This window comes from Podarcis melisellensis (assembly GCF_964234715.1).
Source record: "Podarcis melisellensis genome assembly, chromosome: 16".
Taxonomy (NCBI): domain Eukaryota; kingdom Metazoa; phylum Chordata; class Lepidosauria; order Squamata; family Lacertidae; genus Podarcis; species Podarcis melisellensis.
The window spans coordinates 25,522,962-25,588,536 of record NC_138533.1 but is presented as its reverse complement, the minus strand read 5'-3'; the positions used below and the strand labels follow the sequence as shown (position 1 = coordinate 25,588,536).

Here is a 65,575-nt window from a genome sequence, read left to right as displayed (position 1 = left end):
TTCTGTTACCTACTCAGGCATAAAGGAAACAATTCTTCTATTTATCGATTTGCTTAGCCAAATAATTCTCTTAAGTGGTATAGAACCAAAACTGTAGATAAAGCACGACTAAGATTCACCAAACATTCCCTGGCACTAGACCAGGCAGAGGGTCGTCTTAGTAGTGGTGCCTTCCCTGTGGAACGCCCTCCCATCAGATGTCAAGGAAATAAACAACTATCTGACTTTTAGAAGACATCTGAAGGCAGCCCTGTTTAGGGAAGTTTCTAATGTTTGACGTTTCACTGTGTTTTTAATATTCTGTTGGGAGCCGCCCAGAGTGGCTGGGGAAACCCAGCCAGATGGACAGGGTATAAAAAATAAATTATTATTATTGTTATTTCCATCCTGAGCTTTGGCTAAAAAAATGTTTACTACGGAAATCTTTATAATATCTGTAATTCTCAATAGAGGTCTTGAAAACTCCCAAACTAATAGCAGAAGCGACTTGGCTGAGCTGATTTCTCCATTTAAGATACAACACCCCTCCAGTCAAAGACAAAAAGCATTTTCCTCAATATCAGCCATCTCCAATTGATGACCAGCAGGGGAGGCCCAGCTGTTGGTGCTTCCTGGCTGGTACTGACAGGGCCTTCTCAGTGGTGGTTCCCAATTTGTAGAATGTCTTCCCTGGCGAGATGGTCAAAGAAACCCTGCTCCAGCGGTGCCCAATCAAACATTGAGAAATTATCCTGCAAAGCTGACCTTGATTGGCAGCATAGACAGCCCCTTCAGGGTGGACACACCAACCATTGTCTTCAAGAATCTCAAAAATAAAAATCCACTGTTGCAATAAAGAGAGGTAGCCTTGCTGAGGGAGTGGACACTTGACAGCCTTCCCAGAGCCAGACTACTAACCCCCTGGTAAGCACTCTGAACCACAGGTCCAGTATCCCCACCGCAGCATCACTCCCAAATCCCTAAACTAATGCTGCTTACTGCCAGAATTCGAGCTCAGAATTCCTTGGTCACCACTGCAAAACGTCAACCTTGAGATAAATGGAAAATCCACAACAGCTATATATGTGTGCCGTGTGTGCATATATATATTTTAAAAAACCAAGATATATAATAAATAAACAAACAAACAAACAAATGAACACAGAGTCAAACCGAACTTTGGGGCTTCCTTGGCTGTTAAGACAGCAGCAACCCTGCTTCCACCCCACAATGAAAAAAGGGGCAACTCTCCTCCCCCACCCCACTGAGCCTTCTTCTGAGGTCTGGCAAGGGAACTGGCTGTGCCAGCCTTTATGTATCTATATAAAAACACTGAGTAATCTCGTTCAGCACCACTCCCACAGATGATCGTGGCTAGAAAAGAGGGAGGGGGGGAGCAGTTATTGTGCCCTTCTGTCCTGTGCTCAGGAGAAAGACTTTCTAGATTGCGATTCCTTTTGCTGCAGTTTTCGGATCAGCTCCAGCAGATTCATCTGGAGAGTCAGCTCCTGGAAACAGAAAGCGATTGGTTGTTGTTTTTTTAACACCACAAAGAGTCCTTTTCTTCCACCCACCCCCAAACGGTCAATATTAGGGTGCAATATGAAGTTATCCAATGGGTTGGGAAGCAGCCAAAATGCACCAAGCCTTAATGCAGCCTCTTACTTAGCTGCTTGGCTAGTCGCTTGTGGAATCATCTCTAGACAACCAGGAAGGTGTCCCATCCCCTACTTTGAGGGGTCAAATAACTAACATAAACATGTAGGCCATGGATTTATTTGCAAGGCTGCTATATCCTTGGATTACACAGGTATGGGGCAGCATCTGTGGAAAAACCCACCCCGTTCTACACACAGACCTGCGGGTTTGTCGTGATATAAAAGCCAGAGACGCCAGCTTTCTCCAGCGTGTTCTGCTGGTCAACAACTTTCTGATCCAGTTCCAGGACAATCTTCTCATCCATCATCTGCTGCTCATCATGAATCCGCTGCTCCAGGGCCTGAGTTAAAGGTGGATGGAAATGGGGGTGGGGTATAAAGCACAGAAATCCCGGCTGAGAAAAAGAGAAATCTCAGAATCAAATGAGAGGGGGAAAGACCAGCCAGTTCAACACAGCTCGCAATGAAGGACTGCCCCCCATCGTGGTCACAATAGGCTTCCCTTGCCAACGAGCCAAGCTGTGTACTACAGAGGGAGGGAAATGCCCCAAAGCGGCTGCTAGCTAATCACTACACAAGCATGAGAGGCGACGTTTAAATAGGGAGCCTGCTCTCTCTCAAGAACATGAAGGCCTTACCTCCAGCTCCCTCTGCTGAGCTGCTTTGAGAAGAGGCAAGTTGTGAGGCTTGCAGCCTTGCTGGGCTTCTTTGTGCTTATACAGCATCTCCTGCTTGAGAACTGCGGAAGGAACAAGCAGCAAAACATTATGTTTTTGTATTGTGGGCGATGCAGAAAGGCTCTGCTCCAAGCTCCTAAAGACCAGCCCGCTCCCCCCTGCCCCGGGAGCTCTGCCAAATATGAACAACATCCCCATCTGCTCCATTTTCCTCTTTTGCAATGTGTGTCGTGTGGGAGCACATATGTGCCTCTCTCTGGTCGTGCACAATAATTTGGAACAGCCACTTCCTGATCCTGTACTCATCAGCTGGAAGACAGCCCTTGTCTCACTCATTCAGAGGATGAGGAGAAAATCGCTTTCTGTATTTTAACCACCCCTGACTGGTGATTGAGAGAGGCTGTTTGATGAAGGCCTGGCCAATTCCTACAAGGGATCGAGTCCCTCTTACCTCGGTGCTCGTTGTGGAGCTTGAGCCGCTGGTTGTAGAGGTTTCTTTCCATCAGGTGCTGGATGTCGAGCAGGCCCTGGACGATCTCAAAGACCGTCCCATCAATAAGCGCCATGGCCAGGTCATTGAGGATGGTATATGACAGCCTCTGCTGGGAAGAACTGCCAAGAAAGCACAGCACAGAGTCAAGGGAACATCAGGCACCCCTGTGCCACTCAGAAGTTGGTGTCACGATGGGAAATTTGTGGTCCTCCAGAGGTTGCTGAGCTCCAACTCCCATCACGTCTGTTGACTCTGGTTTAGGAGTAAAGATGCCTCAATATAAGGGTGGCTTGTGTCCGCTGGGACTGGTAGGGCCGAAAGCAGGGAGCCCAACAGTAGGTGGCGCCAGAGCCAATGAAAGGCAGAGTCAACAGTTCATGAAGGAGGCAGGGCTGGTTGTTAAGTAAGAAGGCTGGCCGATTGTGGCTGGCTGAGGGCAGACCAAGGTTGGTGGGGGCACTGGGGCAAAGCCCCCCATTTTTCCAGATGGTAAAGTTTAAAGGAGCCCTGGATGGTTAAGTCCAATCAAACTTGACTATGGGGTTGTGCCGCTCATCTTGCTTTCAGGCCGAGGGAGCCGGCATTTGTCCACAGACAGCTTTCCGGGTCTGATGGCCAGCATGACTAAACCACTTCTGACACAACAGGACACTGTGATGGAAGCCAGAGCACACAGAAAATCCGTTTACCTTCCTGCTGCAGCGGTACCTATTTATCTACTTGCACTGGCGTGCTTTCAAACTGCTAGGTTGACAGGAGCTCACCCCGTCATGGGGATTCGAACCGCCGACCTTCTGATCTGCAAGCCCAAGAGGCTCAGTGGTTTAGGCCACAGCACCACCCGTCCCTAATGTCCAGATGGACCGGCCTGCCTCAACAATAGTTCATAACTATTTTCATAGCCATCATGCTCTTTTAGATAGTGCCTGAGATTATGATGAAAATATGCTAAAGAGGAAGTAAAGGGTTCTTGTCTCTTTTCAATTTAGAAACTGAAAGCAACTTGCCTTTTTAGCAGCATAAGCAGCTCCAGCGGAAACATCAGAATTGTTTTTGCTCCCCTATGCAATATTTGAGGCTTTTGAGTTTTTAGGTTCTCTAGTGGCATGAGAAAAGGAGAAAAAAATTATTTCTCCACCCCATGCATAAATTTATCCACCTTCGCCTATGCTTCACCTTATTTGCTTCCCCTGCCTAAACAAAAAAGCATCAAATATCACCAGCTTTCCCCATAGGGGTGTTGCTGCAGCAGCCACAAACTTTTTAATAACAAATCTGCCACAATTAATATTTTTACAAAATAGAAATAAATGATAAACCCGTTAAATCCTGAATGCATCCACTGATGGCCTTATGATGATTTTGCTGGGCCTTTTTCTGCAGAACTGACTTCAGTTATAAGTTGCTTCGAGGCGTTTTTACGTAGCCAGCAACTAATAACTGTAATAGCAGTACTAATAATAACAATTAACAGTTTTGTGCTTTTATATTAGAATTGTGAGCTGCCTTGAGTATCATTTCTGCAGTAGAAATGTTATAAGGAATTAAGTATAAATAGATTATTAGAGTATTAAAAGAAAAAATAAGGTTAGAATATGTTAAGATACCGGTAATTATAGGATAGAAAACAGAGGAAGATGGAAAGGAATTGCTGAAACAATTAACAGAAGTGGAATACAAAAAGGGAGGTGTGAGGTCGTTGAAATAAATGAATGAAGGATAGGATGATTAAACTGTATGATGTGTTTTAAACTGTTTTTATTTTGTTGTGTTAGTTTAATGTGTTAGTGTTGTGTGGTGTTTTTGTATTGTATTATCTATTTTGTTTTGTAATGTTTAAATTGTTGGAAAAGTAATAAATATTATTTTAAAAAATAAAATAAAAAAGAGTATCATTTCTGCAGAAAGGTGGAGACACAAAACACTGCAACAAAATTATTATTAGACTATTATTTAAATATGTGTAATAAATGCATATTAAGCATTTACACCTCCTCTTTCCCCTAAGGAGCTCAACATGGCTTCCTCCCCAGTTAATCCCCACAACAACCCTGTGAGGTTGGTTACTGGTACTACGTCACCCCAATGAGTTTGATGGTTGTGCAGGGATTTGGTCTCCAGTGTCCTATTTTGATACTCTAACAACTACACCACACTAATAATAACAATTTGCTGGTTTTGTATTAAAGCAGTGAATTGCCTTGCACAGCTTCTGCAGCAAGGTGGAAACACCACTACCAACAACTTGCCACTTTGTGGTTTTAAAATGAAAACGGTGAGCTGCCTCGAGGGGGGTTTCTGCAGAAAGGCGAGACACCAACCATTGCAATTAATTATTATTACTACTGTTACTACCACTGTCTGCTGCTTTGTGGTTTTTCAGATTAAAATTGTGAGCTGCCTCGAGTGCCATTTCTGAAGGCAGATACACAATACACTGCCATCATTATTATTATTATCACCTGCAGTTTTGCATTAAAATTGCGAGATGCCTCAAGCAGTTTCTGCGGAAGGGCGGAGACGCATACCAGAGCAGCGAAATAAGTAATAATAAACTAGGACCGGAATGTACTTGAAATTAGTAAGATTTTGGAGCGCAGATTTAAAGAAAACCATCACACCATCCACTCTAGCATGCAGTGGCCCGCCTTATCTACATTATACAATTCGCTATTTGATCAATTGGTATTAGTAACGGTATTATAAATTGGTATTGTTATAACGAGGCTATTATTGGATTGTAATGAAAAACAGATAAAAAAATATTATATCTGAAAATAAATAATAATAATTCGCAGTTCAGTGGTGGTTGTTTTTGAAATATTGAAATCGTGGGCTGCTTCCAGTCCCGTTTCTGCAGAAAGGTAGACGAAGATAACACTGCAGTAATAATAATAATAATAATAATAATAATAATAATAATAATAATAATAGGATGTAATATCCTCCAGCAGCATCCTGCCCCCTCTCCCTTCCCCCTTTTTTATTGGGGGGCTTTTCCTTCCTCAAGCCCCTCAGGTGTGGGGATCCGAGGAAGGAAAGCCGTCCCCCTGTCCGGCCCGGGCCCTTCCCTGCGCGCCGCCCAGCCGGCGGGGGTCCGAGGCGAGGCGGCCTCCGCTTCTTCTCCCCGCACCTGGGCAGGTCCTTGACGAGGGCCTGCAGCTCGGAGAGGAGCTGGTAGTGGCGCTCCTGCTGACGGGCCAGCCGGTCGCCCCCGCCGAAGCCTCCCAGTCCCCCGGCTCCTGCTGCTCCAGCTCCGGCGGCCAGGCTTTCCCCGTCGTCGTCGTAGGCGAAGCCCGCGCCGAAGCGCGCCATGGCTGAGGGAGGCGGCTAGGCCCAAGCGCCGGACTCCGCCTCCCCGAGCGCCTGCCCCTCGCGCGCGCTCCCTCCGAGAGGGGCCTGCCCTTAAAAGCCAGGCGCTGCTTGCCGTGCCCGCCCACGGTGCCTCTGGGCGTGGGCAGAGGGCTGTCCCTCTCTCCTCCGCCGAAGCAGAACCTGCCCTGAAGTGCTTCGCTTTTGGGTGTACAGAATGAGGGCTGGGTGCTTTTGAGCTTGGGCAGAGCGCCCTTCTTATCCTACCCCCCAAAAGCAGAACCTTAAGTGTTTTCTCTGGCTTTTGGGTCTGCAGAATGAGGGCTGGGTGCTTCTGAGCATAGACAAAGCGCCCTTCTAATCCGCCCTTCCCCCAAGCAGATCCTGAAGGGTTTTCTCTGGCTTTTAGAAGTGCAGAATGAGGGGTGGGTGTTTTTGAGCATGGGCAGAGCGCCCTTCTAACCCCCCCCCCCGCCAAAGCAGAACCTTTAAGTGTTTTCTCAAGCTTTTAGGTGTGCAGAATGAGGGCTAGGTGTCTCTGAGCATGGGCAGAGAGCCCTTCTACCCCCCCCCAGTAGAACCTTAGGAACCTTAAGTGTTTTCTCTGGCTTTTGGGTGTGCAGAATGAGGGTTGGGTGCTTCTGAGCATAGACAAAGCGCCCTTCTAACCCCTCTCACAGCAGGCCCTGAAGGGTTTTCTCTGGCTTTTAGAAGTGCAGAATGAAGGCTGGGTGTTTTTGAGCATGGACAGAGTGCCTTTAGAATCCCACTGCCCAAAAGCAGAACCTTAAGTGTTTTCTCAAGTTTTTGAGTGTGCAGAATGTGGGGTAGGTGCTTTTGAGCATGGACGCAGCGCCCTTCTACTTCCTACCCGCCCCCCAACACAACCCGATGTGTTTTCTCTCCCTTTTGCCTGGGCAGAATAAGGACTGGATGCTTCTGAGCATGGCCTGAATGCCTTGACACCGCCCCACCCCAAAAGCACAATAAGCATGATGTACTTTTGAGCATGGGCAGAATGCTGTCACCCCTAAAACCAAAACTGAACAATTTCTCTTCCTTTTGCGTATGCAGAATAAGTACATAATGACTAAGTGCCTCTGAACATGAGCAGAGTGTTCTCACCCCTTAGTAGAATAGCAGCGTTTTGTGACATGAGGATACAGGAATGAATTATTTCTGAGCATGTACTCTAAGAAGTAGCATTTAAAAAAATAATCACGGCAAGCAGAGAGAGTATTTGAGCAGAGTTCTACTCAGAAGTAAGTCCCATTGAATTCCGTGGGGTCTACTCTCGGGTAAAAGTGGTTAGGACTGTATCCTATTGTGTTCAGGTTTGAGGCCTACCAGCCTATATTTATCACTCAGGCCACTGAGTGTTGAGCAACCTTTGCCCATGTGTCTACTTTGGCATCCCCTGCGCCACTGCTGGCAGCCACAGGCTGTGCCTTTTTAACGCTCTCCTGCTGCCCTGGTGCCCATCAAAGTCTCGTTCCTCCAACTTGTGTTGCCTCTTGGAGTCATCCTGACTCCAGGGAAAAGCCTCTCCCATTCCTTACCCACCAAAGGATATTGTAGGGTTGGAAAGGTTTAACAAACTGCAACCCATATTATCAAGGGGATGAAGAAAGGTTGTGGCGTTTGGAACTTTTGAAAAGGTAAGAGCTGACATGGTCGAAGTTTATAAAATGACGCATGCTATCATTTCTCTCCCTCTAGAGGTGGTGGACATCCAATGAATATTGGAAGATTCAGGACAGATTAAAAAAAAAAAGTCCTTCATGCAACACATAGTTAACCAAGGAACTCTCTCCATGGATGGCTTTAAAATTGGATTTGCACATTCGTGGAGAGGGCTTTCAGTGGCTACTAGCCACAATGTGGTGAAATCTACACACATTTTTAAAAACACTGTGAAAATGTTTTTTTTAAAAAAACAGTTTTTTGGGGGGGGGGAATACATTGAATTTGCCATAGCTCACTGTTGCCATCTAGTGTCACATTTGTATATTGCATTTTAAAACACACTTAAAATGCCTTATTTGCGGCTGTATAGCTGATTCCTGTCTCTGTGGTCAGAAGCAGCAATGCTTCTGAATACCAGCTGATGGAAATCACAGGAGGGGAGAGCACTCTTGGGCTTGAATCTTGCTTGGGGGTTTTCCACAGGCATGTGGTTGTCCACTGTGAAAACAGGATGCTGGACTAAATGGGCCACTGGCTCGATCCAGCAGCCTCTTCTTATGTTCTTAAAGCTCTCAGATCACCCCTCTGACTCCCTTTGCACTTTGTAGACCACTCTACCCTAATCCAGTGCCCCCTGAGGCTGATGCCCCCAAGCAACCAAAGGGCACCAGGTTGGGGAAATCTGCTGTCGGCTGTATCAAGTCTCCCACAATTCCTTGCACTCCTCTCCCCCCAACCCCACTCAATAGCTACCAGATGTAGGTCCCAGGCGTCTTCCTAATTCGTCTGGCAAGAGCCTCCGTGCAGTTCTCGGCTGCCTGCCTGTCTCTGGGAAGGGCTGGGTTCCTTGTGGGAACCGCAGCGATGCCCAGAGATGTTTCATTTGGCAAGGAGCTTGCGGGGTACCGCTAGAGTAACACTGATGCCTCTCGCAGGCCTTGTTGAGGTGCTCTTGGCAGGCCTGGGCAGTGGGGGAAATTGGGTGGTGGAGGTTGCATCAAAGGGCCCGTCAAAACATTTGCAGCCAGTCCAGAGATCCCCTTCCATTTCCTATTGCATTGTGATGAGCAGGCACCAGGAGGCGCACAATTGGGATACGCTGGGGTGAGAGCTGCTCAGGGGCAGGATTAGTTCTGTAAACTGGGGGCCCAATCCATTGAGAAGTTTATCCCGTTGCAGTTTGCCTCAATCCTTTTCTGTTACATCACTTCTCCAGGAGTGTTCAATCCTTTGGCTGCAGGGTTCCCTGTAGGATATATGCTTGCTTAAGCAGCACCCACCATTGTCTGGGGAAATGGCCTCCTCCAGCAGTTGTCAGAGTCTTTTATTTCTAGTGCAAATCTGAACTTGTGGTTTCCTCATAGGGTAGAGAAGAACGGGGAAGGGAGGTGGTGGCAAGACAGTTTGGCCTAGCAAAATGGGGGAAGCGTTTTAGAAAATATGCTCAGTGCTGCGTCTTATTTAAATTTAAATATGAAGATCCCCAATGTGAGGCAGTAATGCTTTTGAATACCAGTTGCTGCAAACCACAAGGGGACTGGGAGAGTGCTCTTGTGCTGCTTGTAGTCTTCCCCCCCCTGCAGGGCCAGCGCTCCAGCAATGCGGTGCCTCTCTGCTCCTCAAAGGTTGAAGGGAGGCTTGTGCTAGCATCTACCCAGGCCCACTTACTCTGCACCTTTCAAATCTCAGAATGGATAGTTCCTTCTGGCTATGCTCTGTCTCCACGGCTGAAGGCAGCAATGCTCCTTAATACCTTGCTGGAAACCACAGGAGGAGAGAATTCTTGAGCTTGGGTCTTGCCAGTTTCCCACAGGCATTTGGTTTGCCGCTGTGACAACAGGATTCCGGACTCGATGGGTCATCGGCCTGATCTAACAGAGCTCTTGTGGGTTAAACCACAGAGCCTGGACTTGCCGATCAGAAGGTTGGTGGTTCAAATCCCCACGACCGGGAGAGCTCCCATTGCTCGGTCCCTGCTCCTGCCAACCTAGCAGTTCGAAAGCACGTCAAAGTGCAAGTAGATAAATAGGTAGCGCTCTGGCGGGAAGGTAAACGGCGTTTCCGTGTGCTGCTCTGGTTCGCCAGAAGCGGCTTAGTCATGCTGGCCACATGACCCGGAAGCTGTATGCCGGCTCCCTCGGCCAGTAAAGCGAGATGAGCGCCGCAACCCCAGAGTTGTCCGCGACTGGACCTAATGGTCAGGGGGGGTCCCTTTACCTTTACTTAGTGGCTGGCTATGTTGCAGGAGCAATGCTCCACCAGGAACCAAGCAGACGTTGCTCGCTTGCTCTGGGGGCTCCTGCAGACAGCCGGTTTGTACAACATTCACCTTGATTTGCTTGCAGAAAGCAGAGAATGGAAAGGTGTCGCTGCGCTCCTGCGTCCTCCACAGCACATATTTTGGGTAAGGAGGCATCAACTGAGGCAGCTCATGTGGGCCGTAATGAAAGCCAGACCCTGCCATAGTGATGACATTGGGCTGTGATTTGTGCTCTCCTGCACAGACTAAACAGGCAAAAAAAAAAGAGGGAACTTTGGCACAAGGCACATCTCAGCTCCAAATATAAACCAGGAAGCAGCTGACGGCTGCCCAGTCTCCAGCAAGGGGGTCTGTCCATCTTTTTCCGGTTTCAAATACTCATTGCCTCAGCTGGATTTTGATGGCTACAGAAAAGGGTGTGATCATTGCTCCGAATCTTGCTTATAAACCCAGGAAGGGACATGGAGAGCCCATGAAGGAAGATGGCAACGTTTGGGGTTTTTTTTTTTCATTTAGAGAAAAGGCAAGCCAGAGGCGACTGGATGGAAGTTTATTTAATTATGCCTGGCATAGATAAAGTGGATAGAGAAGAGTTTTTCTCTTATAATGCTGGAGCTCGTGGACCTCCAAGGAAGCTGAATGTTGGAAGGTTCAGGACAGGCAGAAGAAAGGAGTACTTCATGCAGAGCATAGCTGACCTATGGAACTCCCTTCCACAGGAGGCAGTGATGGCCACCAACTTGGATGGCTTTAAAGAGGTCTGGGCAAATTTATGGGGTAGAAGCCTGTAAGCAGTCACCAGCTAGCTATGATGGCTATGCTCTGCCTCCACAGCCAAAGGCAGAAACACTTCTGAATGCTAGTTGCTTGGTGCGTTTGAGAACAGGTTGCTTGGAGTATTCTGTAGCATGTCAGGGGTGTATATGTATATGGGTGTCATGGGAAGGCCATTTCTTAGAAGTCTGGTGATAAACAGTGGTGTAGTGGTTTGGGGTCTTGAGGAGTTGAAGCCATTACTATTTCCGCAGCAGGGTTCCATGCCCCCCCCCCCGTCTCCAGCATCCTAAACGAAGCATCTAGGAACCCTGAAAATGCACGGTGCTTCAGTTGCAAGAGAACAGCGAGTGCAAGTTCCGCTCCACACAGTAGAGCTTCACGTTAAACACAACTTGGGTCTCTCTGGGAGAAGATACTGGAGCACTAAAAATTATTTGCCTGTGCGTGTGCACAGAAAATAGCAAATCTATCTGAAAGGCAACCCATGGAGATCTGCAATGCATCCCTAATTATTGGAAGGGTAGCAGATAATCTTGCATGGGTGTGACTATCATGAAGGTACCCTGCAGCTACTGGCAATATAGCCCTGCAGGGCTTTTATAGTTTTGTGAAGCTGAGGATGTGTATATTTGGCCACATACCTGCATTTAGGATCACAGGAAGTCAGAGCATGGGTCCATTTAACCCAGTATCGACATCAGGAGTCGCCAATCGGGCCCTCCAGGTTTCTGCAGAATACAATTCCCCATCTTCCCTGGCCATTGGGCTATGCTGACTAGGGCTGATAGGGCTTGTAGCCCAACACTCATGGCGGTTGTCACTGGCTGTGGCTTTTCAGGATTTCAAAAAGGAGCCTAGCCCCAACATACCTGGAGGTACCATTTGGTTGATGACCATAGCCTTCTAATAAAGGGCAGCTCTTCTTCTTGGGAGGTGGCTGCTGGGTCAAAAAAAGTGGGAAAAGTGCATTCTAGTGGGCCTGGACATGTTTATGCACTCATCCTTGCAGCAGCAGTGGGCTGCTGTAAGACACCATTTGGAATGGCCAAACCAACATGGCAGTTGCCCCAGGGCACTGTGGGAGATTCAGCACAGCGGCTCTCGCCACCCACCTGCCATGGTTCCTTGAGGGTGCTGATCTCAGGTGTGCTGGAGGGCCAGCCGACTCTTACCAGATTGCAGGGAAAGGCCCAAACAGTTGGCAGAAGAGTAGACAGCTGCCAGGAGAAGAGGTCAGGAAAGACCAAATCACAGGCACCGAAACCACACACGGAGCTAGAAATACACCGTTTCTTTTTAATGGAGGAAGCTTTCAATGGAGACGCGAGACTTGTGTACCAAACTGCCCTTGTCGTAGCCAGGACAGGCAGCCTCTTATGGTGGCCAGAACCACTGATGCAAAATGGGGGGGGGCAGAGCGTCCATCGAAGCCAGCTCGAGGCAGCACGGCTGCAAGAGAGGACGGTGCCAATGTTGGCACCACAGGATGAAAAAGCTCCAGCAGAAGGCATGCCCAGTCGGGTCTGGGATGCTATCCCAAGACTGGGTGTGCTGAAGCTCCAGGCCAGTGCGAGGCCTGCACACATGGCCAGCTTGAAAGGAAAATTGCCTCCCGCCTCTGTGCCCACAGAGCAGCCTCCTTTGCCAACCTGATGCCCCCTTGCGCACCTCTGGCCTGTATCTCCCATCAACTGCTAATGCAATTCTAGGCTATGGCAAGAGAAGTCCAGGGTTGAGATCAAGGGAAGTCATAGCACCACACTATTCTGCCTAGGTCAGACCCTACCCGGAGTCCTGTGTCCACCACAGTTTAAGAGGGATAGTGGCAAGCTGGAATGTGTGCAGAGGTGGGCGGCCAAGATGATTGAGAGTCTGGAAACCAAGCCTTATGAGGAATAGTTAAGGGCATGTTTAGCCTGGAGGAAACTGAGAGGTGACACGAGAGCCATCTTCAAATATCTGAAGAGTTGTCACAGGGAAGATGGGAGCAAGCTTGCTTGTATTCTTCTGCTCAAGAGAGAAGGATCTGAATCAACGGATTCAAATGACCAGAAAGGAGATTCCGACTCAGCATTAAGACGGTGAGATCTGTTTGACAATGCAATGCACTCCCTTGGAAGGTGGTGGGCTCTCGTCATTGGAGGTTTTTAAAACACAGGTTGGATGCCCATCTGTCAGGGATTCTTTAGCTGTGATTCCCACAGGGCGTTGAATTGAATGATCCCCTTTGGTCCTTTTCCAGCTCACCAATTCTATGATTCTACAACCAGCCCTGTTCAGCATGGCCCCATCATAGCCCCAGTGTCAGGCGGATGTTTAGCTTGGGGCTTTATGTGAGCGATAGCCCAGGACGTCGGGAAGCAGGGCAGCAGATTGGCAAAGGTCTCTGCCCCGTGGAGCTTATGCCATGGCCTTTTGCGACCACCATGCTCAGAACCTGAAAGCCAGCGACTCCATTGATGCAGGTTATAGCAACTTGGAAATCCCTAGGGGAGAGAAGCATGGCATACGCAATTATAATACTGGTACAAATAAAAGACCCCCAACCCACCCTGCTAAGCCCTCCCCCTCCCCGAGCCCCAGGCGCCCAGCGCTTGGTCCACAAAATCCCTTTCCCGCTCCACAAAAGGGGGAGCAAAATCAGAAGTGCTTTGGTTCTGCTGGCGGTGGGGGGTGAGGGAGAAGGCCTCTGTTGTCAATAGGGTCCACGTCTCACTGGTGGGGGGCACCCTCAAAAGAGTCTTTGCCAGTCTCCTGGCTTCCCCCGAGACAAGTTCTGTGCTACCCCCACAACCCCCAATCCTCACTTCCTTTGTTTTTGTGTGTGTGTGTGTGCAGTCCTCTCTTAGTAACGTGGCCAGCTTCTACTGCACGGTCTGAGGTGACGTGGTGGCCGCTTTGGGCTGCTGCTCCATGGCGGCTTCTCTGCTCTTCTTCCTGGGGGGCTTTTTGATGGGCGTTTTCTTGACCACCTGGTCCCCGGCCACAGGCGTTGTTGGCTCTTGGCTGCCACCGGAGCTGGGCTTTTCCGCCTTTCTGGGTTCGCTGGCTGGCACCTCCGCCACAGGGCTGATCAGTTTCTGCAAGTTCGGGGAGGTCGGCAGCACGGGCTTGCTGGACTTCTGGCTGCCGGCGGCCACGGAGCGCTTGGCCTTCTGCGGCGGGGTGGGCTTCTCCCTCTGGGCCGGCAGGGGGCTTACCCCGTTCTGCCGTGTGCCCCCATCACCCCGGTTTAGGCTCTGAGTCTTTTCCTTCAGCTGTGCCGCCAGCAGCGTGGCCGCCTCTGAAGACAGGTGGGGGTGAATGACTTCGGAGCGTAGTTTGCTGTGGCTGGGGCTTTTGGGGGCATCGCTCCCTTTCCGGTCCGGAGCGTAACTGCCCATCTTCTTGATCACGTTCTGGACAGCCCCGTTGATGTTCTCCATGTGCTCCGCGCTGGCCTTGTGCCTCTGCTTGAGCTTGGACGGGGACAGCTGCTCCCCGGACAGGGAGAGGGCCTTGCCTTCGGGGGAGCTCAGCTCCCTCGGGTGCTTCGGGGCTTTCTCTTTGCCCCTGGCGGCAGGCACCTTGCCATGGACCCCGGCTGACGTCTCGCTGGGGCTCCTCTTTCTCTTTGCCAAGCCCTGTTTGTGCTCCGTCAGGTCAGCCATCCCGATGGCGGGCAGGGAGTTGGACTGGTTGGAGCTGTACTTGCTGTGGATCCAGGAGACTTTGGGCTTCGTCGAGGGGTCCGGCGGAGGGGGCTTGGCTCTCTCCGGCGACGGGGGCTTGGCGGCACCTGCGTTGTCATCCTCGTCTCTGGACTGCTTAGAGAGGCGAGCGATCCGGGCGTAGAGGGCCCCGCTGACCGAGCCAGACCCGGAAGAGGAGCGCTCGCTGTCAGAGGATTTGAGCAAGGGCGTCTCGCTGCTGTCCGCTGGGATGGAGGGGCTCTCTTTCAAGACGGTGTACTCTCCGGCTTCCTCCTCACTGATGGGTGGTGCCACCTTCTCCACTGGGTTGCAGGGAGCGGAAACTCTGTCCTTGCTGTCGCTCACACTCTCTGCAGAGGGAAAGCAGGCGGGGGTCATTAGGGGTCGGTGTGGAGCCATGTTTTAAATATCCCACAAGGATGGAGGGCTCTTGTGGCCCTCCAGGTGTTGTTGGGATGCTAGGGACTGACAAGTGTGCATTGAGGAAAGGGGGTCTGGAGTCTGTCTCAGGAGAGAGGGGGCAGTGATTTGTGGGGATCTGTATCAGCCAGCGGGCAAGAATCAGAGACAAGGGGAGATTCAGAGCTGGAGGAAGAGGAGGAAGTTGCAGGGCTGGCAAGTGAAGAGCCAGGTGCTTCCTCACCCTCTCCTGCACCCCTGTCTCTCAGAACCAGGAGGGGACTGAAGAGGGAAGAGCAGAGGCAGTTTCCACACAGGCATAGTCTCCAGCTGCATGCATGCAGTTCATCAGGAGGTGGTAGTTAACTATCTGCTGTGTCTGGGGTGCACCTGTGACATGGGATTGCTGCAATGTTCTTTAGGTGGGGCTGCTCTCGAAGGCGATTTCAGTTGGTTGAAAACATAGTAGCGGAGTTCCTGGCTGGGTTTCTGTTTAGATCCCGTATAACCCCTGTTTCTAAACAGCTGCACTGGTTGCCAAGTTTGTTTCCAGGTCCAATTTATGGTGCTCATGCTGGTGTTTAAAACCCGGAACAAACTTAGGCCCCCAGGCAAACTCCTTCCTGACAGAGCCTCTTGGTCGTTAAGTTCAGCAGAAGGGGCCCTCTTGGTAGTTCCAGTAACCTCAGAAGCTTGCAGCTATCTGCAGTTTGGGAGAGGTTTTTCTCTGGGGCAGCCTCTAAGTTGTGAAACTCTCATCCCACAGAGGTGCAGCTGCCATGTTCACTGTACAGTTTTTGTTGAGTGCTGAAGATGCACCTCTTTATCCTGACCTTTGGCACTTGAGACGTATATTTTCAGGACTCAACTTATTCTGGTGATTTAAAACTATTATTAATCTTTTATTTTAAATAGCTGTGGCTCATCTTGGGCCCTCGGGGTAAGGGCACATAATAAATGATACATCATACCCCTGACTATGCTGATTGGGGATGATGGGAACTGGAGTTCAACCACATCTGGAGGTCATGGGTTTCCCATCCCTGGCATAAATGAAGCTATGAATGAATTAGGGAGAGTGCAAGCCCCTCTCCACCTTCTGCTTGGGGGGGGGCACTTGATCCATCCCCCCATTTTGTAAGATATGTCAAGGCAGCCTCTCTCAAACTTGGGGCCCTTCTGCTGTTTTGGACTACAACTCCCATCAGCCATAGAGCTCAGGTCCTGCTTTTGGGCTTTCTAGAAGAGGCATCTGGTTGGGCACAGTGAGAACAGAATGCTGGACTAAATATGAGCCTTTGGCCTAATCCAGTAGCCCCATTCTTTGGCTGGGGCTGGTGGGAGTCCAATGGGGCAGTTGGGTGCCTCATTGATTTTTTCTACCTGTGGAAATAAAGGACTGGGATCCCAGGAGTTAATTTCCACTGGTGGGAAACTCTCTGCCTGGCAATTATGGTTTTCTGTTTTCTTTTTTCTCCCTCTCTTTTGGAGTCACGCATGTGTGGCCTTAGAATTCTTTAGTCATTACAGGGCTATTTCACGAAGGCCTGCTATTTGCTGCAGAAGGGTTGCGGTGGAGCTGGGCTCAGGCCAAATTCCTTTGCTCTGTAACGATTGCCAAAATTAAAGGAAGAGGGAAAAGAAAGGAGCTCAGCGGCTGGTATAGCAATTTAACCTCCTGGCTATGGTTAGGCTGCAAGATGGGAATGTGGACTTCAAGCATTGGAAGCACCGATGCACCCATCCCAGTTCCAGACAACCCCAGCCCTCTTTTTTAAGGGTTCTAGTCCTCAGTGCTGCAGGTGAAAGTTTAGAGATGACATCAGGGGCTGCTGACGTCATCTTCAGGAAATATTCATTGCAATGAATGGGATAACTCCTTAGGTACAGTATGAAGGGTTGTGGGTTTGAGACCCATTTTGGGCAAAATAATTCCTGAATTGGAAGGAGTTGGGCTAGATGGTCTTCGTGGCCCCTTGCAACTCTACAATTTTATGAGTTTCTGACTTAAGGTAGGAATGTAGGAAGCAGACAATTGGGCCCAGCAAGTTCAGTATTGTCTACACTGACTTGCAGCTTCTTTGCAAGATTTCAGGTGGGGTCTCCTCCAGCCCTACCTGGATATGTCATTAGGGATTTAACCAGAGACCCCGTGCAAGCAAAGCAGAAGCTCTACAAGTGAACCACAGCCCTTCCCAATACTGAGTCTTATACTGAATCAGACCATTGCCCATCTAGTCCAGCATTGTCAGCACTGACTGGCAGCAGCTGCCCAGGGTTTCAGGCAGGGTTCTCTCCCAGCACTACCTCAATAAGCTACTGAGGACTGAATCTAGGCCTTTCTGCATGCAAAGCAGATGCTGTACCACTGAGTTCATCCCTTCTCCATAAAGCAGCCATATTCATTAATTTAAATGGGTCAGCTCTGAATATGACATTATCAGCTACAGCTCAAAATGTTTTTTCTATATTACAAATGTTCAATGTGTCACTTGACTCATATCACCTTAACATACAGAAGGAAAACCAGATATAGTTATGCTCTGGTTATCTCCCGCTTAGACTACTGCAATGCACTCTGTGGGGCTGCCTTTGAAGGTGACTTGGAAACTACAACTAATCCAGAAAACCACTAGACTGGTTACTGGGAGTGGCCGCCGAGACCATATAACACTGGTCCTGAAAGACCTACATTGGCTCTCAGTACGTTTCCAAGCACAATTCAAAGTGTTGGTGCTGACCTTTAAAGTCCTAAATGGCTTCGGCCCAGTATACCTGAAGGAGCGTCTCCACCCCAATTGTTCAGCCCAGACACTGGGGTCCAGCTCCAAGGGCTTTCTGGTGGTTCCCTCACTGCGAAAAGTGAGGTTACAGGGAACCAAGCAGAGGGCCTTCTTGCTAGTAGTGCCCTCTTTGTGGAACACCCTTCCATCAAATATCAAGGAGGTAAATAACTTTTAGAAGACATCTGAAGGCAGCCCTGTATCAGGAAGTATTTAATGTCTAATGTTTTACATTTTTTATGTGTTGTAGGCTGCCCAGAGTGGCTGGGGAATAATAATAATAATAATAATAATAATAATAATAATAATAATAATAATAATAATAATTGTCCAGGCCTAAAGATCTAGGGTGATGTAGTGGTTTGAGTGTCAGACTAGGACCTGGGAGACCAGAGTTCAAATTCCCACTGGGTGCGACTTTGGACCAGTCCCCACCTCTCAGCCTAACCTACTTCACAGGGTTGTTGTGGGGCTTAAATGAGAAGGGGAAGAAGTACAGTGTGTGCCACCTTCAACTCCTTGGAGAGGAAAGGTGGGATATAAATGCAATAAATTAATTTCAACTAAGGTTTTCACTTTGGAAGAAGCCATGGCAGCAGGGGATGCTGTAAGAAGGTGGCAAGTTTTTATGGCAGATGCGCCCGTTGAGGCTCAAAAGTCTGGACCGCCATTGTACTGGGGTTCCCCAGAGCTCTGCCTTTCTGCCCTGCTCACCTTCGTGTGGCACGCAGTAGACGGGGCCCTCATCCGTAGTGTCGAAGGACGAGAAGGAGCCCCGGGAGGACCACGAAGGCGACGGCTGCTCCACCACTGATGGGGGCTCAATGAAGCTGCAGTTCATGGTGTTCTCCAGGTCATGATGAGCCACTGCAAGACAGAGAAAAGGTTGAGAAAGAGGTTCTTGGTTGAGAAAGAGGTTCTTGGTTGAGAAAGAGGTTCTTGGTTGAGAAACAGGTTCTGAAAAAAGCAGGGCCGGATTTAGGTTTGATGAGGCCCTAAGCTACTGGCAGTAATGGGGCCCTTTATATGTCCAGCTGTCCTTTGTCAACAACAAATTGTTGCTTTTTTTGTGGTAATTTATGGACCTAATAGGTATCTAAAGCCATTTGCATATAACAAATAGGAGCCTACACAACACAAAACACTGTTGCTGTACGTAGGTTTTATTTTATTTGTTTTTTAATCTTACATTTTGGAAATGTACATCCAGTTTTATTTCCTTTAATTTTTTTGGGGGGGGGCCCAAGAGAGTGGGGCCCTAAGCTATAGATTGTTTAGCTTATACGTAAATCCAGCACTGGAAAAAAGCAATGAAAAGAAGAAACATGGGGGGGGGGTGGCCGTGTTGGCTCAGAAGGAAACGAAATCCACACCCGAGAGACCAGATTCCCTTGATTATTAGGCCAACTGAAATCTCACCAAAAATTAGTGTGCAAGCTTTTCAGTTTTCCAGAATTCTTCATCAGGCTAGAACAGGGGTGGGGAACCCATAGCCCTTAGTGTGTGTGTGTGTGTGTGTATTACTGATTTTCTTTTTGCTCTTTAATTGCTTTGAGATTTTGTTTTTTGTTTTCATTTTACAATCAAGCGGTGTACACATACACACACACAATGTATACACCAGGAATTGGGCTAACCTCCACAAAAGCTTCGTGCGACCAAATCAGGTTGAATGCTTGAATAAGCAGGCTGGCTTCAAGGAGGAACCGCCATCCTAAACTCAAGAGGATTAAGAGAGACCCAGAAGTCCTCAGAAAGAAAAGAGAAACTTTTAATTTATTCTAACAGCAGAGGGTGCCCTCTCCCTTTCTGGCTAAGGACTGGCTCAGGAGGGTTTATGCTGCCTGCTGAATTTGGCTGTCCTAGGAAATGAGAAGGTGCGCACAAGGCACTGAAGCTTAACCACAAGAGATAAGAAAATTGGGCTTGGGCTGACAGGGGATGTGAGGTCAGGGGCAGCAATGCTTCTGAATCCCAGTTGCTGGAAACTATAGAGCAGGGCATATTGCGCTCCAGAATCTCAACATCAAAAAAACTAAGACCATGGCCACTGGGCCAATCACCTCCTGGCAAATAGAAGGGGAAGAAATGGAGGCAGTGAGAGATTTTACTTTCTTGGGCTCCATGATCACTGCAGATGGTGACAGCAGTCATGAAATTAAAAGACGCCTGCTTCTTGGGAGAAAAGCAATGACAAACCTAGACAGCATCTTAAAAAGCAGAGACATCGCCTTGCCAACAAAGGCCCGTATAGTTAAAGCTATGGTTTTCCCAGTAGTGATGTACGAGAGTGAGAGCTGGACCATCAAGAAGGCTGATCGCCGAAGAATTGATGCTTTTGAATTATGGTGCTGGAGGAGACTCTTGAGAGTCCCATGGACTGCAAGAAGATCAAACCTATCCATTCTTAAGGAAATCAGCCCTGAGTGCTCACTGGAAGGACAGATCCTGAAGCTGAGACTCCAATACTTTGGCCACCTCATGAGAAGAGTAGACTCCCTGGAAAAGACCCTGATGTTGGGAAAGATGGAGGGCACAAGGAGAAGGGGACGGCAGAGGACGAGATGGCTGGACAGTGTTCTCAAAGCTACCAGCATGAGTTTGACCAAACTGCGGGAGGCAGTGGAAGACAGGAGTGCCTGGCGTGCTCTGGTCCATGAGGTCACGAAGAGTCGGACACGACTAAGCAACAACAACATATTGCACTCCAGTCCTGATTTTGGGTTTCCCATTGAGGCATCTGGTTGGCCACTGTGAGAACAGGATGCTGGGCTAGATAGGCCATTGGCCTGATCCAGCAGACTCCTGCAACAGTGTAGACAGAGCACAGCCGTCGTGGATAGGCTTCTCCTCTGAATTTTTCTAGCCCTCTTCTAAAGCCATCTAAACTGCTGGCCATCCCTGCCTCTTGTGGGAGCAAATGCCATAGTTTAACTCTGTGCTGTGTGATGAAAAATAACAACACTCCCTTTTTTTTTTCATCTGTCCTGAATCTTCCAGTGTTTAGCTTCCTTGGATGGGTCCTGTATGGTTCTGGCATTATAAGAGAGAAAGGAAAACTCTCGGCAGCTGGCATAATGATGGATTCTGCTGAAATGGCTAAAATGACCGGAAGAACCAGAAATCAGGAAGATCAAAACTTTAATAAGGAATGGGGAAAATTTATAACTTGTTTTAAAGACCATCGTAAACAGTTGAAATCGTTAGTAGGATTGGGATATCACTTGTAGTTTAAGGCTGGATTCTGGACACAATGGTGATGTAAAAGACTTGGATCATCATAAAAGATGCAGGAGGAAATGATTAATAATAGGGGAGGATGGAAGTTCAGGAGATTCCTTGAAATCTTGTTTTTATGATTTAGGTTTGATTATATCTCTGTGGAATTTTAATTTGGAAAAAAAACCAAATAAATAAATTTAATGGAAAACTCTCAGCAGCCACTTTAGAGAATGAAGATGCTGGGAGAACGAATTGCAGCGCACTTGCACAATAACATGGCCGTTGAGCCTTCCCCTGCCGCATAACGCTTTGCAAACGAGACTGGGACCTGCCTGCCTGAACAGCCCCTGGGCCAAGGAGACCCCAAACAGGGCGGCTTCTGTGCAGAGTGAGCCCCCCAAGGGATACAGAGTTTCCTGTAGCTGCTCGGCACTCAGACATCTGGTTCTGGGTGACTCGTTGCCAAATAAATCATGCCAAGAGCGGCTGCAAAAGCGCCGCGCTGCTTCCTGCGGGCCTCTCGCTTCCAACCAGCGCCACCCCCCCCTCAGCCACAGCGTTTCTCCCCACAGATCCCCGTTTTCACTGGCCTGCCTCCTGGGCCAACGCCAGTCAGAGGAGGTCTCAGCCCTTGTTTCCTAAAGTTAGAGAAGAAGGGCAAGGGTGGGAGGGGGCAGGATAGCAGTACATCCGCTTTGCATGCAGAAGGTCCCAGGTTCAAACCCTGGCATCTCCAGGTAAGGCTGGGAGAGACACCTGAAACTCTGGAAAGCTGCTGCCAACCAGTGTCAACAATACTTGGCTAGATAGACCAATGGCGTGACTCAGTGTAAGGGAGCTTCCTGCCTCCTTATCGACATAGATACCTCCAGACTTGCCATATGTTCACAAAAATTCTATGGATAAGATACTTAAGTTTCCTGTGAATATATATAATTTTCATCAGGCTGATGTTTTTAGTTTATTTCTGTTGTCTATGGCTCTGGTAACCTTTTTTGGTTAGATTACTGCAATGCATTATATGTGGGGCTGCGCTTGAAGATAGTTCGGAAACTGGTGCAGAATTCGGCAGCCAGGTTGGTCACTGGGGCAAGATGGACTGAGCACATCACACCAATTCTGGCCCAACTGCTCTGGTTGCCAATTAGCTTCCAGGCCAAATTCAAACTGCTGATTTTGACGTATAAAACCTTACGTGGCTCAGGACCCCAATACGTCAATGACTACCTCCCCCCCATATGAACTGGCCTGGACATTGTGTTCATCATTTGGGGCCATTCTCCGCCTGCCTCCTCTATGGGAGTTCTGGTGGGCGGCAAGACAAGGAAGGGCCTTTTGAGTGGTGGCTTCCCACTTGTGGGATGTTCTCCACAGGGAGGCTTGCCTGGTGCCATCATTACGGTTGCCAGGTGAAAACATTCCCTTTCTGCCAGAGCTTTGGTTTTTAATTTTTCTGCAGCCTTCTTCAGTGGGTGGAATGTTTGAATCCTGTCTTTAAAAAATAAGAATGTCTTTTTAGATTTTTTGCTGTGGGTTAAAGCTTCAGTGCCTAGGACTTGCCGATCGGAAGGTCGGTGGTTCGAATCCCCGTGGCGGGGTGCGCTCCCGTCGCTCGGTTCCAGCGCCTGCCAACCTAGCAGTTCGAAAGCACCCTCGGGTGCAAGTAGATAAATAGGGACCGCTTACTAGCGGGAAGGTAAACGGCGTTCCGTGTGCTGCGCTGGCTCACCAGATGCAGCTTGTCACGCTGGCCACGTGACCCGGAAGTGTCTGCAGACAGCGCTGGCTCCCGGCCTCTAGAGTGAGATGAGCGCACAACCCTAGAGTCTGGCAAGACTGGCCTGTACGGGCAGGGGTACCTTTACCTTTACCTTATGCTTTGTTCTATATTGGTTTTAATGTATGTGCTCTTTTCTATATGTATTGTAAGTTGCTTTTGTAAAAAAAAAGGGGGGGAAGCAACTAATAAATTTAATAAATAATGTAAATCTATTAATTTCCTGAATATTAAATTTCCATTGTTTTTAATATTTATACAGCAGTAGCCATCCACAATCCTTTTAACTCTTTCGGTTTTGTGCCTTAACGTCCAATGAAGAACAGTTTCAGCATTTGGGACTTTTAACTTTAGAGAAAAGCCAAGTACGAGGAGACATGATAGAAGTTTAGAAAACGATGGAGAAAGTGGAGAGAGAAAATTTTCCACAATGCTAGAACTGGTAAAAGGTAAAGGACCCATGGATGGTTAAGTCCAGTCAAAGGTGACTATGGGGTTGCGGCGCTCATCTCACTTTCAGGCCGAGGGAGCTGGCGTTTGTCCATAGACAGCTTTTCAGGTCATGTGGCCAGCAGGACTAAACCACTTCTGGTGCAACGGAACACAGTGATGGAAACCAGAGCGCACAGAAATGCTGTCTACCTTCCTGCTGCAGTGGTACCTATTTATCTACTTGCACTGGCATGCTTTCGAGCTGCAAGGTTGGCAGGAGCAACGGGAGCTCACCCCATCGCGGGGATTCGAACCGCCGACCTTCCGATCGGCAAGCCCAAGAGGCCCAGTGGTTTAGACCACAGCGCCACCCGCTCCTCCCCGCTAGAACTGGCAGACATCCAGTGAAGCTGAGTGTCGGAAGATTCAGGACAGACAAGAAGGACCAGCTTCTTCATACCTAGCATAGTTAAAACTCTCTCCCACTGTAAGCAGTGATGGCTACCAACTTGTCTGGCTTTAAAAGAGGATTGGATAAATTCATGGAGAATGAGGCTACCAACGCGTACTGGACAGGATGGCTATGGCTCTGTTCTCCACAGCTGGAGGAAGTAATGTTTCTGAAGATCAGTTGCCAGGATCTGCAGGAAGGGAGGGAGCTCTTGTGCTTACAGGTTTCCCAAAAGAGGCATCTGGTTGGCCACTGTGTGAACAGGATGCTGGACTAGGTGTGACCAGATGCATTGACCAGCAGCCTCTTCTGATGCTTACCCTATGGCATGGTCCATAGGTGCTGCACCAATGTTGCAACCTTCTTGCTGGATATGCTGTTCCAAAGAGAAGGCTGGCACCATCTTCCATTTCCTGCTCAGGGGAGGAGGAGGAGGAGGAGCTATAGGGCAACCCACCTCCTCCTCCTCCTATTCACTTCCCTTCCTCCTCCTGGGGAAACCAAAAGGCCTTCATAGTGAAAGCGCCACCAGATCAAAAGCAGCTTTGAAGGCCACAGGAGAGCTGACCTGCTCCGGGCAGAACAAGCAACTTCCTCAGCTACTGCATAAACAGAGACTTCCTTCGCCGTCAAACAGGAAGGTTAGGCCTGTTCAGGAGTCTGCTTCTACCTCACAGAGCCAGGGCAAATGGGCATAAGATCTGGGAAGGGCACTCCAGGGCAGACCCTGTGCGAGCCTGGAGGTGGGTGGTGTTTATGCATCGAGGGGGCATTTTTTTAAGCTCCCAGGTGCTTGCAGCTCGTGCTTTTTTTTTTGCTTGCTATGAGCAATGAGATAATCCCCTCCCCCAAGTGAAACCTCCATGTGCCAGGGCAGTCTATCTTGGAACACCAGACGCTGGAGACAAACACTGTTGCTGCACACAGAGGAGGTCATAGTGTGTGAGAGGGAGAGGCAGGCAAGTTGCGCTCTCTCGGAATAATCTTGCTTAGGCTGTGCTGCTCAGCTCCATCCCAACAAGGGGATGTGGCAGCCCTTTCTGCCATTTTAAAAGAGCACTTTTGGTCAATGTGTTGAGATTTTAAAGCAGTATAAGAGCGTGCCTTTCTGGATGCATCCCATGGCAGGACAAAAGTACAGTGGTACCTCGGGTTACATACGCTTCAGGTTACAGACTCCGCTAACCCAGAAACAGTAACTTGGGTTAAGAACTTTGCTTCAGGATGAGAACAGAAATCATGCTCCGGCGGCAGCAGGAGGCCCCATTAGCTAAAGTGGTGCTTCAGGTTAAGAACAGTTTCAGGTTAAGAATGGACCTTCGGAACAATTTAAGTACTTAACCCGAGGTACCACTGTAATCTCATTTCAGAAAATGGCCTTGAAGATACCTAATGGTAAAAGACCAGAAACCTAAATCTATTATAAGTAGCTGTATGAACTAATAAAAAACAATTCATGTGCTGGTTATGGGCACCCAGGAGGTACTGGGCTGCATGCAAGATCCTGCGCTTGCTTGCTCGGAGCACTAACACAGAAAACCCACAATGTGTTGATCTAGCTTAATATTGCCTACACTGACTAGCAGCAGCTCTCCAGGGGTTTCAGGCAGGGAACACTGGAGATGCCACTGGTGACTGAACCTGGAACCTTCTGCATGCAGAGCAGACGCTGAGCTACCGAGCTGCTACAGCCCCTTCTGCAGATCGTGGGCTGGCTTCTTAAAAACTATGCCAGTTTTGCATTAAGAAAGGGAGGGGGGAAGGGAAGAATGGAAACCTGAAAGGGGTGGGTGGGAGAGATGGTCCGCTTGCCCTGGTCTCCCAGTGGCTCCAGCCTGCAACCCCCCCCCCCGGCCCTCGACTACAGCTGCGCGGGACCTCAGCCCTCCGCGGTCAGGGATGGATAAAAAGAACATATGGCGAAGCCTGCATGCCAAGGCAAACAAAGGAGCCTGTGACCAAAGCATTTCATTCCAGTGAAATAACAGCCCCTCTGGCAGTCGAGCGAAGCCGCGGGAAGGAAGGCCAGCCTCGGAGAGGGTGTCCGCAGACAGGAGAGAGCGAGCAGATGCAAATCAACTTCTTCATGTCACAAGGGTCTCGGCTGCCAGGGTGGGTTGTCTGGTTTCCAAAGTGGGCGCGTCCCCTGTGGGGTAGTAGGATTCCCTGGGGGTGCGTGTGTGCGCGCTAGGAGGCAAGGAGGGGCAAATGACTATCACAGAACCATAAAGACTAGTGTTGGAAGGGACCTCCAAGGGCCATCAAGTCCAACCCCTTGACTTTCCCTCTACGCCAGACATATCCACCAGCCGGGCATGATCTACAGGTAGATTGCCAGAGTTCTCCAGGTCCATTGCTGGATTAAAAGTTATCGCCTGTTTGCTCCTGATCGATCGTGCCACGCCCCACCCCTGCTCTATGTCCCACTGCCGCTGCTACAGCTGTGAAAGCTTGTCTTCCCAGCGGCGGTGGCATAGTGGGGGAATGAGAAAGGGCGTTGGACTGTTTAGTGATTGATTTAACGCAATTCCACCCCCCCCCCAAAAAAAAATAGCTCAACAACAAAAGCTCAACAACTCTCGTGTCAATCCTTCTTAAAAGGCTCAGCAACTCTGGGCAATGCTCCCCCCCCCAAAAAAGCTCAACAAATCTGGTCTGCCCCCCCCCCCCAACTCTTGGCAATGACAATGGGTAGATCATTGCCAGTTTTATTATACAGAGGTACCTCAAGTTAAGAACTTAATTCGTTCTGGAGGTCTGTTCTTAACCTGAAACTGTTCTTAACCTGAGGTACCACTTTAGCTAATGGGGCCTCCTGCTGCCACTGCACGATTTCTGTTCTCATCCTGAAGCAAAGTTCTTAACCCGAGGTACTATTTCTGGGTTAGCAGAGTCTGTAACCTGAAGCGTCTGCAACCTGAAGCATCTGTAACCCAAGGTACCACTGTACTGGGAGTAGATCGCAGTCTCTAGAGAGTTGGACGTGTCTGCTCTATGCTAAAAACTCCCAAACTCTGCAACCTTTTCTCGCCGGGGAATTGCTCCACCCCCTTGATGGTTTTGGTTGACCTTTCCTGAACTTTTTCCAACTCGACCTCAGCCGGGTAGCCAGGAGGTGAAGTTTCCCACACCTGGTGCTGATGCTGTTTTCCTGCATGCATCTTCATCCTCATCTAGGGGGTCTCACACACGCTGGGAGAAAGTGTGGCACTATTCCTATTGCTTTTAGTTTAGGTAAAGGTAAAGGTAAAGGGACCCCTGACCATTAGGTCCAGTCGCGGACGACTCTGGGGTTGTGGCACTCATCTCACTTTAGTGGCCGAGGGAGCCGGCGTACAGCTTCCGGGTCATGTGGCCAGCACGACTAAGCTGCTACTGGCGAACCGGAGCAGCGCACGGAAACACCGTTTACCTTCCCGCTGGAGCGGTACCTATTTATCTACTTGCACTTTGATGTGCTTTCTAACTGCTAGGTTGGCAGGAGCAGGGACCGAGCAATGGGAGCTCACCCCGTCGTGGGGATTCGAACCCCTGACCTTCTGATCGGCAAGCCCAAGAGGCTCTGTGGTTTAACCTACAGTGCCACCCGCGTCCCTTTTAGTTTAGTTTAGTTTAGCAGACAGCAAAAAGCAATGCAGAGAGAGAGGAGGACGGGGAGGAGCACAGCTGCTCTGAGCTGGGCTATCCACTCTTGTACAAATGGTCTTTCATCCCCTTTGGGAATAATAAAAATAAAAATAAAAATAAAATAATTTATAAGCTACCCATCTGACTCATTGCCCCAGCCACTCTGGGCAGCTTCCAAGAAATTAAAACACAGTAACACATTGAACATTAAAAGCTTCCCTATACAGGGCTGCCTTGGGTGTCTTCCAAACAACTGTATAGTTTTTTTTATTTCCTTGACATCTGATGGGAGGGCATTCCACAGGGCGGGTGCCACTACCGAGAAGGCCCTCTGCCTGGTTCCCTGTAGCTTCGCTTCTCGCAATGAGGGAACTGCCAGAAGGCCCTTTGAGCTGGACCTCAGTGTCCAGGCTGAACAATGGGGGTGGAGACACTTCTTCAGGTATACTGGGCCAAGGCTGTTTAGGGCTTTAAAGCTCAGCACCAGCACTTTGAGTTGTGCTTGGAAATGTACTGGGAGCCAATGTAGGTCCTTTAGGACTGGTGTTATATGGTTCCAGTGGCTGCTCCCGGTCACTGGTCTAGCTGCCACATTCTGGATTAGTTGTAGTTTCCAAGTCACCTTCAAAGGCAGCCCCACATAGAGCGCATTGCAGTAGTCCAAGACGGAGATACAGTGGTACCTTGGGTTACAGACACTTCAGGTTACAGACTCCGCTAACCCAGAAATATTACCTCGGGTTAAGAACTTTGCTTCAGGAGGAGAACAGAAACCATGCGGCGGCAGCAGGAAGCCCCATTAGCTAAAGTGGTACCTCAGGTTAAGAACCGTTTCAGGTTAAGAACGGACCTCCAGAATAAATTAAGTTCTTAACCCGAGGTACCACTGTAACCCGAGCATGCACCACTCTGGCAAGACTGTGGAGGCACATAGGGTCTCAGCCGGCATATCAGATGGAGCTGGTAGACAGCTGCCCTGGATACAGAATTGACCCAGAAGTGCCTCTGTCCAAACCCAGGGTCCTCTTTGCTGATTCCGGCAGAGGCAGCACTCAGCAGCTCCAGCCTCCAAAGTCAGCAGAGGCCAAGAGGGGAGCCTCTCACTGCCCCGTTTATACAAAAGCCCCAAGCAGCAGGGAAGTGCCAGGAAATGGGGAAACACAGGCCCATTCAGCCTGGGCCTCTGCTTCACAGAAGGAGCCTCTATTCAGAGAAGAGGGGGGGAAACTTAGCCCAGCGGCGCTTCTGTAAACACAGCGCTTGTTATCGTTTCAGTGGGGAAATGGTTGCTGCTGCTCTGAGCCGCAGGCTTTTCAGCGCCAGGGATGTACCACTGTGCTCCCCTGACCGAGATGGGGGGTGGATGGGGAGGCAGCTCTCAGAAAAGCTGAGTGCAAAAGAATCCTGACCAGCTTGAAATTGCTTAAAAGACGGGACAGGATCATGTTTCCACCAGAGCTGAGCCAAAGGCTTCATAAAGTTTAATATTTGGAGCAAAGACTGCGGCAGAAAGGTCCATGACCTCCCCCTCTTTTTTGCACATTTCCCATGCCTGTTTGCAAGCCATGGTTCCCCTGGTCTGCTGCTGCTTTGTAGACATTAACCCCTCCCCAATAAAATCTTGAAAGGGCTTCCTCACTGCTAAAATCCCAGCCAATCAGGGATCACATAGTGATCATGTTGAAATCACAGTGCCAAGCAGCCTGTTCTATGGTTGTATTCTCACCCATATTTAAAACACGGCTGCCTCAACTGTGGTTTGTTCAAGCCAACAAACCATGAATCGTCTTGCAGACCAGCCATAGTTTCTGTCACCAAACCCTCTTGCCTTGAGCCCCTGTAGCTTGATTGAGTATCTTGGTGGAGCAAAAAAACCCCCAAAACACAAAAAAACCCTCCACAGTCAGGCAAGGCTGATGATTCGTTCTGACATAACACAAAACCGTAGCTAGGAACAAGCCATGGTTTGTGAGCTAACAGCAAACCATGGCTTCACACTGTGGTTTGTTGCAAGAAAACAAACCCTGATTAATTCTACCAGGCTGGGCTTAGCCATTCAAAGACATGACACAGGGGTGCTGACTGAACTGTCAGAATGGATCCTGACACATTTTCAAACCTAGTTTAAGCCTCTGTGTCACCGTGACAAGAATTCTGAATCTCGCACGCCTGTTCATCATACGTTTGTCTACACTGGATCATGATGCCACGCAGTCAGACATGCAAACCATGGTTAGTTATGGGGCCCTTAACAGGATGTGGGGAACACAAAATAATGGAGCTTTTGCGGGGGAGACAACTGAGGCTGGTCCTTACCTACAACCTTTGGCAGCTTCTGGCGGCGAAGAGGGATGCGTGGAAGTTTCATGCTGATGCGGCTGAACCTCCCACAAAGACGCCTCGGGGATTTCTTGTGGGGTGGGTCCTGGTTTGAGCTGCAAGGGAAGATGTGCATTTTGGGTTAGACTCCTGGCAGAAGTTAACAGCGTGGATGCAGATGGACTGGGACCAGGGTGGTCCTGGGGGGTAGTGTGACGAAGGCCCCCATCACTTTGCTTTCCTGTCTGTCTACTCTGTTAGGGTTAACCCCTCTTTCTGCATTGCAGAAGGTTGGAGTAGATTCTCCTCCAACTCTACAATTCTATGATTCTCCTGGCACTGTGTCTGGTCAACATGGGCAAGCACAATGAGGAAGTAGTAGAGACTTGAGGTGGCAGAAGGGCCTATACTATTTTCAGCCTTCTCACATGTGAATTCTTCCTATCCTCTTTGAAACCCATCCAATTTGTCAGACATCACTGCCCCCTGTGGCAGGGAGTACCATATCTTTGTAAATTTATTTATTTGGTTTTTCAAATTAAAAAATTTCAATCACATATCAACATATAATATAAAACAAACAAGATTCCACAGAATCTCCTGGACTTTCCTCTTCCCCTTTGTGGGTCCTGTTGTGAGTCTTTTTCTCCTGCATCTTTTATAATAAACCAAATCTTTTTGCATCTCCGTTATACCCCAAATTCACCATTAAACTACAAGTGGCAGGGAGTACCATAATTTAAGAAGCTACGCGAAGGACTCAAATTTTATCTGTCCTGAATCTTCCAACATGCAGCTTTGTTGGGCGTCCACGAATTCTAGGGTTTTTTTAAACCTTTAAAGCCCTATACAGCCTAGGACCCTTGTACCTACGGGATCGCTTCTCCTGGTATGTCCTACAGAGGAACTTACGGTCTTCAAACAAAAGCATCCTGAAGGTCCCAGGCCACAAAGAGGTTAGGCTGGCCTCAACCAGAGCCAGGGCTTTTTCGGCTGTGGCTCCAATCTGGTGGAACACTCTGTCACAAGAGACTAGGGCCCTGTGGGACTTGACATCTTTCTGCAGGGCCTGCAAGACAGAGCTGTTCCACCAGGCCTTTGGTCAGGGCACAGCCTGACTCCCTCCTTTGGCAATCTTCACAGAACTCTAGCCCAATGGTTGCCATCAATTTGATTTGAATTACTTTTATAATGAAATGATTTTATTTTATTGTTGTTAGCCGCCCTGAGCCTGGCTTCGGCTGGGGAGGGCGGGATATAAATAAAATTTATTATTATTATTAGGGTGATGAGAGAGGGAGGAAAACATTTCTCCCCCTGCCGTGTACAATTTTATTCATTATCATGTGGCCTCTAGCTCACCTTTTCAATAAACTGAAAAGTCCCAAATGCAGACACCTTAGGCAGAAGCAGACCAGACCCCCTCAATCCCCCTCCCTCCTGCCCACCAAGGAGCCTTGATAGCCCCCCGCCAATGGGCTCAGGGTTCCCAGCATTGATGCTTACTCCCGGGAGTGGTCTTTCTTGCGGCAAACGCAGCAGCAACACAGGAGGGAGAGGAGGAGGAGGAGGAGGAAGGCCAAGAGGGCACCGGCTCCAATGACACCCATCCGCTGGTTAGCCTCTGAAATGGAATCGGGAGAGAAACAACACCCCCCTCTTGTTTTATTTTATTTATTTAATGGAATTTGTACATTGCTCCATTGTAAAAAAACCCACAACTCTCAGCAGTTCCCAGAAATAAAACATGCATTGAAATGATTGATCAAAATCAGAGTTACAAATTAAATTAAGCAGAAACAGTAGCCCCCCCACATAAAAATATAGACATTATAAAATAAAATTAACCTATTAAAATGCATGTCAACTTTACATATCCAGGTAGGCTTGCTGAAATAAGTCAAATAGGTTTTTGGCAGGTGTTGAAAAACAACAACACATTGATGGCAGCTACCTGATTGTAAAGGGGCAGGGAGTTCCAAAGTCTAGGTGCTGCCCCACCAAAGGATTAACTCCTTGAACGTGCAGAACAGACACTGCAGTTCTAAGTGGTTCGGCAGGCATATAATTCCAATTGCTTTCAGTTTCTCAATCTTAAATTCAGTTCTCCACATTTCTGCACCAGTTTGCAATTTTTAAAAAAAAATAAATAAGAAAGTCCTCATTCAACAGCATTTTAGCATGTCTTTCTACTTAAACTACATTTTTGGATGCAAAATTGCCTAATTGTCAAAACAGTCCCCCTAATATGATGCATTTTCCTATGTCACCTTCACGACCTTATGCATTTATCTGACTTGGCCGCAGAACTGCATTGCAAAATTCAGAGAAGGGCAAAAATGTGTAGTGTTTCGACTCACCTATTATTATTATTATTATTATTATTAAAATAAAGGGTGAATTTAGTTAAGTTTGCCTTTGGACGCAGATGGAATCAATTCTATCTCTCATCCCTAGTTAGGTAGGATGGAAACTAGTCCTGTTAGCTTGCAGAGGGAGGCTTGCCATAGAACCCTGCAGACTCCAAACTCCCCAATGGGAACAATTCAGAACTAGCATCCTAGGACTCGACTCAGCTGATGGATGCTGGTGATGTCTGTTCCCCCAAGCCACTTACCCATATGGCAAGATCCGGTCAGTGGGTCGCAAGAATCTTCATGGCACTTGCAGGATTCTGAACAGTTCACCCCGTAGTGACCAGTTTGGCACGTCACGTTACACCTGTGGGATGTGATACATAAGTAGCAGTCAAGTACAACATTCCTTGTTTGCCTAGAGTGGACATGCAAAGGGGATGTTTGTTCCAGCCAGTCAAAAACTTCCTGTTTCCTCCTGGGCTGGAACACACTTCCTTTTGCATATGACTAGAGGTGGGCATGACCTTACCTGTGCAGGTAAAAAAAGCACAAGGCACGCAGCACACACACTCTCTTTGACTTCCTCTCTTTATTGGAGCAGCTTTTTTCAGAGGACAAAGAGACTATCTCCATATGGGATAGACTCACATGTACTGTATATATCTGTAACTAAATCTGCCTTCAGGGATCCAATTGTGAACTGATGATGATGTGAGTAAACTTCTTTTATATACCTTAAATAAGATTGTGGCGTGCTTATCCTTTTAATAGGGAAATAAGGGATCTTACCAGGAATCAGTATTGAGAAGCTTAAACAAGCTTGCAACCAGCTACCTGCTGTGTGTTTAAAGGGGAATGTTAAAACTCTGCTAAGTTATAGAAGGACTCAAGTTAGGAAGGACATTAATAAACAATACATCCTCTCCTGCCTCCCTGAACATTCCCACAACACCTGAGGAAGGAATTATCAGGTGAGTGGGGGAAAAGAGAGAGAGAAGGCAGGCAAGTCACCCTTTGCAAGGGGTGGCTATTAAATCACCCAAGGGTATCCTAACAGAAAGCATACTGGAATGTTGTTGTTTCCAGCTGGTGCCAAAAGATAAAAATAAGGGTTAGGAGAGACAGAGGGAAATGGAATGATAAGACCATGCCTGGCCATGAGGATTAGAAACATGCTGAATTTCAGAAAAGAAAACTGATAAGGCCACAACCCAGCCTTCAAGGTCTATGACCACCTGTAGCATTATTCTCAATTTACAATGGGGTGGAAGGTTCGCAGGCTAGGAAGGACTTGCTCACAAATTTATTGATAGCTGCCCGAATTATGATAGCTAGGAAGTGGAAGGGGCAAGCAGACCATAAAATGGAAGAATGGTATGTAGAGGTGTGGGATATAGCTATTGATGATAAATCAATAAGGTAAGACGGGGGGGGGGGGGAAATGCAGGAGAAATGATTTTGAGGAGACATGGAGGGTGTCTGTAGAATTTGTACTGTTAAAACGGAAAGGGGTCAAACCATCGCAAGGGGTGTTGAGATTTTGGGAGGTTGGATGGCTACAATGGAATGGTCTCGGGCATTTTTATTCTTATTTATGTATGACTATTAGTTTGTCTATAATAATAATAATAATAATAATAATAATAATAATAATAATAATAATAATAGTCTATGATCACCTGTCTCTGTGCTGGAATGGGTTACATCCCAATTAAATGTGTGTCAATTCAACACTAGGCTACGGGTTTCTCCCTTTCTCTACTGCAAAATGAAAAGGCATTCTGGAGAGCTGCTGTCTGTCAGTGCAGACAGTATTGAGCGAGTCACATCTGAAGGCCAGCTGCTGGGAATCAGCAGTGGGGAAGGGGCTGCCCTCGTGTTCAGGTCCTGATTTTGGGCTTCCCATAATGGGTGTCTGGTTGGCTGCTGTGAGCAGAGGATACTGGGCTAGTTGGGTCGCCGGTGTGATCCTGCTGGGCTCTTCCAATGTTCTTATGGACCGAGGTTCTGACTCAGTATAAAGCAGCTTCCCATATTGCTACGACCCCTTTATTGCAACTGACTGGCACAACATCTGGCAAAAGGTTGGGTGGTCACCTGCCAGAGTGCGATCGCCGCATTGTGTGGAGTTGGGCTGCGTGGCCCTTGGGTTTCCTTTCAGTTCTACATTTCTGTATTTCAGCTAAAGGAAGGTCCAAGCTGCAAAGCTGCTGGCTGAATGTCAGATGAGAGCAGCTGCTGCCATTCCACAGCCATCAGATTCTGTCAGGGATTTTCATGCCTCTTGAACATCCAAAGCTCTCCTGCTGGCTAGGGTTCCTGCCTCCCTGGTGCCACGTGCCTCTTGGCAGAGAAAAGGGTAGGGGCCACTCACGGCCTGCAGAGCAGCTGCAAGCAGGCCTGCTCTAAAGGACTTCTTCGCACAACGTGGAATTTATTTGCAAAACCTGCTGCCGCAAGAAGTGGTGACGGTCAGGAGTCCAGGTGGTTTTCAAAGCAGGATTTGCTGAGGGCTAAAAGGATGCTTTTAGTCCAGGGATGGAAAGAAGACAAAGTCCCTACCAGAGAAGAATGGCAAATTAAATTGCTGGAATATGCAGAAATGGCAAAAAAACTCCCTCTTTGCCACCCCAAATCTGCTTCAGAGGGTTGAAGGAACACCCAAAACAACTTTGGAGGGTCATCGGAAGAAGGAAGCTCAGCTAAAATGCAAGCAGGTCTATTTAGATGGATATTGCCCTTGCTTTATTTTAAGACGAAAGAGAATAAGCCCCAGGGTCTTGTGTTATTGTTGTTGTTTGTTCTAGAAAGGGGATGTATATATATATATATATATATATATATATATATATATATATATATATATATATCCAAAGACCAAGGGACCCCTGACAATTAGGTCCAGTTGTGACCGACTCTGGGGTTGCGGTGCTCATTTCGCTTTATTGGCCGAGGGAGCCGGCGTACAGCTTCCGGGTCATGTGGCCAGCATGACTAAGCCACTTCTGGTGAACCAGAGTGGCGCACGGAAACGGCGTTTACTTTTTTTTTAAAAAAATTAATTTTATTAATTTTCATCCAGTTATACATTTTAACCCAAATACAACAAATTATGCCTGTTTTGAACTTCCTTCAGCGTCTCTGATAGTCATCCATTTTTATATCTTTGATACGCATTTTTATATCTTTGATACGCCGTTTACATTCCCGCTGGAGCGGTACCTATTTATCTACTTGCACTTTGATGTGCTTTCGAACTGCCAGGTTGGCAGGAGCAGGGACCGAGCAATGGGAGCTCACCCCGTCACGAGGATTTGCACCGCCGACCTTCTGATCGGCAAGTCCTAGGCTCTGTGGTTAACCCACAGCACCACCCGCGTCCCATATATATATATATACTGATCAATAAATAATGTAAACAAAACAGCACCTTGGCACAAATTCTGTTCAGTGCAACGGCTGCATGGCGGGAGGCAATGAAACCATCCGTAGGAGCTCTATGAACTATCCTTTAGCTTTTTTGTGATGGAAAAACAACAACAAAAAGCCTAAATCGAAACAAAGAGCCCTCTTCAGACAAACGGGACACTTTGCTCTGTGTTCCTTTCCAAGGAAGCTGTGCACAAATCCCTGCTTCCAACTTTCGTGGTGGAGAGGAAAGAACCGCAAAAGGAAGAGAGGAAGAGCTTTCGCTTGCAAAACAATCACACCACGGAGCCCGTTTGAACACACAGTCATTGTCGGTAGCCAGCAAGCAAGCTGATGAGTAACTCCTGACCAAATCTTATTTTTAGCCTGCTCAGGGCTTTCCATCTGCTGACACAGCTCTGAAGCCGCGCAGGTTCCTCCGTTTGCCAGGGCTGCTGTGGGCAACAAACATCAGCATCTAGCCTAGTGGTGTCAGCACTGACTGGCAGCAGCTCTCCAGGCAGGGATTCTCGCCCAGCCCTACCCGGAGAGGCCAGGGATTGAACCTGCGACCTCCTTTATATAAATCATGTGCTCGGTTGCGACTCTTCCCCTGTCACTGTATAAGGCAGCCTTATACTGATTCACATCATTGGTCCCTCTACCTCAGTACTACCAACTCTGACCGGCAGAGGCTCTCCAGGGTTTCAAGCAGCGGGTGCTCCCAGCCCTGCCTGGAGGTGCCATTGGGGATTGAACCCTGGGACCTCCTGCATGCAAAGTGGATGCTTTAACCATTGAGCAATGCTCCTCCCGAACGCTAGAATTGCACGTGCTGGATACGAGGACTCTTAACATTGCACAACAACAAATGGAACAGCTCTCATCCGGTGACAGACAGATGACTTTTGGCACATATACTAAGATCTGAGAAAGTGGGGGAGAAGTTCCCATATACACTTCCAGAGAGAAGTGCTTGCTGCGCTGAAAATATACCAAGTATTTGTCAAGAAATGGAAAAATGCAAGCAAGGCCCCGCTGCAGATTGGAGCTGACAGAGGAAGTGATGAGTAATGGTCTGAAGGCAAAACTTGCAGAGTGGGGCTGTGCTAACAGAGTTAAGGAAGAAGACAGCGAGACGCCCCGGTGGAACTACCCCCCCAAAAAAACCCCTGGTATGGTTCACTGAGCCCAAATTGAGCCTTGGAAACAGACTAAGCAGCCAAATGTAATCAGGCCAGCTCTCGGTAGAACAGCAGCAGCAATAAAAAGCTGGTTTCTCCCTTAATTCCCAGGAGACGAGAAATCCAGATCTGGAGGCAGAGAGGAAGAACATGATGCAGTTTTTGAAAATGTCTTTTAAAAAGATTTATATCATTGGGAAATGACTTGGGATTCAGTGGGCAAACTTGCAATTTGCTTTTTCTTTTGCAACTTTGCAGTGTTTCCAGCGCATAGTTAAACTGCGGAACTCACTGTTACAGGAGGCAGTGACGCTCACTAACTTGAATGGCTTTGAAAGAGGATTGCAGGATAGGGCTAACAGTGGCTACTAACCATGATGTCCATGCTCTGCTTCTGCAGAAATGCTTCCGAACTTGGTAAGCATAATGCTGGTGGTCAGCAAAAGAGCAAAAGAGGTTCAAAGGCAAATCTTAATAAATGTAGTATAAACACTGACAACTGGGAAACACTGGCCTGCGAGTGCTCCAATTGGAGAACAGCCTTTACCAAAGGTGTCACAGACCGTGAAGACACTCAAACTCAAGAAGAAAGGGAGAAACGCACTAAGAGGAAGGCACGCTTGGCAAACCCTCACTGTGCTCAACTCTTGCCCAGAAACCTATGTCCCCACTGTGGAAGGATGTGTGGATCCAGAATTGGCTTCCACAGTCACTTAGGGACTCACTTTTAAAACTGTGTTTATGGAAGACAATCTTATTCGGCTACGAGTGATCGCCAAAGAAGGAGGATGCTGGACTTGTGCTGGGCATTGGCTTGATCCAGCACAGCTTTTCTTATCCTCTAAAAACGTAAAGGGACCCCTGACCATTAGGTTCAGTCACAGATGACTTTGGGGTTGCGGTGCTCGTCTCGCTTTATTGGCCGAGGGAGCCGGCGTACAGTTTCCGGGTCATGTGGCCAGCATGACTAACCCGCTTCTGGCGAACCAGAGCAGCGCACGGAAACACCGTTTACCTTCCTGCTGGAGTGGTACCTATTTATCTACTTGCACTTTGACGTGCTTTCAAACTGCTAGGTTGGCAGGAGCAGGGACTGAGCAACGGGAGCTCACCCCGTCGCAGGGATTCGAACCGCCGACCTTCTGATCGGCAAGCCCTAGGCTCCGTGGTTTAACCCACAGCGCCACCCGCATCCCTCTAACCTCTTATCCTCTAGAAACTAAGAAAATGACAAGGGTGATTTTCTGGGGGACACTTTGCTCTTCCGAGTCATCTTTAAATGAGTGCAAAAGAAAGCAAAGTGCAGAGGGTCAGCTGTGAAAACACTTTCATTTCTTTCCCTGGGTTGGTGTTGTTGGGGGGGGGTGAAATCAGGAGATTTTTTTAAAAAAACCACAACAACCCCTCCCCCCAACACAAACACATTATTATGGCCTGGGAGGAAAAAGCCCAATGGCAGCACAACTATAGGACTCTTTTTGTTTAGCTTTTCACTTTTCTCTAGTTACACCTGACCCACACCAAAACCTGGCAGAGCAGACTTACAGTGAGGGGGGGGGGAAGTATTTGATCCCCTGCTAAATTTGCCTGGTGGCCACCTACAAGAAACATCTGACCTCTGTAATTGCCAACAAGGGTTTTGCCACCAAGTACTAAGTCATCTTTTGCAAAGGGATCAAATACTTATTTCACTCATTATAATGCACATCAATCTCTGACTATTGTCTTCTGGGTTTATGGGGGTATTTTTCCTGTTGTTATTTTGTCTCTCACAGGCACAATAAACCTACCATTAAAATTATGGACTGGTCATTTCTTTGTCAGAGGGCAAACGGGCAAATTTAGCAGGGGGATCAAATGCTTTCCCCCTCACTGTAAAAACATAAGGGCATCATAAGAGCCTGCAGGATCAGACCAGTGGCCCATTTAGTCCAGCATCCTTCTCTCACAGCGGCCAATGTTCTCATACACGGAACAGCTTTCAACTGCTTCCCTTGCAAAATTGCTTCGACGTACATTATGGGAAGCGATTTATAAACTGCGTCAAGTAAGTGATAACTGTTTTGTGGCATATCAGCCGCACAATTGTAGAAAGGTGTTTTTTATATACTTCATTTAGTTGAATATTTAGCATTTTAAACTTATCGTACACAGATTCATAGAGTTGGAAGGGATCCTGAGGATCACCTAGTCCAACCCCCTGCTATGCAGGAATACGCAGCTGTCCCAAAATGGGGGTCATCCTAAAATCTTATTATTATCAGCACTGGGCTGCAACCAGCTGAGCTATCCAGGCTTCTTCTTTGTGAAGCAGGTGGCAGGTCTGTACAGGGATAATGAAAAGAGCAGAATGGAGACCCTGCATTGGGGTGCTGAGTCACTTACCAAATTCCTTGGAAGCCTGGCCGGCAGAGGCAGCGCCCGGACTCGAAGTCGCAGGTGCCATTGAAACAGTCGTTGCAGACAAAGGCGCAGTTTTCGCCGTAGGTCCCATTGCGACACTTCGTCTCACACCTGGAGGAAGTTCAAGATGGTGAGCGGGGAGTGGGGGGCAACAAGAAGGAACAGCCGCTCTCAGAACAGCTTTCAGCACAACAGCTGTTGTACGTTTCCGAGCACAATTCAAAGTTGGTACTGACTTTTAAAGCCCTAAACGGCCTCGGCCCAGTATACCTGAAGGAGCGTCTCCACCCCCATCGTTCAGTCCTGACACTGAGGTCCAGCTCTGAGGGCCTTCTGGTGGTTCCCTGCCTGCGAGAAGTGAGGTTGCAGGGAACCAGGCAGAGGGCCTTGTTGGTAGTGGCGCCCACCCTTTGGAATACCCTCCCATCAGATGTCAAGGAAATAAACAACTATCTGATTTTTAGAGAACATCTGAAGGCAGCCCTGTTTAGGGAAGCTTTTAATGTTTGGTGTTTTGTCAGTTTATTATTATTATTATTATTATTATTATTATTTGATTGGGAGCCACCCAGAGTGGCTGGGGAAACCCAGCCAGATGGTCGGGCTATAAATAATAAATTGTTGTTGTTGTTGTTGTTACCCATCCCTCCCCCAACAGGATACAGATCAATATGGCTGACACAACAACACCTCCCCCTCACATACAAACAAACCATACCGCAACCAAACAAACAAAACCAAGCAATAAAAAGATAACTATATAAATAAAGGACCTACCCATGAGATGCTGACATAAAAACCCTGCTATAGAATGAACAGATAATCATCCCCCAACCCCTCCCTCCCTCTCCTCTTTCCCCCCAAAATCGATGGCAATAGTGCCCCATTCCAAATGTAAACAGACTGTAAAAAAAAAGACTCTAGGAGCTGAAAGTGGAGGTGCTATATTGTATCTATTTTTCCTTGTTTATTTGGGTTTTTCGTATCACAAAAATCTTTAATAATTTTTTTTAAAAAACAACAACAGCAGCTTTTTGCTTCTGCTTCTTAGCTTACTGACACAACTTTTTCACATCACCATCTCCAGCAGTTCGTTGCCTTGACCACAAGTGGGTGGAGAACAGATCAGGATCTGCCGTTAGATCTCTGCCTGATTTGCAGTAGATTAGTAAGCGTTTCCGGCTCTTGATAGCAGCAGCGGCACCGTTTATATATTTCTAAATCGGGCTGCTGAAATTGAGAACCGAACGCTGGAAGATTCAGGGTGGATTTTTATTTATGTATTTAAAAAGCACTTCTCCCCACGCAGCACGTAGTTAAACTGTGGAACTCGCTCCCACAGGAAACAGTGACGTTGGGTGGCTTTGAAAGAAGAATGGACAGATTCATGGCAAATTTGGATAGCTATTAGCCATGACGGTTATGCTCCAACCATGAAGGCACCAAGACGTCTGAAGACCAGTTGCTGAAAGCTGCATGCAGGAAGGGAGACTGTTCTTGTGCCCGGATCCTGCCTGCCGTCTTGGCTACTGTGCAAACAGGATGATGGACTAGATGGGCCATTGGCCTGACCCAACACACTCTTTTTATGTTCTTAACTCTAACTAGGAGTGGACATTTGTATCTCCACTTCGGTTTTGGTACTGAAAACTAATTGTTGGGCTCAGAATGTGCTCAGAGCCACTCTGCACTTGAATCCTCTCTGTCTTTTAAGGTTATGCTGAATCAGACCACCTAGTCCAGTTTCCTGTTCTTACAGTGGCCAACCAGATGCTTCAAAAGGAAGCCCCAAAATACCTCCCCCCAAGTTGGCATTCAGAACCATCCTGCCTCCGACAATATGCATTTTGCACCAGGTGGTTCAGAGGTTGGAAATCTAATATAAAACAAAGTAGATCTGACAAGCCTGAAATCTGCCTGCCCTGTAACCATCAGGCAAGCAAGTATAGAGTGTCGGCATGCAGAGGGCCAGGAGGCCAGCCCCGGCTGGGCCATTCCTTTCCAGCCATCCCACTGCGAAGACCATCACCTCTGCTCCAACGTAAATCAGCAACCTGGGCTTACTCAGCCAGGGCACACTGTCAGCAGATCGAACTGTGCACACAGAATAGGCGTGAGGCTTGTGGAAGCATACAACAACTACAGATTTATTAATCATAAATCAGGACAAAGAAACATGTCGTCTCTCTCTCATGTCATCTCAGAAATAACAGCTAAAAGCAACAGCTATACACACAACAGAAGTTCTCAGCATACTGTGCTGGAATGTAAACAGACCCGTAACAATTCCATGTCTGTTCCTTAAGGTGGAATGGAAATGTCAGCACAGAGATCATTATTACTGTCGTTATTGTTATTGCTCTACCACTGCACTGTGGTAATAAAGATGGAGGTAGGGCAACTCACAGCCTGGTGCTCTAAGGGCCCTTGACAAGCCCACGCCAAACTCCCTTGCTAGACTCACCTGTCCCCGATCCAGCCAGGATTGCAGTGGGAACACTTGCCGTTGATGTGGTTGCAGGTGTGGCCGTCCTTGCAGGGAGGGCAGGTTTGGTCACAGCCCTCCCCGTAGAAGCCTGCCAAGCAGATCTGGTCACACTTGGTGCCGTTCCAGCCAGCTTCGCATGCCAGGCAGCGCCCGTCCGCAATGGTGCAGGGCTGAAGCTCCTTGCATTGCCCACACCTGGAAAAGCCACAGAGAGGCAGGTCAGTCAGTCAGGAGATCAACAAAGCCCTGCAAAGCAACTGGTCCTCCCCAAGTGTAGTGGGCTGGGGTCACAGGGGGTGGAAGACCTGTTACTATTTCTGCAGCAGGGTCCCACCCTCTAGCATCCTAGAACTGTCCAATGAAGATGAAAGGAGAGGGGTTTTTTTAGCTACAGAGAAGACGCCACCCTTTTAGTACTGATGGGAGCCAATCAGAATTTAAGGCGGTGAGTCAGCCACTGAAGATGAGCTCCTAGGCCAGTGGTGGCCAAACTTGGCCCGCCAGCTGTTTTGGAACTACAACTCCCATCATCCCTAGCTAACAAGACCAATGGTCAGGGATGGTGGGAACTGTAGTCCCAAAACAGCTAGAGGGCCAACTTTGGCCACCACTGACCTAGGGTGACTCTGGAGAAGATGAATGGGGTAAGGCAAGGAGGACTTGTTCTGTGCACTCCAAAAAGCTAAGCATTTAGGAACATGGAAACCCATAGTTTCCAGAGATTGGGCTAGATAGGTACCTTTTATCACATGTGGTGGCTGTGTAAGGTAATAAAAGCATTCTGGGAAATGATATATAATGAACTGAAAAAAATGTTTAAAATAACTTTTGTAAAACAAAACAAAACCCAGAAGCTTTTATATTAGGAATTGTAGGTACCAAGATTGCAAAAAAGCAAAAAAGACTTTTTATGTATGAGACAACAGCAGCATGGATGCTACTAGCCTAGAAATGGAAGTCCCTACCAGAGAGGAATGGCAAATTAAGCTGTTGGGGTACTCCAAAATGGCAAAACTGACTGGAAAGCTCAGGAACCAAGAAGACAAAAACTTTAAGAAAGAGTGGTTGAAATTTGCAACTTATTTAGGAAGCCACTGTAAGTAGATAAAAACATTAGCAGGATTTTAATAACACTTGTAATGTAACAAATGCTGGGGACAAATATGGAGAGATATTAATATATGGATTGCGAAACAATATGTAGCTGAAGATGGACCCACGGAGGGGAGGGGGGGAAGTTGGGAGATTGAGAGAAATCTCAATGTATGGTTATCTACTTGGTATTGTTATAACTTTGTGTTTGTAAAATCAAATGAAAATTATTTCAAAAAGAAAGGAGAAAAAAAGATGGGACCTTTTTGGCCTGAACCAGGTACAAAGCTCTTCTCTCATTCTAGTTTACAGGAAATCTAAATAGTAGTAGTAGCAGTAGTAGTAGAAGAAGAAGAAGAAGAAGAAGAAGAAGAAGAAGAAGAAGAAGGGGAGGAGTTTGGACTTGATATCTCGCCTTTCACTCCCCTTAAGGCGTCTCAAAGCGGCTAACATTCTCCTTTCCCTTCCTCCCCCACAACAAACACTCTGTGAGGTGAGTGGGGCTGAGAGACTTCAGAGAAGTGTGACTAGCCCAAGGTCACCCAGCAGCTGAAGGTGGAGGAGTGGGGAAGCGAACCCAGTGCACCAGATTACGAGTCCACCGCTCTTAACCACTACACCATGCTGGCTCCCATGGTGGGAAGCTGAGGAGGCGTGACTAAGTGGGAGGAATCAGGGGCGGGGCTTGGGGATATTATTCTGGGCCATCCCTCTTTCCCCCAAAACCAGAGCACTGATCCACCTTTCGGTGCATGAGTTTCCGCTAGGCATGATTTGCAATTTCGCCACACATGTTTCGCAGGGGACTCTTGGCTGGGGGATTGGACCAGATGATCTTTGGGGGTCTCCTAAGGTTCTATGAGGGACGCGGGTGCCGCTGTGGGTTAAACTACAAAGCCTAGGACTTGCCGATCAGAAGGTCGGCAGTTCGAATCCCTGCAACGGGGTGAGCTCCCGTTGCTCAGTCCCTGCTCCTGCCAACCTAGCAGTTCGAAAGCACGTCAAAGTGCAAGTAGATAAATAGGTACCACTCCGGCGGGAAGGTAAACAGCGTTTCCGTGCGCTGCTCTGGTTCGCCAGAAGTGGCTTAGTCATGCTGGCCACAAGACCCAGAAGCTGTACGCCGGCTCCCTCGGCCAGTAAAGCGAGATGAGCGCCGCAACCTCAGAGTCGGCCACATCTGAACCTAATGGTCAGGGGTCCCTTTACCTTTACTAAGGTTCTATGATTCTATGACTGCTGCCCCCCTGCCTTACCTCCTCCGGCAGCCTTGCCCGTAGAATCCGGCCGGGCAGGGCTCCCTGCAGAACTTTCCCCGATATCCTGGCTCGCAGGTGCAGGTCCCGTCCAGCTGGTTGCACTTGCCCATGTGGCACTGGCAGTAGCGGTCGCAGCGAGGGCCGAAGGTGCGCCCCCGGCACTGGCACCGGCCCGTGAACTGCTCGCAGGGCGAGTTGTTGCAGGAGCACTGGTTGTTGCAGCTGCGGCCCCACCAGCCCGGCTGGCAGATGCAGGTGCCCACCTGCTGGTCGCACTGGGAGTTGAGGCTGCAGTAGCAGGCGCTGGAGCACTGGGGGCCCCACCAGTTGGGCTCGCAGGTGCATTTGCCGGTCTTCTGGTCGCACTTGCCATGCTTGCACAGGCAGGCGTTCTCGCACTTGGGCCCCCAGCGGTTGGCGTTGCAGGTGCACTGGCCGGTCACGTCCTCACATTGCCCGTTGGGGTGGCACTGGCACATCTCCTTGCAGTCGGGGCCCCAGAACTGGCGGGGACACTCTGGGGGGGGAGCGATGGGGGAGGATGACGACAACAAGGTTAGCGCAGGGGCTGGAGGAGCGGGAACCTTTTTTAAAAAAAAAAACAACTGAGACCGAGGGCCGCATTCGCTCCTTCTGAGGGCCACATGATGTGGTGGGCAGGGCCACAGGCCAAAGTAGCCGGAGCAACAGGTGTAAATGTAGAGGTGTGTACAGTGCGTTGTATACTGGGCATGACTAAGCAAGGCCTGTGAATTTCAATGGGTCTACTCTGCGTAAAACGTGGATGACTACCACCCAGTAGGAGAGTCTTGTTTAAAATATATTTGATGCAGTTGTGTTTTATGAACAGTATAATAATAATAATAATAATAATACCCACCCATCTGGCTGAGTTGCATAAATCGTCTTATTTAGAAGGCAATTAATAAATCAATGATAATGATAATAATAAAAAACATTCAATACAGCCCTTAACATAGAGGTTTTGTTGTATATATATTATGGAATACGGCTTCATATACAGTGGTACCTCTAGTTGCAGACAGGATCCATTCTGGAGTGCTTCTTCGCATGCGCAAAGCGTGCAGAACGCTTTTGTGTATGCGGCGAAACCCGGAAGTATACACTTCCGGGTTTGCCGCAACCCGAAAATCCACAACATGAAGCGAACGCAACAAGAGGTATGACTGTATGTGTCATTTCAATTTTTAAATGTTCAGTATATGCATATTCAACCTTGAAGAATTGAAATGTCACAGGTCAACTCTGAATAGCCCTTTTATTTTATGTTTAACAAAAATGAGATACCATGTACCAGAACAGAAGGCCTCTAAGCCGTTTACAGTGGACCGCTTAGTAAAACCATCAAGGTGCTAAAAATGCTGTCAATTTAAACACACACACACACAGCTTCCCCTCCTCATTTAATTCCCACCAACTACCCTGTGAGGCAGCTCAGGCTGAGAGGCAGTGACTGGGCCTCAAGCCTCTCCAGGGTCCTAGTATGGCGCTGTAACCACTACACGGCCCTGTCCTCTGTACTCACTGGTTTCACAGTTGGCACCAAAGTAACCATGGCGGCAGCGGCATTCGTTGGGCCTCACGCAGACCTCATTGTCCTTGCAGGTGAAGTTTCCCTCACACACGGCTACGAGGGGGAAAGAAAGAGAGGGGATAATTGAGAAAACGGGGACATGTGGAACTGACGGCTGGCGGGACACCCGTGCAAAGAGGGTGGGAACCCCTACCCTACCCTTGCGCACCCAACAGAGGCGCCACTAAGCCAGAGACCCCCTAGTGGGCGTCGGCAGGTGACTAACTTGGCTGGAGCGTCAGTTCAGAGAGGGGTGCAAGGTGTCTAATGGAAAACACACACCAAACAAACCTTGAAGGAATGCCTACAGAAAAGGATGCCGGTTTGCCAGCTATGACCGTTCCTACACTGGCATAGCCTGGTCTCAGTTGCCCATGCGCTAGTGACCTTCTGCTTGACTACTGCAATGTGTTGAATGTGGGGCTGCCCTTGAAGACGGCATGCAGGCTGCAGCTAGGGAAGAATGGGGCGGATAATGGTGCATATTCTTGAAGGGAACATGCGTCGCTGGTCCTGAAAAGGCTGCACTGGCTGCTGCTGAACTACTAGGCCCGATTTAAGGCCTAGTACGAGCGTATCAAGTCCTATCTGAATCAGATGCTTTTTTGGGATGTGTTTCGTTTACAGAAGAAAAACCGAAAATGGAAAGTGGTTGAAATTTGGGGGCGCTGTTTACTATTGCTCAGCCAGGTGACAGGAACCTAAAAAGGTTGTGTGGTGGGGCTAGTTCACTTACAGCATCATCAACCTTCCTTCATGAGGGCATGGGTCTTTAGCAGGCTGCACACTGAAGATTTCCAGACTAGGTCACTCGTGGGATGGGAGACTGCAGGCACAGGCAACCCCCCCTGCCCCAATACAAATGGAAGTGGCTGCTGAGAACACCATCCTTCCTTCAGGTTTCCAATTCAAGCCTTTGCTTCTTAAGAACCAGACTAATCCCTGAGAAAAGTGCCTCATTTTCCCGGCTGGGAACCGCCACTGAAAGGACATTGACAGGTACACAGTCCCCACATGGGAAGGAGGCAGAAGGTTCCAGAAAGCCCAAAGACGGACACCAGAAAGAAATCTAGAAAAGCACAGAGACATTATTAGGCAGCGGCAGGCTAAGAGTTTAGCATGCACACAGGAAGATTTTTTAAAATAAAAAACCCCCACAGAAACCCAGAGAACACCCAGTTTCCATCACCTGTGAGATGGCAGGCAAAGCACTTACTTACCCCATGGACGGTGGAGACACTACTCTGGCCCCAGCGGAAGTGCTTTGGGTAGGATCCGGCCAAGGCGCTACAGACATGCAAAGGAGGAGTTGAGGGAGGGGGGAGTTAGTCAGAAGAACTCTGAGGTATTAGTTGGTTATTCAGCCTTTTAAATACACAGGCAAAATGCAGAGGAGCATCGCTAGCTTTCCCGCGTGGCAACCATTTTCAGAGGGGGCGGCAAAACAGAAGAGTCCTGTGGCACATTAAGGACTAAGGAATTTGTGACGGCACAAGCATCCAGGGACCGCTGCCCCTTTCATTTGTGAAAGCTTAAGACATTTTTTTTTTACCAGCCTTCAGCTGTTTTGCACTAGAACTCCCATCTGCCCAATCAGAAGAGCCTGCTGGATTGGGCCAATGGCTCACCAAGCCACAGCAGCTAAACTGGTGACTGGGAGTGGCCGCCGAGACCATATAACACCGGTCCTGAAAGACCTACATTGGCTCCCAGTACGTTTCCGAGCACAATTCAAACTGACATTTAAAGCCCTAAATGGCCTCGGCCTTGTATACCCGAAGGAGCGTCTCCACCCCCATCGTTCAGCCCGGACACTGAGGTCCAGCTCCAAGGGCCTTCTGGTGGTTCCCTCCCTGTAAGAAGTGAGGTTACAGGGAACCAGGCAGAGGGCCTTCTCGGTAGTGGCACCCACCCTCAAGGAAACTACAGTGGATGCTTGAGTTGCAAACGTGATCCGTGCAGGATGCACGTTCGCAACCCGCAGTGTTTGCAACCTGCAGTGGCATGTCTGCGCACGCACAGGTTGTGATTTGGCGCTTCTGCGCATGCACGGCCGCTGAAACCCAGAAGTAACCCGTTCTGGTACTTCTGGGTTTCAGCGGTCCGTAACCTGAAAAAACGCAACCTGAAGTGTCTGTAACCTAAGGTATGACTGTATCTGACTTTCAGAAGACATCTGAAGGCAGCCCTGTTTAGGGAAGTTTTTTATGTTTGATGTTTTCTCATGCTTTTAATATTCTGTTGGAAGCTGCCCAGAGTGGCTGGGAAACCCAGCCAGATGGGCAGGGTATGTATGTATGTATGTATGTATGCATGTATGTATGCATGCATGCATGTATGTATAAATAAAGGAATTGTAGAATTGTAGAGTTGGAAGGGATCCTGAGAATCATCTAACCCAACCCCCTGCAATGCAGCTGTCCTTACGGGGATCGAACCTGCGACCTTGGCATTGTCAGCACCAAGCTCTAACCACCTGAGCTATCCACTTAGTCCAGCATCCTGTTCTCACAGGGGCTGCCCATAGGTCTGTGGGAAACCCGCAAGCAGGACCTGAGTGCAACAGCAACTCTCTCCTCCTGCGGTTTCCAGCAACTGGTATTCAGAAGCATTGCTGCTTCTAACTGGGGAGGCAGAGCGCAGCCATTGTGGCTGGTACCCATCAATAGCCTTTTCCTCCATTAATTGGTCAGATCCTCTTTTAAAGCCATCTAGGGTGGTGCCCATCTGTGCCTCCTTCAGGAGGGAGTGCCATAGTTTCGCTCTGCCCTGAATGAAGGCCTTTCTTTTTTCTGCCCCGAACAAACATCACCAGAGGAGGCAGAAGCCCCTCGGCTTACAGCAGGTCTGCTGCCGACCTGGAGATTTGAACACTGAGCTGGACAATTGCACAGATGCACGTGCGCGCACACACACATATATGCACACACACAGGCTGGCTGCTCCAGAGGCCAGGAGGCGGCCTCTGTTGATCAGCACCGAGAAATATTACTCCACAGGAAAGGAAGGGGGGCCTCAGCCAACTGGAACGGCGGCGGATTTACTAGGCCTCCAAAAATAGCTCCTCCAAGTTTCCCAGCAGCACCTTGGGACTCCAAGTCCCGAGAACTTGTGCAGCCTCCCTCTCCCCGCTCGGCCAAGTTCTACAAAGGATTCCAGCCGGAACCTGGGGATGCCAAGTTCCAGCGCTGAGAGGGGACCTTCTGGCTACGGACAGCAGAGAACAGTGGAGAAACTGCTGCTTCCTTTCTTCCAGCTTTTTGCCTGGGCAAGCGACAACTCTGCTAAGAGCGAACAGGGGGGAAAAACCCTGCTCGCCGTACCCGGGCTGTTCAGGGGGCATTTGTTTATTTATGGTACTTCCACCCACCCCTTTTGTCCAAGTGGCTCAAAGTGCCGTACCTGCTCCCCTTCCTCATTTAATCCCCAAAATGACCCCGAGAGGCAGCGACTAGACCCCAAGATCACAGCTGGTGAGCTTCATAGCCAAGTGGGAGGATTCGAACCCTGGTCTCCCAGGTCTTAGTCCAACAATCAGACCCCTACACCACCACTGGCCTTGCCTCGGAGGAGCCTGATTTAAAATAAGCTGTATTGGGGCATTTGTTTACAGTGGTACCTCAGGTTAAGTACTTAATTCATTCCGGAGATCTGTTCTTAACCTGAAACTGTTCTTAATCTGAAGCACCACTTTAGCTAATGGGGCCTCCCACTGCTGCCATGCCACCGGAGAATGATTTCTGTTCTCATCCTGAAGCAAAGTTTTTAACCTGAGGTAATATTTCTGGGTTAGTGGAGTCTGTAACCTGAAATGTATGTAGCCTGAGGTACCACTGTATTTACTGCATGAATAAATTGCATACATGGAATTGTATCTCACCTTCTTTTCTCCCAGGAGCTCAACGTGGTATCCCTGGCTCCCCCACCCACTCCTCATTTAGCCCCCACAATAACCCTGTGAAGTAGGTTAGGCCGAGAGGCAGAGACTGGAGCAAAGTCGCCCAGTGAGCTTCATGGCCAAGTGGGGATATGAACTCCCAGGTCCTGGTCTGACACTCTAACCACTACACCACCGCTGCCTCTCACATATGGTGCGTCCTCGCTTGTTCCCTCAGGTGGCCAAGAGCCAGGGCTGCACGCCACACACTGGCAAAATTCAAATTCTGCTGCATGAAAAGCTAATTCTGCAAACTGCACCAATTGTGTGAAATTCATCCAGTTTCCACCAGCAATCAGGGTAAGAGCAAGGAGCTAGAAAATACAGGGCAGTGAAGCTGCCCCCCCCCATGTAAACGCCCGAAAAGCTTCCTCTGCAACCTATCTGTCTCCTGAAACTTCTACCAGATGATGCCCTCAAATTTCCAGGCAACTCTGGGCAGTCATGAGGACTACTAACTTGATTAAACATGGCATGGAGAAAGCAGATAGAGCAGTTTTGTGTGGTTAGTGGACCAGGGGAATAGGCTATTCCCCTAAATGTCTCCAGTAAGTATTAAAGGATAGCACCTCCTTTCCCAAAGCCTGGGAAGCTTCTGCCCACATAGGGAGGGAGGTGCGATGCTCATGCGAGCACCATCCCCTCACAAGCTGCTGCCTCTGGCCCTCACTGATCCTCTGTGAAAATTTTCACTGCATACCACTGAGACAGAGAAAAGTTTTCCTCTCTGTCTTGCAACACTGGAGCTCATAGGCAGCTAGTAAAGCTGGGCGTTCTACCAAAAAACCATATCAGAATCTCGCCATTTTTAGATGATGGCAAAAAGCAGAACGTGGGTTAGGAGAGAAAGAGGGAAATGGAGCAATAAAGCCATGTCTGGCCATGAGGACTGCAAACATGCTGAGTTTTAGAAATGAAAGCTGACACACCCAGGGTTTTAGTCAAGTTGCTAGAGTCTGCATTTCAAAGCCCAACCCAGCCTTCAAGGCATGGCTACAATCCAGGGCTCCCCCCCCTCCCAGCCAGAACTCGCTGGAACTGAGTTCCGGCGCCTCTCAGGTGGGCACCATTGCAAATATAACAAGGGAGGTGTCAACGGTGAGTTCTGGCACCTCTTTTTTCTAGAAAAGGAACACTGATGATCACTGGCCTGTGTGTAGGAAGGCATTAACAGGTAAAGGGACCCATGACCATTAGGTCTAGTCGTGACTGACTCTGGGGTTGCGGCACTCATGTCGCTTTATTGGCCGAGGGAGCCGGCATACAGCTTCCGGGTCATGTGGCCAGCATGACTAAGCCGCTTCTGGCGAACCAGAGCAGTGCACAGAAATGCCGTTTATCTTCCCGCCAGAGCTGTACCTATTTATCTACTTGCACTTTGACGTGGTTTCGAACTGCCAGGTTGGCAGGAGCAGGGACAGAGCAACGGGAGCTCACCCAGTTGCAGGGATTCGAACCACCAGCCTTCTGATCAGCAAGCCCTAGGCTCTGGGGTTTAGCCCACAGTGCCACCCGTGTCCCAATGTAGGAAGGCATTACATCCCAATTAAACAGTGTGCCAATCCAACACAAGGCTACAGGCTGCTCCCCTTCTCTATGGCAAAGCTGTGGAAAGACAGAGCCATCGGAAAATTTACAAAGGCATTCTGAAACCCAGGAGAGCTGCTGCCAGTATGTGCAGACGATACTGAGCAGTAGTAAGAGTTGACATGAGAGAAGATTGTTAAATTTTGCATGGCATGGAGAAAGCCACCAGAGAAAAGCATTTCTTCTTCTCTCCTGACTCTAGAAGTCATGGGCAGCCAGTGAAGTTGAATGTTGGGAGATTCAGGACAGACCAAAGCAAGGAGTTCTTCACACAGGCTCTTCTTTGGTCCATAGTTCCCATCAGCCCTGGCAAGCACGGTCAAGTAGCCAAGGATGATGGGAGTTGTAGTCCTACTTGGAGGGGCAATAGTTCCCCACACTTGATACGAACCACAGTATTTTTTTGCTCTATAAGACGCACCTGACCATAAGACTCACCTAGTTTTTAGAGGAGGAAAACAGGGAAAAAAATATTCTGAATCTGAGGCCCTTCCCCTCCTTGTGCTATGCATTTGAGTGCTCCTGAGCCTTGCCAGGGGCTGCCGCCACCGCCGCTGCTTCCAGCACGTCAAGGGGCTTGCGAGGAATAGAGCCAGGCAGCCGGGCTCTTGGGAAGGCTCGAGAGAAGCCCGAGGCAGGTGGGGAAAAGAAGAGGAAGAGGAAGGAGGAGGAGGGAGGATCAGGCTAAGGAGCCGCTGGTCCGTCCGCCCGTAATGCTCCCTTCCATCCCTCATCCTGCTTCACTGGGAAGGCAGCACAACAAGAGGAGCTGGGCAGCTCTCCCTCTTGCTCTGCTGGCTTCAGCGATAGCTGCACAGCCTGCATTCGCTCCATAAGACGCACACACATTTCCCCTTACTTTTTAGGAGGAAAAAGTGTGTCTTATGGAGTGAAAAATACGGTGCATGAAAATGAAACAGGCAAAGTGGATGAAGAGAGAGAGAGAGAGAGAAAGAAAGAGAGAGAGAGAGAGAAAGAGAGAGAGAGAGAGAGAGAGAGAGAGAGAGAGAGAGAGAGAGAGAGAGAGAGAGAGATATCGGTGGAGAGACAGGCGAACGGCATCTCTGTTTCACTCTGATTCGGGACAAGGCAGCTTCCGGCGGACCCTCAAGAAGGAGGGCATCAAACTGAAGGCAGCTGTACATGCCAAGGGACCATCACCCTAGAGGCTCTTGGGAGATGGAAGGGAAAGGACTCCCTTCCTCAAGCTGAAAAGGGAAGGGGTTATTTATTCGGGCAGCCTTGATCCTGCTTAGAGACAGAGGAGAAAAGCAGGGGAAGGCTCGCTCTTACCTATCAAACATTCCTCGCCCTGTTGCCTCCATCCTGAGCAGCAGACGAATCCAGCAGAGCTGTAGGCAGAGAAAGAGAGAGGGTTAGAAAAGGCTCGGCGTGGGGGGTAAAAGGTAACCATTTCTCTCCCCAGTCCGAGGGCCGCACTCCCCCAAGGGTGACTTTATGGGGGCCGTATGTCAGCGGTGAGAAGGGTCAAACGCACATGAGCCAGGGGCAGTGTAGTGCTTAACAATGTCAAACTAGGACCTGGGAGAAGCCAAGGGTTCAGATCCTCCCACCTGGAGATATAAATGTTGTAAGCAAATAAAATAGCAGGGGCAGAGGAGCAGATGTGATTCTTTATGCTGCATTTGGGGGCAGGAACCCTCGTCGCCCAGGCTATAAAGGGTAAAGGGACCCCGGACCATTAGGTCCAGTCGTGGCCGACTCTGGGGTTGCGGCGCTCATCTCGCTTTACTGGCCGAGGGAGCCGGCGTACAGCTTCCGGGTCATGTGGCCAGCATGACTAAGCCGCTTCTGGCGAACCAGAGCAGTGCACGGAAACACCGTTTACCTTCCCGCCGGAGCGGTACCTATTTATCTACCTGCACTTTGACGTGCTTTCGAACTGCTAGGTTGGCAGGAGCAGGGACCGAGCAACGGGAGCTCACCCCGTCGCGGGGATTCGAACCGCCAAACTTCTGATTGGCAAGTCCTAGGCAGTGGCGTAGCATGGGGGGTGCAGGGGGGCCGGCCGCACCGGGCGCAACATCTGGGGGGGATGCTCGCACTCGCAGCTCTCTGCCCCTACCTGGCTCACTCTCTCTCACTGCAGTGCTGGCTGTGCGAATCCGATCCAAGCCGCCGGGTCGCCGCCCACTGTGGAGGGGGTGGGTGCCAGGCGTGCGGTGCGGAGAGAGAGCGAGGGACTATCTGGGGAAGGGACAGTGCAGCGGCCGCCTAGCACAGCGCTGAGCACGGGAGAGAACCACACCAGACCAGACCAGGCAGCAGCAAGCCGAAGCTGGCAGTGGCGGCAGGTTAGGGGTTAGGGGGCGCAAATTACTTGCCTTGCCCCGGGTTAAAGGTAAAGGTAAAGGTACCCCTGCCCGTACGGGCCAGTCTTGCCAGACTCTGGGGTTGTGCGCCCATCTCACTCAAGAGGCCAGGGGCCAGCGCTGTCCGAAGACACTTCCGGGTCACGTGGCCAGCGTGACATCGCTGCTTTGGCGAGCCAGAGCTGCACACGGAAACACCGTTTACCTTTCCGCTAGAAAGCGGTCCCTATTTATCTACTTGCACCCGAGGGTGCTTTCGAACTGCTAGGTTGGCAGGCGCTGGGACCGAGCGGGGATTCGAACCGCCGACCTTTCGATCGGCAAGCCCTAGGCGCTGAGGCTTTAACCCACAGCGCCACCCGCGTCCCCTCCCAGGCTATAGTCCTCATTTAATCTCCATAACCACACCCTTCATTAAATGTGCATAAGGGAAATTCACCTTTAATTGGGAATGAAACTGAATTTTTGCTGCATCCCGAGTCAGTCCCAGGGGCTGTTTCCAGATCTCAAAAAAGGTCATGTGAAACCCCCTTCCCAGATTCTGTCTGGGTGCACACCCAATAAAGCTCTTACAATGCTGATATAAAGAACTGCTCATTTCACATAACTGGCATCAAGCTGGTTAAGCGACAAGATTCCCGCCAGCTAATGCCCACAATGATGTCACTGGCTCCCTCTTGAATTACGCAGGCTGCATTTTCCCACCCAACATCGAACGTATATATTAAAATCACATGGTGAGCCCCACAGTCTGGCCCCATGATGTTTTGCTATCCCAGAAAAAATATTCTTAGGGGAACCAGAACAGAAGTGGATGACCCAAAAGCAAGTGGTGTGGGAATTTGGGGGCGGAGGGGGAGGGGATTCCCATGCAAATTAAGATAGAGTAATTTTTGAATTTGCATTGGAAGATTTCCTGACACCCTAGAAAAAGATCTCATGCAGCATGATGAATTTAGTAAACAGCTGAAAGGTTGACTAATATGCCATTATTTGAAACCCTTAGTGTTCACAGCTCTCTCTAACACCGAGGAGGTGAAAACTTTTGAGGATTAAAAAAAAATTAAAATGAAAGGAGGCTGGTACTGTGTTTGAAACTGCCATTTGTTCATTGCTACTAATGAACTTCCCATGGGACATGGGTGGCACTGTGGTTTATAGCACTGAGCCTTGGGCTTGCTGATCAGAAGGTTGGCGGTTCAAATCCCCACGACGGGGTGAGCTCCTGTGCTCGGTCCCTGCTCCTGCCCACCTAGCAGTTCGAAAGCACGTCAAAGTGCAAGTAGATAAATAGGTACCGCTCCGGCGGGAAGGTAAACGGCGTTTCCGTGCGCTGCTCTGGTTCATCAGAAGCGGCTTAGTCATGCTGGCCACATGACCCGGAAGTTATACGCTGGCTCCCTCGGCCAAGAAAGCGAGATAAGCGCCGCAACCCCAGAGTCAGCCATCACTGGACCTAATGGTCATGGGTCCCTTTGCCCTTTTACTAATGAACTGAAGAAATGGATTTTCCCCAAATTTTGGAAAATTATTTTCCCATCCAAAAGGAGCACTCCTGGCCTTCCAGAATTCCTGAGGGGCACATCTAGGAGGATATGAAATTGCAGGACTGACCGCACAACACAGACTGGCAGCAAGCACATCAGTGGTGGCTTGGTATGTACCATATTAAATACTGTACAAGCAAAACACAACTTATTTATTTATCTGTTGTATTTATAGCCCACCTCTGTCTCCACGGACCTCAAGGTGGTGCACATGGCTCTTTCCCTCTGCAAAACCCCCAGATAATAGCTTAATTGGTTACAGCATGGTGTTGATAATGCCACGGTTGCAGGTTTGATTCCCACATGGGACAGCCGCATTGCAGGGGGTTGGACTAGATGATCCTCAGGGTCCCTTCCAACTCCATGATTAACACCCCGCAACAACTCTGTGAGGTAGGCCAGGCTGAGAGTCAGTGGCTGGCCCCCAAGGTCACACCCCGTGAGCCTGGTGGCTGAGTGGGAAGTCAAACCCTGGTCTCCCAGGCAGTGGCGTAGCGTGGGTTGTCAGCACCCGGGGCAAGGCAAGTAATTTGCACCCCCTAACCTGTGGATTTGCGCCCCCTAACCCTAACCCCCAGATGTTGCGCCCGGTGCGGCTGGCCCCTCCTGCACCCCCCACGCTACGCCACTGCTCCCAGGTCCTGGGAAGACACTCTAACCACTACACCACACAAAAATAACTCGTCTAGGAAAGAGATTGCGGGTGCTCCCAAATGACCCGTTTATTGAGCATTCATCCTGATTTCCTTGTACAACGTTTGCGAGGAGTATAGGTGCCATTGGCTCTTTCCTGAGTGATCATTCCGATTTGTTTGCAGGGAGGTAACAACAACAACATCATATTATTTATACCCCACCCATTTGGCTGGGTTTTCCCAGCCACTCTGGGCTGCTTCCAACAGAATATTAAAATACAACAGTCTATTAAATATTAAAAGCTTCCCTAAAGAGGGCTGCCTTCAGATGTCTTCTAAAAGTCTGGTAGTTGTTCTTCTCTTTGACATCTGGTGGGAGGGCGTTCCACAGGGAGGGTGCCACCACCGAGAAGGCCCTCTGCCTAGTTTCTTGTAACTCGGCTTCTCGCAGCGAGGGAACTGCTAGAAGGTTAGAGGATGTTGCATCAAAAGTGTTATCCCACAGCTTTTTTTTAGGGGGAGAGGGCAGAGTTGTTGAGCTTTTGTGGGGGGCAGACCAGAGTTGCTGAGCGTTTTTCTTTTTTGGGGGGTCACTTGCTGAAGATCGCCCAGGGGCAGCCCACAACCAAACGTTTGGACCGCCCTGAGACCTTCAGGTATAGGGCGGTTTGGAAATAATAATAATAATAATAATAATAATAATAATAATAATAATAAGTCTATAACACTCTTTTCCAGGAAGGTTACTGAAAACTGAGAGGAAATTGGAGGGGAGTATGTGGGACCAGCTTCCACAAGACCTCCCTGGCTGCATAGTGCCATCTCATCAAACATGTGCTGTAATGTGGGGAGGGGTGTGTGGCCCAGAGCTCTTTCTCTGAATGGAGCTATTATCCAAAGACCTGAGCGCACACACAAACACACACACACAGGGATGGATGACTCTTGTCAATTTTTGGTCTTTTCTCTTTCTCAAATCTTAACTTCAACTCTCCACATTTCTTTAGCCATTTGCAATTTTAAAAAATATATCATGGAAATCCATCAACTTTTCAGTCCAAATTTTCCCTTAATAATACACGTTGATTGCCAGCCATTTCTCCCTGAACATAATGCAATTATTTGGAAGTGAACTTCACAAACACGGGCATACTTTAACCTGAATATAACACATTTCGGGCTGTAGAACTGTACAGTGGTACCTCGGGTTAAGTACTTAACTCCTTCCGGAGGTCCGTACTTTACCTCAAACTCTTCTTAACCTGAAGCACCACTTTAGCTAATGGGGCCTCCTGGTGCTGCCACGCTGGCGGAGCACGATTTCTGTTCTCATCCTGAAGCAAAGTTCTTAACCTGAAGCACTATTTCTGGGTTAGCGGACTCTGTAACCTGAAGCGTATGTAACCCGAGGTGCCACTGTACTGCAAAGTGCACTACAGTGTGACTTTTCAAAGGGTGGTTTGTGTAGTCTTTTGGAAGAGTTCAGGAAGATTGCCTTTAAATGGGGCCCAAACTGGCACTGTTACAGACACCAAATAATACCCATATCACGACTCTTAGTGTTTTAGCACCCAGACATTGGAACTCTCTGCCTCTTGATATCAGGCAAGGAGATTTTGCTGTCCTTTTTTTCACCGCCTGCTTAAAGCATTTTTGTTCAGGAACGCCTACCCAGGCTGCCCTCCAGATGTTCTGGACTACAATTCCCATCAACCCCAGAATCGCACCGCCATGCTGGCTGGGGCTGATGGGAGTTGTAGTCCGTAAAACATCTGCTAGACAACAGGTTTTGGGATAGCTCCTCTAAGCACATGAATTTGTCTGGAGCACCAGAATGGAAAGCTTCCAGTTTTCCTTACAAAAACCCACTACCCAAATATTCTGCATTTCGACAGCCTAATGAGGGGGAGAGCTCAGTTGCCGTTACAGTGGTACCTCAGGTTAGAGATGCTTCAGGTTACAGACTCCGCTAACTCAGAAATAGTGCTTCAGGTTAAGAACTTTGCTTCAGGATAAGAACAGAAATCGTGCTCCGCCGGTGCGGCAGCAGCAGGAGGCCCCATTAGCTAAAGTGGTGCTTCAGGTTAAGAACAGTTTCAGGTTAAGAACAGACCTCTGGAATGAATTAAGTACTTAACCCGAGGTACCACTGTACTGCTAAACAACTGGAAGTCCGAACGTTTGGGAAACACGGAACTCTACTAACAGGTTTCAAGCGAGGCAGTGTGGTGCAGCAGTTAGAGCGTCACACCTGCGAAACCGGGGTTAAAATCCTCACTCAGTCACCAAACTCACTGGGTGTGAAGCCAGTTACTGCCTCTCAGCCTATCCTACCTCACAGAGTTGTTATGGGGATTAAATAGGAGCAGGGAGAGCCATGTACACTGCCTTGAGCTCCTTGAAGAAATAGGCAATAATTAAACACAATAAATGAAATAAGCTCCTTTCTGATCCCCCCTAGAGTTGGAGGCAAATTCTGATACTGGGTTTTGAGGTTTGGGCTGCCATACATTTAAAACAGCCATCTCACAAGAATCCCAGGAACTGTAGTTTGTTAAACGCGCTGGGAACTGTAGCTCTGTGAGGGGTAAAGGTAAAGGTCCAGTCGTGGCCGACTCTGGGATTGCAGCGCTCATCTCGCTTTATTGGCTGAGAGAGCCAGCGTACAGCTTCTGAGTCATGTGGCCAGCATGACTAAGCCGCTTCTGACAAACCAGAGCAGTGCATGGAAATGCCGTTTACCTTCCCGCCGGAGCGGTACCTATTTATCTACTTGCACTTTGACGTGCTTTCGAACTGCTAGGTTGGCAGGAGCAGGGACCGAGCAACGGGAGCTCACCCCATTGCAGGGATTCGAACCGCCGACCTTCTGATCGGCAAGTCCTAGGCTCTGTGGTTTAACCCATAGCACCACCCGCGTCCCTCTGTGAGGGGTAAACGATGGTTATTTTGGGTCTGTGTGCTTTAACTGTAGGGAGAATCTTTTGGGGCCCTTCAGCCTGTGAGCAACTACAGTTAATGCGGCTTTGTGGATCCCGTTGTTTGATGAAGCCCCCCTCGGAGGGCGCCCACCCAAATACCCTAAAAAAGAAGAAGAAGCAGCTAAACCACATTTCTGCCCCTCTCCCCTCGAATTTTGGCCAGCTTTTCCCTTCATCACAAAACAGACTTTGTCTCGGTCAGGAAAAACAAGGACCAGAGAGCGTTTCTGGGGTGTGTGTTTGTCTGTGTTTTGGGGGGCGGTTATGGTATAAGCGCGAGAGAGAAACCTCATCCAGAAATTCCACAGCAGAGCCTGCAAAGCCCTCTCGCCTAAGCGAGCTTGTTTGCAAGAGTTTAAATCGAAAACAGATGTACCGTCTCTTTCCATCGGGTTTTAAGTTACACTTGGAAGGGGGCTGGCGGGTGGGTTTCTCCCCCCCCTTTTTTCTGGCGTGCCGTTTTGTTCTTTGATGGAAAAAATGGGGGGTACCTGTCAAGAAGGGGAGGGCATCCCCTGAAATGTCAGAAATGTTTTCTTGCTTCTATCGCCATAATTTTATTTCGGGGAGCAGCTCTGGCACGATAGGGCTCTCAGTGGGCAATGTGCCCTGTGTGTGTGTGTAAAGCGGTTACCTTGGCAAGATGGGGGAGGAAGGGGGAACCGAAACCCCCACATCTTGAGACCGTTAAGTATAGGATGGGGTTAATCCTCTGGAAAGCGGTTTTTGCTGGAGGGTTAGGGGAAAGCAGAGGCTTCCAATGAGAGCCTGTTGCTGCTGCTGGCATCATCCACAGCCTAAATACAGGGTTCCAATAGACTGTCTCAATTAACACCCACCACCCCAGGGCCCCCTTTAATCCCAGTGAGGTGGGGGGTGGGCTTCAAGTTAACCCCCCTCCCCGCCCATCCTTGCAAGCAAGCCTAAAAGTGACCATCGCATACCTAAAAGACGGGATTCTCTCAACTCTCGAAGGATGCCCCCTCCAGAGAAGAAATTGGTTCAAGCAGGCACGAGAGGTCTCCAAGCGACGAGGGAAGGGGTTGGGGAGGAAGCTGTCGAAAATGCCTGAAGGGAATCCACGCGGGACGACAGTGGGAGTGGGGAGAATGCCTGTCCAGCCAGCAGGAGGGAGGGAGGGGATATGGACCCCTTGTTTGCACCCCCCCCTTTGGAAAGGAGCACACAACCCAGCTGACATGATGGGGAAGGGTGTGTGTGTCACCCACCTGTCCCAAAAGCCACCAGCACTGCCTCGTAGCCCAACAAGGAGAACTCACCAAACTTTTTTTTTTTTAAAGGGGGACATAATGGCAGTCGGGAGGCCCTCCATCAATCTCCACATCTGGTTCAAGAAGGGACATCTTCTCTCCTCCTACACACGTCCCATGCCAAGAGAGACTGGTTGCTGGGGGTGGGGGAGAGAAGCTTGCGGGACGGGTGGAAGGAAGAGACCCCCCTCTTCCAGGATGTTTTGGGGGAGCGGGCATCATGTACGGAAGGGATTAGAAGGCATATCCTATCTCCTTAGAAAGGCCGGGGGCCAGATGTGGTGCTGCATCACACTGGTGGACCAGGATTCTATCCACCCAGCCCCAGTAATAAAGGAAAAAGCAGTAACCCTGAGCCATACTGAAGACACCCGCGTCCCAAATGAATGTCTAACATAACACAATAGCGCCCCTGCGCCTCTTCCAAGGGCGCGGACGCACGAGACGAAACGAAATCCAAGCCTTTGGGCTGCTTCAAACGAGGCGGGTAGGGGGAAAGTGGCTTCCCAGAAGCGCCCCATGGAGCAGAGCCCTCTCCGCGCGTCTCCATTCCCCGCGCGTAAAAACTTGGCAAGGGGGTCTCGCTGGCGCGCCCCGGACCTCTCTCTCCCCGCGACGGTTCGCTCTTGCTTACCCCGGCGCCGGGCACACGTTCCTCCCGCGGGGATTCAGCTCCTGGGCGGTCGCCCCCGCCGCCCCACAACCCAGCAGGAGAAGGAGAAGGAGCAGTAGCGAGAGGAGGAGCGCGCTGCAGCCGACGGCGGCGTCTCCATCTCCGGCGCGCCGGGCCCTCCGCGGCGGCTTCTCCATGCGCTCTGGGGCCCTTCTCGGGCAGCCTGGCTCCCCAGCGGCGGCTCCGGCTCCTCCTGGCTGCTGCCTGCTGCAAGAGCCCGGCCGGAAGCTGCAGTGCGAGCGCCGCCGCTGCCTCCTGCTCGCCCCTCGCGGCGGCGGCAGGAGGGGCGGCCGGCCAGCCAGGAAATGCCGCATTGGTTCTCCCTCCTCCCGGGTCAGGCGCTCCGGCGGCGGAGAGAGAGGGAAGGAGATCCAGGGACGGAGGCGGCTGCTGCTGGTCCTGGCTGGAGGGCTGCAGCTCCAAAGGAGGTGGCTGCGGTGGGGGTCCTTATTTGGGGGCCTTCAGTGGGGTGCATAGGAGCCAACTCCTAGCCCCCCGAAAAACTAATAGGAATTGCCATTCAAATTGTGTGCGCGCGCCACGTCTTGTGATCGATTATACAGGGTGGGGCTTAGTCTCCCCCCCATCTTTTATTCAAGTTGATTCCCCTGGTGTGGTGGCATCCTGATGGGGGGGGAGGGGAGGCCCAAGCGCAGTCTTAAACTCCCAAGTTTAGGATTGCACGGCCACCTCCCCACTCGATTCCCTAAACTCATCCCCAGTGCCCGCAATGAAAGTTCAAACAGTAGCAACTGGCTGCGTTGAATGAAAATCCAATTAAAACTGTTCAGTTTAATTGATTCAGCAAAACTGATGAACTTGATACAGTGATACCAGCTTTTCACAGTCATTTGCACCTGTGGCATCCTCTTGCATGCAAGAAGTGGTAGGATGCTTCTGTTCAGAGAGCAGGATTCTTCAGCCACTAAATGCACCTGGGTAGAGATGAATGCTTTCATACTCCTCCTAGAGCTGGAAGGGACGCCGAGGGTCATCTAGTCCAGCCCCCCGCAATACAGGAATCACAGCTAAATAACCCCTGATAGATGGTCATCCAATTTCTGTTTAAAAACCTCCAGCGAAGGAGAATCCACTCCCTTCCTTTCCATAGTCAAACAGCTCTTACCCTCAGAAAGTGTCAGAGTCTCATTTCCTGTCATCTGAATCCATTGGTTCGGGTCCTCCCTGCTGGAGCAGGAGAAAACAAGCATGCTCCATCTTCCATGGGACAACCATTTAGATATTTGAAGATGGCTTTCATATCACCCCTTAGTTTCCTCCAAGCTAAATATATTCAGCTTCCTCAACCATTCCTCATAAGGCTTGATTTCCAGACACTTTTATGGTCTTGGTCACCTTTCTCTGCACACATTCTAGGTTGTCAATTTCCTTCTTAAACGAAGGTGACAGGAAACTGAAAAGCGAATACAGTGGTACCTTGGGTTACAGATGCTTTGGGTTACAAACTCCACTAACCAGGAAGTGGTTGCTGCAGGTTAAGAACTTTGCCCCAGGATAAGAATGAAAAATCACCCGCCAGCAGCGCAGCAACAGGAGGCCCCATTAACGAAAGTGCGCCTCAGGTTAAGAATGGACCTCTGGAAAGAATTAAGTTCTTAACCCAAGGTACCACTGCAGTGATGGAGACAGGAGCAGCTCACTAGGGAGGGCATTCCACAACTAGGGAACCACCACCCAAACGGCCCTGCCACAAGGCAGCGCTCACTGGCGAGACCACCAAGCCTCGTGTCCCAATCGTAGGATGAACTTTGAACTGGCTCACTGTTGAGTATTGTCTGGTTCCTCTTTCAACAACAGCCAGCTTGCGTGCTTCTTTCAGCTGTTCTGGTGCCAATGGACTCAAGCTTGCCACAGCCAGCATGACCAATGGTTAGTGTCAGGTGGCAGTGGATCCAACCCCCACGGCAGGTCACCAGGAATGGATAAGACAAGCAAAGGTTCTTACCAGCTGCTTTTTATTCAATATTCACAGAGAGAGGCTTGGAAATGCAGCCTCTTGGAAACCATGGCATTGCCCTGAGTGAGTCTCCACTCCCTCCCTCTATCTCTTCATGCGTCATCACTACAGGTGCTGAGAAATGCTGTTTGCCTCTGAGCCTTTGCCTTTGCTCTCCTACTTTCAATGCTTGCCGGGTTGGTGGGGGGGGGGGGCGGTCTGGAGTGCTTTAAAGACACTGTCAGCTGTTCCCCCTCTGGTGCGTCTTCTCCCTTGTCTCCCATTATTTTCCAGCTCCCCCCCCTTACCTGCCTCTGAGCTGTGATCTCCCTCAAACCCCTGTTTTAATTCTGAACTGTCTTCTTCTTCTCTGAAAGGGTCAGGCTGGGGTGGTGGTCTCCACCATTCCTCCTCTGCCCAGTCCCTGACAGTCAGGGATGCTTCAAAGTTGAGTCCAGCAGCACGTATAGGACCACAGCTTCCCCACTGCTCATGTAATGGCAGAAGGATGTGTGTGTGTATGTATAACAATCAATCTCTGTTGCAGGGAGTTGGGCTATACTGCATATAGCTCAGTGGTACGGCATCTGGTCCTAGGTTCAATCCCTGGCGTCTCTGGGTGGGGCTGGGAGAGACCACCTGAAACCCTGGAGAGCTGCTGCCAGTCAGTGTAGACAATACTGAGCAAAATGGACCAAGGGTCTACAGCAGCTCTCCACTGGTCCATGTAGCTAAGTAATGTCTAGATGATGGATAGCCAACATAGCACCCTCCAGATATTGTGGAATGTCTCTTTCACCAGCCAATAACCAGGTATGATGGGAGTTGTAGTCCAAAGCATCTGGAAGGCTCTACGTTGGCTGTGCCTGGTCCACACACACAGGACTCTTGTTGGCACTACGAACGGTGCAGGGCTTTTTCAAGTCTTGCTGATGTCACGCAAACCATTTATGATCGCTGTACAAGAAAATTGGAACACGCTTGATCTCCTCTGCCCTCTAGTGGACAAGATTTGTAACTTTAAAAAAATGAAACGCTTTGAGAGATTTCGCTTTCCTGTTAAGTTAGGCTGCTTTAAAGAGGGATCTTCGTTGCATGCCACTTTCATTTGTAATGTTTCAGTTCCGATACTTTGCAATACTCTGGCTGTTTTAAGATCATGGTGCGGGAGAGGCCATACCAGCCCTCATCCAATAACCAAGGAGCAGTATCTGCTCCAACATTCACTTTCCTCTTCCCTTCACATCCCCTTTTCCTCTTGTATTATGTCTCTTCCATAGTGAGCTTGCAGGCAGGGATTGCTGTCTTCTACGTGCACAACACTGTAGAAAATTTTGGACACTTTATGTTAAAAGTGCCAAACAAAAACGCCGAGCCATAGCAAACATTCTCTGTCTGCTAGTGCAAGAGTCCTGGCGTTAGGAGATGGCAGGGTTTAATAGCTGCAGAAGAAAGGAATCCAACACAACAGCTGCAAGAACAGAAGCTTCTTCTGCATCCATCTTTGGTTATGCCTTTTGGTTTCCCCTTGTGCAACGGCATTCCATCAGCACAGCACATATACCATTAATTAGGGCTGGATCAAATGCAATCCCAAATCCCTGCACTCCTGTTTCCCCTTCCATCCTACCCTCCCTCTCCCCGATCTGTCCCCCCACCTCTCAAGTCAGCCGTCATTCCATGCTGTTGAGATCTTCAGAAGCTCTTAGCATGGGTTCCTCCATTTTTCTGTACATTTTTGGTATTTTCCCTTGTGCATAATGCCACTGTCGCCAGTACCTCTCTAGAGGCTGGGTACTTTTGGTTGCATAAGCGGAAGTTCACATTAATATGCAAACAAATATGCAAATCATATTAATATGCAAACACTTTAATATGCAAACAAATAGTTTGAAACAAAAGGGTTGCAGCATGGAGTGGTTTCCAGTCACACTATTCCATCCCATCTTCCCATTCATTCATTCATTCATTCATATCCTACCTTTTCCTGCAAGGAACTCGAAGATGGTATAGACAGGCTTCCACCTCCCCATTTTATATGGGATGCAGGTGGCGCTGTGGTCTAAACCACTGAGCCTCTTGGGCTTGCCGATCAGAAGGTTGGTGGTTTGAATCCCCGCGATGGTGTGAGCTCCCATTGCTCTGTCCCAGCTCTTGCCAACCTAGCAGTTTGACAGCACACCAGTGCAAGTGGATAACAAGGTGCCGCTGCGGCGGGAAGGCAAATAGCATTTCCGTGCACTCTGGAACTCATCACGGTGTCCCGTTGTGCCAGAAGCGGCTTAGTCCTGCTGGCCACATAACCCGGAAAGCTGTCTGTCGACAAACACTGACTCCCTCAGCCTGAAAGTGAGATGAGTGCTGCAACCCCATAGTCGCCTTTGACAGGGGTCCTTTACCTTTACCGTCATTTTATGCTCACACCAATCCTGTGAGGTAGGACAAGTTGAGAGTGAGTGATTGGCCCAAAGTCATCCATTGAGCTTCATGGCCAAGTGGGATTCAAACTCTGGTATCCCAGCTTCTAGCCTGAGAATTAACCACTCTGGCTCCCCAATTTCTCAGTATTCTGCTTGTCCTTTGAGTACTTCTCTCCCTCATTCAGGTGTTTTGTGTGTGTACAAATGCTGGCAAGTCGGGAGCATTCAAGGAAGCTCAGCAGGGGAACAGGCAAAACAAAGTACTTCTTCACATACCACCTAGTGGAACTAAGGAACTCACTTCCACAGGATGCAGCCATGGCACACATGGATACAAGGCACAGGAGTTATTTTGCAGAGGAAATGACTGGCAGAATCCGAGACCAGGGAAGAAGATTGGAGGAAATTTAAAATCTATTTACAGAAACATTGTAAAATTTTTGAATGTTAATGACATTGAAATGAACTGAAGGGGTTCTAGCAACAAGGTAAAAAATAAGATTGGATTGATAATAAATTAATTGGATATGAATTTGCTGAACTAATTTCCAAAAGGGATACAAAAAAGGGAGATGTGAGGAAGTCAGGAAAATAAGTGAATCAAAGATGAGAAATTAAAAAGAGGGATTTTTGTGTGTTTTTTTTAGTGTTTTTTCTTTTTTTTTCTTTTTCTTTAAGATAAATGTTTGTATTTTTTGTGTTTTATAACTTTGTATTTTTGTGTATGTGTTTTTTATTTTTTCCATTTGTTATTCCTAAAACTTAATATTATTAAAAAAAGGAGTTATTTTGCAGCTTCCCCACAATGGCAGCAAAGTGCAAACTGATATTTCACCATTCACATTTATCCCATTTCTGCCAGGTGAAACCACAACCGTTGCCAATGACTTGTTTGCAATATTAAG

The 65,575-nt window shown here is 49.0% G+C and overlaps 2 protein-coding genes across 2 annotated transcripts; both read right to left on the bottom strand.

The window, feature by feature from the left end:
* Positions 1-1,067: 1,067 nt before the first annotated feature.
* DGCR6 (DiGeorge syndrome critical region gene 6) lies at positions 1,068-6,201 on the bottom strand. Its single transcript, XM_081892560.1, has 5 exons — positions 5,941-6,201; positions 2,766-2,926; positions 2,276-2,376; positions 1,838-1,978; positions 1,068-1,487 (listed from the first exon to the last, which is right to left on the bottom strand). The coding sequence occupies exons 1-5, from the start codon at positions 6,120-6,122 to the stop codon at positions 1,404-1,406; spliced, it is 669 nt and encodes a 222-aa protein (XP_081748686.1). The 5' UTR covers positions 6,123-6,201; the 3' UTR covers positions 1,068-1,403.
* Positions 6,202-12,118: 5,917 nt separating this feature from the next.
* Positions 12,119-60,610, bottom strand: LOC309358957 (scavenger receptor class F member 2-like). The gene is given in 13 exon segments (XM_081892296.1): positions 12,119-14,884; positions 18,431-18,583; positions 29,542-29,660; positions 31,051-31,168; positions 32,162-32,265; positions 38,879-39,007; positions 41,361-41,579; positions 43,733-44,252; positions 45,282-45,383; positions 52,147-52,205; positions 60,255-60,502; positions 60,504-60,589; positions 60,592-60,610. Coding segments are annotated over 13 exon segments (3,051 nt in total). The 5' UTR covers positions 60,608-60,610; the 3' UTR covers positions 12,119-13,706.
* Between the last annotated feature and the right edge of the window lie 4,965 nt (positions 60,611-65,575).

What these genes read in the sequence shown, in the direction of transcription:
- DGCR6 (XM_081892560.1), bottom strand. Translation starts at nt 6,122, where the DNA reads ATGGCGCGCTTCGGCGCGGGCTTCGCCTACGACGACGACGGGGAAAGC. An exon ending in CTCGTCAAGGACCTGCCCAG is followed by an intron (nt 2,927 to 5,940) that starts GTGCGGGGAGAA and finishes CTTTCTTGGCAG; the next exon opens with TTCTTCCCAGCAGAGGCTGT. An exon ending in GCTCCACAACGAGCACCGAG is followed by an intron (nt 2,377 to 2,765) that starts GTAAGAGGGACT and finishes TTCCTTCCGCAG; the next exon opens with TTCTCAAGCAGGAGATGCTG.